This window comes from Corythoichthys intestinalis, chromosome 10 (genome assembly GCF_030265065.1).
Source record: "Corythoichthys intestinalis isolate RoL2023-P3 chromosome 10, ASM3026506v1, whole genome shotgun sequence".
NCBI lineage: Eukaryota > Metazoa > Chordata > Actinopteri > Syngnathiformes > Syngnathidae > Corythoichthys > Corythoichthys intestinalis.
In genome coordinates, this window is record NC_080404.1 from 9627181 (window position 1) to 9699269 (window position 72089).

At 39.6% G+C, this 72089-nt stretch overlaps 1 protein-coding gene across 2 annotated transcripts; it reads right to left on the reverse strand.

Moving 5' to 3' along the window:
- Positions 1-2069: 2069 nt before the first annotated feature.
- On the reverse strand, positions 2070-59062 carry hmgcll1 (3-hydroxymethyl-3-methylglutaryl-CoA lyase like 1). 2 transcript variants are annotated; one of them, XM_057849195.1, is made up of 10 exons: positions 59026-59038; positions 58797-58964; positions 55594-55665; positions 55059-55166; positions 48895-48990; positions 48663-48811; positions 44312-44375; positions 44053-44241; positions 10729-10854; positions 2070-3514 (listed from the first exon to the last, which is right to left on the reverse strand). In XM_057849195.1, exons 2-10 carry the CDS (start codon positions 58893-58895, stop codon positions 3410-3412), a joined length of 1008 nt encoding a protein of 335 aa, XP_057705178.1. In that variant the 5' UTR covers positions 58896-58964; positions 59026-59038; the 3' UTR covers positions 2070-3409. The 2 variants fall into 2 exon arrangements, with proteins under 2 accessions (XP_057705178.1, XP_057705179.1); XM_057849196.1 differs by lacking the exon at positions 55059-55166 and having other exon boundaries at positions 58797-59062.
- Positions 59063-72089: the final 13027 nt, after the last annotated feature.

Consider the following 72089-nt stretch of genomic DNA (forward strand, 5'->3'; position numbering starts at 1 on the left):
CCAATCAGTTTTGTTCCACTTCACGATTGTGTCCCACTTGTTGTTGATTCTTGACAAAAAATTAAAATTTTATATCTTTATGTTTGAAGCCTGAAATGTGGCGAAAGGCTGCAAGGTTTAAGGGGGCCGAATACTTTTGCAAGGCACTGTATATGCTTCTTATAAAAAAATTTTAAAAAATCGCAAAAGACATATAAATACGTTTTTGGGACAGTGAAGCATTTAAAAATAGAACGTATTTATACGTTTCCGGGAGCAAATGATTTAATTTGTTTGGTTCAGATGGTCTCAAGCATGTGTGGCAGTGACCAAGTGAGGAGTACAAAGATAAGTGCATAATGCCTACAGTCAAGCATGGTGGTGGGAATGACACCCCCCCCCCCCCCCCCCCACACACACACACACTTCTTAAATCTCTGCAGCACCTTGGGAAGCTATTGAGTTACCTTATTGAGGAGCGTTCGTTTTTACCGCTGGACCGCTGTCATTAATAGCTGCCATTTTCCTTGTTGAATTGCCCAAGATTTGGACCTTATTTCCCTCTGTATTATTGTGCAACCATTGCTGTCATGATTGTATTTTCTCAATATGTGTTCATAGTTTGACGGTGACAAATAAATAAAAGTCAGTTGTAAGAAGAACTATGGTGTGATTGATGTTAAGGGAGGGAAAAATATCTGTCTTAATTTTTAATTTATTTAATAGATGTGACGTATAATACATGTTTTTGAATAGTTATTTATATAGTTATTTTGATTAAGGGTACCTAAAGGGTTCATTCCGACTTGCGGGAAAATTTGGGTTACAGTGTACCACAAAAGTGAGTACACCCCTCACATTTCTGCAAATATTTAAGTATATCTTTTAATGGGACAACACTGACAAAATGACACTTTGACACAATAAAAAAGTAGTCTGTGTGCAGCTTATATAATAGAGTTAATTTATTTCCCCCCCAAATAACTCAAAATATAGCCATTAATATCTACACCCCTGGCAACAAAAGTGAGTACACGGCATGGGAACTACGTACATCCCTAAATGTCCAAATTGAGTACTGCTTGTCATTTTCCCTCCAAAATGTCATGTGACCTGTAACAGGAATGCTGTCAGCATTGCTGCAGAGATTGAAGAAGTGGGGGGGGGGGGGGGTGTCATTCCCACCACCATGCTTGACTGTAGGCATGATGCAATTATCTTTGTACTCCTCACCTGGTCGCCGCCACACATGCTTCAGACTATCGGATCCAAACAAATTAATCTTCGTCTCATCAGACCATAGAACATGGTTCCAGTAATCCATGTGCTTTGTTGACATGTCTTCAGCAAACTGTTTGCGGGCTTTCTTGAGTACCGTCTTCACAAAAGGATTCCTCCTGGCGTGACAGCCATGCACACCAAATTGATGTGGAGTGCGGCGTATGGTCTGAGCACTAACAGGCCGACCCCCCACCTCTTCAATCTCTGAAGCAATGCTGACAGCATTCCTGTTACAGGTCACATGACATTTTGGAGGGAAAATGACAAGCATTACTCAATTTGGACATTTAGGGATGTACGTAGTTCCCATGCTGTACACAGTGAAGTCTGTACACGGAATGAATGGAATTTTATTGTCATCATCATCGGTATCATTGGAACCGAAGAAGAAGACAAAGGCGGACGAGATTAAGCATATGCTTATCAGTTTCCCGTCCCCCATACAACCAAAGATGCACATTCAGGCATGGAACATGCATCAAAACTGTACAATAACGAGTGCTGCAGGAGCTCAGAGTGCGAAATGTGAGGGGTGTACTCACTTTTGTGATACACTGTAATCCGAATTTCGGAATGAACCCTTTAAGTACCCTTACTCAAAATAACTATATAAATAACGATATAAATAACTATTCAAAAACATGTATTATACGTCACATTAATAAAATAAAATAAAAAATAAGACAGATATTTTTCCCTCCCTTAACATCAATCACGCCATAGTTCTTCTTACAACTGACATTTATTTATTTGTCACCGTCAAACTATGAACACACATTGAGAAAATACAATCATAACCGAGCGTACAATAATGCTATTAGGTAAATCAATAAAGACATATTTGCTTACAAAAACATACATCAATAGTTGCAAAATAATACAGAGGGAAATAAGGTCCAAATCTTGGGCTATTAGTGGCACCGGTCCAGCGGTAAAAACGAACGCTGCTCAATAAGGTAGCTGGCTAATAGCTTCCCAAGGTGAAAGCAACGCTCAAAACTAACAGAAACTGGCATGATGTCAAAAGTTCGAGTGTAACAAATGAAAGCGGACCACACATATAGTACAGTGGTACCTCTACTTCCGAACTTAATTGCTTCTGGAAATAGTTTCTTAACTTGAAAATTCTGTAAGTAGAGATGCGTTTTCCACGTAAATGGCCTAATCGGTTCCGAGCAAGGGCGTAGGTTTGGTCTCAATGTTGGTAGGGACAATATAACCTTAATCATAACCTGAATGTACACAATTTGCTGGGGACGAGAAATTAATAAAACTATACAGATTGGGTGAACGGCAATCAGGGCAACATTTCTCTCCAATAAGAACCTAATTAATTGATAGGGTTGATGATTGATGCAAAATAAATCTGTTTTGACCTCTACTAACTTTCTCACTGCAAATATACAGTATAACGTCTTAATCTGTTAATTCTTCTTGAATCTAGTTGAATAATTTTCATCTTGTTTTGAGTTTTGAAGGCTGGTTAACTTATTAATGCGTCAGATTCTTCCATTCACTGTTGGTAAATATTAACATGTGTTCTTATTAAGCCTATACATCTAAAAGTCGGTTATTTTTCACCTAAATCAAGAAAAAAATGCTTTCAGATCATGTTTTGAACAATATCTAATCTTGAATTATTTATTTTTATTTTTTCTTTAACCTGTCTTGTTCAATTGCTTATCACAGAAAATGGAGATCTGAGTGTCCGATTGGTCTAAACAGTTTTAATATATCGCTTGGGAGTATGACATACTGAATATACATATACCAAAGCTGTGCAATACATTATAATTTTATGAGGACACACGTATAAAAAAATAATTCGGTACCAATTTTCTACTGGGTTTTTTCTTGACATGAATGCAAATGAGATGTAAAATAGAAAGATGACTGGAGCCTCTAAAAGGCCACTGTGTATGCCTCCTTCTATGGCTTATTTCAGTATGCAAAGCAGTTTCCTATTAGAATGTAGACCCATTATTGCGTGCCCAAGTCAATTGAGTCAGTACTAATAGCAGAGCGAGACTGTAGATTAAATATAGTTTAAATGCCAAATGACCAACCTGTATTACAAACCATGCAGACACATGAAAAAAATAGGCGAAGCCCTCATTATCAAATCAACTCAAACGTAGAAGAGACAAGATTATGGCATCGTGTGTCTTGCTAGAGCAACCTTGGAGTTTGTCTTGCGATTTAGAGCGGTGCAGATGAAGTCACCCGCTTCCAAGACTTTGGCCAGGTTTACCCCCTAAAAAAAAACAAAAAAACATTCAAATGAAATATTTCACTGCTATTGATGATCATAGACGTCCTATCGTGTGGCTTTTATATTTTTTCTGCTGGGTATGTAAAGGGATTCATTACCAGGAAATTTTGGAAGTGGGACGGTTCGCTGCCAACCCTCCTACTTTAAATGGATTGGACCTCTTGCACTGTAATGTCAGCCAATGAGTTAAACAATGACAATACTAATGAATTCAATGACTAATGGATTCAAAAGAATGATGTGTCTTGCCTGCAGTGTTGTTTTCGTCAACAATGACAATAACGAAAATATTTCGTCAACGAACAATTTTTTTTAATGACAATGACGTCACTATGATGGGCTAAAAACGTGGCTTGGGTTGGTTTTTGTCTGACGACAAGGACAACGAGATGAAAATGTGGCATCGTTTCTGTCATATCTTCACAATGCGGGACATTATTGTACGTGGAGGATGTCAGCTTGCATCTTTACAGTGTTTGTGTCACTCATGTGAGATGTGCTGTGCCTCTCCCTCACTCTCCTCACCGGAGTTTAGGTTGCATCCAGAGCTAGGCTAAACTCCATCTTCTTGTTTGGAAACACTAAGATTTGTTACCTTGGCAAGAGAGAATATGAAATGCTTCTTTAAAGGTCTTTGCTGAGTGATCATCAGACGCTAAATTTAACTCCTATCATTAGTGCAGCATTCGCATTAGCATTAGCTCCAGATTGGCAAGTGTCCTCTTAAAACACTGGCCAGTCATTGGGCTTTTCTGGTCAGTAGGTCTAGAGGAGACTTGTCACAACTGGTATGTGATTGGCCAAGAGTGGCTTCTTCTAAAAACGTCCCATATCATTGGTTCAATTAAATGTAAACAAAGCTTTATGTGTGGTTATGTGACGACATAATTTCCTGGCCGAAATTTTACAACAGTGCTAGCAAACATGCCGAAACCGCGGACAGTTTTTAACATTGAGTAGACGAAAAAGCACATTTTCCTCTCCAAAAACAGTTGAGACTCGTTCCACAGTTTCTGCACGCTTTGCCAGTGTGACCTGCACGTGAGCAGCAGGGGCAGAGCGGCCGTAGAAGGTCATGCGGAGAGCATGAAATATAAAAAAATGAGGCGAGCAGCAGGTGCGTCAATATTGAAAATATTTTTTCAAGAACCCTCATGGCCTTTGGATAACAAAATAACTGTAGCTGGACTTTGTAAAATTGTTCCATTTGTAAAGGGTTTAATTCTTTTGAGCAGTTCAATGGTCGCATTGTTTTTAAAAAAATAATTCTTGATCTTAATAATTTTCTTTGTTACAAATGTTTGTTTTTAATACTGTTGTTATGCCAAAATATGCTACACCGGCAAATGGCGAATTTTACACCCTAAGTATTACCGTGCGCTTTCAGCTTATTTTGTTTAGATCATTGGTTTTTAAACTTGCAAAAGGTACCGAAGCCCACAAGTTTCACATGTACATTCACCGACCCCGTCGGAATTTAATAATGAAGCTTTTTTTCCCCTTCAAATTCAAAACCGATATAGCTAAGCTAGCAAGCAAATGCCTGTTTAAATTTACTAAAAATAAATCTGATGTTTTGCAGTTAATTTTCACATTGAAAAATGAAATTTCATGTTTACATTCTTTTATTTATTTATTTTACTTTTAACCTGTTCTGTTCAGCTGCTTAGACACAGAAAATAGGAATCTGAATGTCCTTGTGGTCTGAACAGCTTTAATGTATCACATGAGAGTTTGTATACTCCCGTTGTGGTTGTTCATCATGTCTACATTCTCTTTTTATGGTCTCATCCTTGCATCACACACTATTTTCATGGCCTAAAATGTGATGCAAATGTTTTTTGTTTTTTTTAGTTATCTGTGCAGCGCACGCAGCCATTAGGTTTGTTTTACTTACTCATACCAGGTGTGAGTCAGCCTTCACTGAACAAACCACTATCTCTTAACATTAGAACGAGGGGTAGGAGTTGAAAGGAATGGGATAAAGCCTGTAAACTGGAAGCAAACCTGTCCAAAACCTAGTCTAAAACGACACTTGGCCTTTAGTCAGAGTATGAAAATAGACCCTACTCACATGACGTCACAACCACGCCCCCGCGCCATATTGTCTGTCAACTCGTCACTGTTGATGCATTACCGCTACGTAAATTCCTCCTATTATGGCGTGTTTTTCTGCTCATTAACATTAGTAATCAAAACGGTGAAGGCGTGTGTGGCGGTCGGTTGCAATAACAGAGAAGATAGACGGAGAGACTTGAAGTTCTACCGGATTCCGAGAGACCCGGAGAAGAGAGCGAGATGGGCTGCTGCAATTCGACGAGAAAACTGGGCTCCAAACGATTACCACAGATTATGTAGTAGTCATTTTATATCTGGTAAGATGCATTTAATATATATTGGGCTGACAACCACAATTAAGATCATTGCTAGGCTAATCGCCGACAACATACACTCAGACGTTGTGAATGAACTACCTGAAAATATATAATTATAAGGGGATAATAAGACAGTTGTCATACAATTAATTTACAATTTCACTATTGAGGTCAAAAGCCAAAAAATTAATTCAACTAGGGACAATCTGGATTAGTGCTATCGCACTTCATATTTATTACATATTATATATGTATGTAGTGAGAGTGCTATCGCTAAACCATATAAACATTAAAAGCCCTAGCTCCATTGACAAATGACATGAAATACATTAGACTTGACAGTGGATGTTAGCAAGAACAAAAGATTTTGAATTAAAAATTTCGTAACTCACCTTCCCGAGCACAAGATAGATTCCTGCCGAATTTTCGTGGACAAGGACCTGTTTCACCCAACCAGCAACGAAGTATTTATAAGCCTCCAAGCTCTTAAAGTTTTTCAAACTTTCGTGAGAATAGGCTGATTTTGTGTGGACAAGATAGTTGTAAATATCAGGGTAGCAGATGTCAGGCAGAGACGGCGGAGACAGCGGGTCGAAAAATCGATTTAGGCATCAAATATGGATCTGGCGAATGGATAAACTGAAGCTTTTCCACATAATGCCTTTCATACAACGCATCCAATGAGTTTACAGCATCAGATAACACCGGGGCTTCCATGAATTGCTCTGTAAATTGCACGACTAATTGAAACCATTGAGAATAGGGCTAAAAAATGACGGACAATATGGCGGCCGGATACAGCGACACGTCATTTTGTGACGTAGGTGAGTAGGGTCTATAGGGCCCTGTGTGTCTTAACCTTCACCGAACCCCAGTAAAGAACCACTGGTTTAGCTGCATACAGGAAGAACACACACAAAAAAGTTTTAAGAATATACTTAAACGTAATAATATCAAATAAGGGTGGTTTAAAAACACTACGTGACTAATGTGGCCTACAGATAAACACTCTGCTTTAAAGCTACCTCAAGAAACCACAATGCTTAAAAGCTATCAGAGGAAAACACACACCAAAACTATATTGAAGCAATGAAAAGGTAAATAAAGACTCGATAAAAATGAAAAAAAAAAAAAAAAAAGTACTTGCTGCTTTTAACTGATGCTGCATGAATGCGCAAGCGCACTGGTCATTGGTAGACCTTTCGCCGGTGTAGGGTATTTTGGCAGAACACCGTTTCAAAATAAGATTTGTTCCGAGACACGTTGCAATTTGAAACCACTGTACAGTAAACTAAATAAATTGTCAAAAAATGTTTTACCTTTAATTGGTATTTTTTTACTATTTAGTTACACAAATATCTATAAACCCCGCAAATTTTTATTATTGATAAAAATACACGGTAATTCTGATTTTTTTTTTTTTTTTTTTTTTTTTTTTTTTTTACAATATGTGGAATGTCCTCCATTTTAACCTTACGGAAGTGGTCACCCTATACAATATGTGCTCATCTGTCTTTGTTGGAAACCTTTGTTTATTTTTGGACAAAAATATTTGAATTTTACAGATGAAAATATTATGAGTAACTGTCGACTAAAACTAGACGTAATTTGTATGAGATTTCGTTGACTAAAACTGGACGAAGATGAACACATTTTGAAATAACTAACATGACTATGACTAATAACTATTTAAGTCCAAAAGAGTAAGGCTAAAACAAAAATTAACAGAGCTGCCAAAAACATAGTTGCTTGCCTGAAATTAATGTTTAATCAATCACCAAAATAATTGACACAAATTTTATTGCACTAATTAGCTGAAATCACTCGAGACTATGATCTACACTTATGTTCAATTTGTATTCTCGTCTCCGTGCAGCACAGCGGTAAGAGAGCCAACATGCTATGAGAAATGATCCAGTTGAGTTTAACTTTAATTAATGAGAAAATTACTCATTTATTTTTGATAATCTACTGTATATACATTTATTCTTATGTTTATATATGCCAGAAATTCATAGTGACAGACGAATTACTATGATCCCAAATAGCAGATGGCACAATCAACCTGTTCTTTCTTTGTTGCCATTCATAAAGCAAAATATAGCTTTTTTAGCATTTTACAAAAAGGCAGCTATTTAACACAGAGAAACTATGTGTATTCCTTTTTTCCCTAATGGAAAATAAATGTCTAAAGACGAGGTGACGTTGACACTACGATATAATCATGATTTGAATATATTTTTACTTGCTCAAATCGAGGCACGTGTTGTTGTTATTGGAGTGTGTACGCTATCATTTTTTAATATCTATTCCTTTGTTATTTGTGAACGTATCGCAGTGATATTTTGTTATCATATTCCAGGGATGGTTTTGCATCAATCATAGAACCTGATTTTTAGATTTTTGCATCAGTGCTGATTAAATAATTGCAGTTTTAATTTTGCCCGAATTTCAGGATTTAACCAGTAGAGGGCATTCGTGCTCTTCATCACAGCCTTCAGCCTGTAGTAGCACATTAGTCCTTGCTTTGTTTTTATTTTTGTCTACTACTGAGTTTACTTTCTTATATACGTATCTGCTGATGTGCATTTTTTGTGTTTATGCATGACTTGTTTTAAGTGTTTAGAAAAAGTAATACTCGGTATGGAGCTTGACTACAGGTGAAAGTTGACAGTATTTGAATGCACAAAGAAGGAATAACACACACAAGTGTAAATGTAGTTACATGTACGGTGGTATGATAAAGTATATGAACCTTTTGGAATTTCTCACATTTCTGCATAAAATCACCATCAAATGTGATCTGATCCTTGTCAAAATCAAACAGATGAAAAAACAGTGTTTGCTTCACCTAAAACCACCCAAACATTTTGAGGTTTTCATATTTTAATGAGGATAGTATGCAAACAATGACAGAAGGAGGAAAAGTAAGTGAACCATCAAATTTAATATTGTGTGTGTTTGGCAGCAATAACTTTAACCAGACGCTTCCTGTAGCTGCAGATCAGTCTGGCACATCGATCAGGACTTCTCTTGGTCCATTCTTCTCTACAAAACTGCTGTAGTTCAGTCAGATTCCTGGGATGTCTGGCATGAATCGCTGTCTTTAGGCCATACCACAGCATCTCAATGGGGTTCAAGTCTGGACTTTGACTTGGCCACTCGAGAACGTGTATTTTTTTCTTCTGAAAGCATTCTGAAGTTGATTTACTTCTGTGTTTTGGATCATTGTCATTCTTCCATTAATGATCGCAAGTTGTCCAGGCCCTAAGGTGGCAAAAACAGCCCCAAATAATGATGCTCCTTCCACCATGCTTCATGGTGTGGATGAGGTGTTGATGTTGGTGAGCTATTCCAATTTTCCTTCACACATGACGTTGTGTGTTACAGCCAAACAATTCAACTTTGGTTTCATCAGTCCACAAAATATTTTGCCAAAACATCTTTGGAGTATGGAGTGTCCTTTTTGCGAACATTAAACAAGCAACATTTTTTTTTTTTTTTCAAGACAGCAGTTGCTTCCTCTGTAGAGTCCTCCAGTGAACACTATTCTTATTATACTATTATCAGTTTTACATATACAGTAATTTATGTGTGAACAGATATATTGGATTGAGCCAGTGAATTCTGTAAGTCTTTAGCAGACACTCTTAGGGTTAATTTTTTTTACCTCTATGAGTATTCTACGCTGAACTCTTGTGGTCATCTTTGGTGGACGGCCACTCTTTGGGAGAGAAGCAACAGTTCCAAACTTTCTCCATTTGTAGACAACCCCTCTGACTTTTTATTGATGAACATCCACACTTTCAGGGATGTTTCTTTTTTATCCTTTCCCAGCTTTATACAAATCATCAAACCTTGATCGCAGGGCTTCAGACAGCTCTTTTGACCGAGCCAAGATGCACATCAGTCATCAAGACATTTCTTACCAGGTGTTTATAGTGGGCAGGGCAACTTTAAACCACTCAACAGTGTTTGGGTACACACCTGACTTAAAATGTTTGGTAAAACTTGGGTTAAAATGCTCTTTAAGTCTCCTTAGTCAGAGGGTTCACTTACTTAATTTTCTCCCTTCTGTTATTGTTTGCATGCTTTCCTCATTAAAATATAAAAACCAATAAATGTCTGGGTGGATTTAGTTCAATCAGACACTGTTTTTACATCTGTGTGATTTTGACAGAGATCAGATCACATTTGATGGTGATTTTATGCAGAAATGTGAGAAATTCCAAAAGGTTCAGATACTTTTTCATAACACAATCATAATAACAATACACAAAAAATGAAATGATTGATAGAACATACTTTATGTTGAAAACAGGTCATTTTCTTGCCATCTACTATAATAAGTATTCAAATTGATTAATCAGCAAAGCCATTCTGCAGTGGGTTATTTTCCACATTAGTTTTTTTAGTTTTTGTTTTTTTTTGTTTTTTGTTTTTTAATGCTGTTACTAATTAAAAAGGGTTGTTTAAAATACAGTATGTCACTCTGCTTTGTACATTTTCAAACGAAAACAGCACACAAAGAAACAATGAGTGACAGTCGTAAAGTGCTGCATCCCACCTGTAGTGAAAAAGGTCCACCAGCAGGGGTAGAGATTGTTAAATAAATAGTTCCTGGGTCAGGGCACCCAATAGTGTGGGCGCAAGAACTTGTGCAAAACCACTGGTGTTATAAAATAAACACTGACAGAAAAGTATGTTTGCAGAGCCATATGTTTATGTAAATGGACTCTGGGAGATTGTGTGAGTTGGGCTGCTGTGCTGGAATTGCGGGCACATAAATTACAGCAGGTCTGTTGGAGTGTGCACACTCACAGTGTGGATGCCCATGCCATGGAGCATGTAGAGAACATCCTCTGTTGAAACATTGCCAGATGAACCCTTAGCATACGGGCAACCTCCCAGACCGGCCACTGCTGAGTCCACCACGCGCACTCCCATCTGCAAGGATACAGTGCAGTACATTTTTTTTTTTTTTTTTACGTTTTTTTTTTAATATAGTTGTACAATCCATTAAATATCTGGTTTTTCCAGCAACTATATCTTCGATGCATTAGAAAAATGTTCTCATATATCAAGGATACAAAACATTGTGTCATCTGTGTAGGTATGCTACTCTGATTTCTAAAGATTTGCTGAAATAAAGGAAATGGCATTGACAGCTGGCACACATTCACTTTCTGTTTTGTTTATTTTTATCAAATCAATAGAATGAATATAAAGCCAGGATATAGTCATCTTTAATTTTGTCTCTGATACATGTACCGTCATATAAAGTATGGCATACACCCACCATTTCTAAATGAGCTTAGTCTACCAGTACAATCAAGCGGTTCCAATATTATCTGACTATGTTTTACTTACAGTGTGTTAGGCTATGCTACAATTTGCCTGTTATCTTACTGAGAAGGCTGTGGGATGGAGGCCGTAAAACTGGAACGGGACTACTTTGTGAGTGTGTGTTCTGATTCTAGGAATTACAAACTGGACAGAGTCCGAGGACCCCAGGGCACGTGAGGGTTCATAGTGGTAAAGCTGCTCCGAAAGATAAGGGACAAGACCATTAAAAGCTGAAAAGATATATACAGTATCTGCTTCCTAGAGGACTATTGCACAATTTGATGAATATCTGGTTTTATAACATTGGTGTCTAGTCTTATATTTGACAAAATTGTATTTGCTCCTTCTTGGTGACCAGGGGGAAAAGTCGTGACGCTGCGTTGCTGAGCAGTGACTGTGCCTTCCAAAGAAATGCCGCTGGATGTCCAGCACAAGGTTTTAAGATATCATGGTGGAATGCAAAGTATTAATTTCTTAATAAAAAGTGGAAAAACACAGATAAGCACTACTTTTACATGCCAAATCCAGTTAATCCAAAAAATTATCTTGATTTCAGAAAATATGACAATAACCACAAGCCGTCATCTCACTCAATAGTAGTTGTGATTGGAGGCTAGTTAACAACTTAACGTCATATCTATTCATAATATGACTGCGTGCATGAACATTAGCCAGAGGAATAATTTTGGAAAGTTCAAGACTAGAAACAAATCATAGCACCATATATTTTTTCTAACAAACTAACTAACTTTTTTTTTTTTTTTTTTTCGAAAATCTGACCACTGACCACCTTTTTAAGACACTTAATAGGGCGCTTCCACACTGGCACTATTTGGTCCGTTTTAAACGGACCACTTTTCTTTCTCAGATAGTCCACTTCGTTTTGTAAATGTGAATGTGTATCCAAACTTTATTTCGCACCAAACAAACTAACTCTGGTCCACTCAAAAATCGTGGGTCTCGGTCTTTTGAATGCAACCGGAGCAGAGTGCGCTTTTGCTACTTTACGTGCAGCAACACTACATGCAGTGCATCTTTGAATGTGGAAGTACACCGCGCACGCTGTTCAAAATCAACAATGGCAAGAGGACAGCCGGTTAACCATGACAAAATTTTGTTGTGCTGCACTAAGTAATTGCATTTTATCTGTGTTTGTAACATTACCATAAAAAAAACAATTACAGTTACAAATTACTTCTGCCTAAAAATAATTTAGTGACTCAGTTACCTAAGGTAAGAGAAATTCATTACTTGGCAAAGTAATTGACATTACTTTTCATGTTCTACATGTTATCCATTCCACGTCTTTCACATCAAATATGTTTATGTTCACTGACTGAACTGGACTGTCTTTTTCATTACCCCCCAAAAACACAGTTCACACTTTTTACTTTTTTAAAAATTTCGCCTGTAAAAGATATACCATAATTTTTGGACTATAAGCCGCTACTTTTTCCCTTCATTTTAAATCCTGTGGTTTATAGTCCAGTGCGCCTTATTTGCTCATTTATATGGGTTAATAGGTAACACTTTATTAGACAGTGGCGTCATAAGACTGTCATAAGACAGTCATAAGACGGTCATTATTATGAAAAGACACTATCATGGGCACTACTGAATTCCTATGACAGATGTCATTAAGTGCCATCCGCCAATTATGTCACTAACTCCATTTATGTCCAGCTTGTATCTTTTACATCCTTTCAAAAGTGAGATAATTTGCCAGATAACAATAAATGACATCCGTTATAAGCCTTCATTAATGCTCATGACAGTGTCATGTCATAATGATGATTGTCTAATGACAGTGTTATGGTGCCACTGTCAAATAAACTGTTACCAAATACCATAACTAGCAATTAATGAAACAACTGGAACAGTAACTGAAGAAATATGTAGCACAGAACATGAACTTTGATTGTTGTTTACATCTGTAGCGCTGCAATGCATTCTAGGAGGCATGTTGGACCACAACAGTGTTGACAGCAGGTGGCAGCAGTGGTTGACTGTGTCCCCCAAGGTAGTGATGGCAAAATGAAGCTTCTTGAAGCAATGAAGCTTCGTAGCCAATTGGCTCAAAGCTTCATGGTGGTTCATTTGCTCTTATGACAGACACTTATAATACATTGAGGACAGCTGCGGCTTATAGTCCAGTGTGGCTTATTTATGAACGTATGCCGTTTTGGTGTCAAATTTGGTAGGTGGCAGCTTATATTCAGGTGCGCCTTACAGTGCAAAACTTCAAATGCTGTGTGAAAAAAGCCTTTTTGTTTTTCCTGTTGTACTGAACCTGGACCAAACCATGACCCCCCATACCGAGCTGTGTACTGAACCATGACTTGTGTGTATCGTCACTCCCCTAATATATACAGTGGTACCTCTACATTCAAAGTTAATTTGTTCCAGGACCTTGTTTGTAAGTCTAAATGTTTGTATGTTGAGCAGGATTTTCCCATAAGAATACATTATAATTACATTTATTCGTTACACAGCCCGAAAACCGATACAAAATCCTTAATAAATACTGCTGGTACTATTATGTATAGCAATTACACAGAGCAAAACAAATAAATTATGAATAAAAATCCGAATTATAATAAAATAATAGTAATAAAAATAACTACGCCTGCAAGCAGGACTGAACGGGCCCTCGCAATCTAGCGCAACTCGGACGTCACATAACTCGGACAGTGTGCAGGTCAGGGTGGTGGCAGATCCTCCTCTCCAATCATCTCATTAGAACCTAACATGCTCGAAAGTTGCCTCTTTACATTCACACACCTAAGAGATAAAAACCCCTACTGGAGAGAGTACTACAAATAGGAGCTGAGCTGTGCAGCCAAGCCCTTATTCAAAACCAAAATGAATCTTCTAAGTGGGCCAATTCGACCAAGTGTGCCAAATTCTGTGGCTCTATAAGCTGCCTGAGTCTCTGAAAAAAAATATTTCCTTTTAATGGCGAACAAAGGGTCGTCACGGCAACAGACAGAGACATGTGGACATGGGCCGGAAAATAAGTATTTCAAAAGGTCTTGAAACTACAATGACCAACCTGAAAAGAACTGGACATGTATTGGAGAAACGACTGACTTTCTATTGCCACTAGTTGGCGCTGTAGGGTTGATGCAAATGACCCCGACAGGACCCTTCAGAGTATGACTCAACAAGCACGAGATGTTTGGGGCAGATATGTTGTAGATCTTCCAAGATATAACTGTTCAAAACTTGTGGTGAGACGAAATGGCTTCAGTCATGTTCACTTCTCCTGTTGGACCCTTCTTCTTCAACCAAACCTCAGTATTTGTCATCAGACACCTGAACACATGTCTTATGGCTCCCCTGATGCAGGTTTCAGGAGAATATATTTTTTATCCTTGGAGGAGGAGCCTGTTTCGTAAAAAAAGGCATTTACTGCTCCCACTAGGGGGCGCTAGGCCTAATGGGTAATATTTCAATGCACTTGTGTTAAGGGTGGGATCCCGCACATACATGCCAGATATGAAAAAGATTGAACGTTGTGTAAAGGAGCTATTAATCATTTACTGAATTTGTCATTTTGTCGAAAAAATGGCGGACTTTGGCACCACGCCCAGGTCAGACCCATGAATGAAAACGCACGATTTTGAAAATTTTAGATCTCCTATGTCTCCTGAATAGTCTCACCAATTTTGAAGATGATCCAACTGACTCCTTCTGTGACAAGGTCTCAAATGTGCACCCTGTTAATTGATAAAAATTTCACATTTGATCCAAAATACCAGATTTCCTGTTGGGTTTGGAATATGGGTTCAAGAGACTTTTTGGAGCAGTTTTGCACACGGTATCGACTCCCCAAATTTCATTGCTCTACGTTAAAAAAACCTAATAGGAAACGCCTTTTAGAAAAATTCAAAGGGCGCCACTGAGCCATTTTGTTACATTTTTTTGTAACGTCGCAAGATTATCGAAATCCACGCAAAGCCGCATGTATGTGCAAAATTTGGTGAGTTTCGTGCATGTTCAGGCCTCCAAATGTAAACTATACTACAAATGGATAAAAATTTCACATTCGATCCAAAATACCCGATTTTCTGTTGGATTTGGAAAATGGGTGCAAGAGACTTTTTGGAACAGTTTTGCATAAGGTATGGACGCCCCAAATTTTATTGCTGTATGTTGAAAAAACCCAATAGGAAAGACATTTTTTAAAACTCCTTTGTGTCGCCACTAGTTGGCACTGTAGAGTTGATGCAAATGACCCATACAAGACCCTTCAGGGTATGACTCTCAACAAGCAAGGGAAGTTTGGCGCAGATATGTTGTATAGCTGCCGAGTTATGACTGAAGTTTTTTGCGAGACAAATTGTTGACGGTCATTTTCACTTTCCTGTTTGGACCCCTCCGCTTCAACAAAACCTCAATATTTTTCATCAGGCACCTGAACACAGGTCTTAAGGCTCCCCTGATGCAGGTTTGAGGTCAACAGATTTTTTTCCCTTGGAGGAGGAACCTGTCTCGTAAAAAAAGGCATTTCGTGTTCTCACTAGGGGGCGCTAGGCCTAATGGGTAATATTTCAATGCACTCGTGTTAAGGGTGGGATACCGCACATACATGCCAGATATGAAAAAGATTGAACGTTGTGTCAAGGAACTATTAGTCATTTACTGAATTTGTCATTTTGCCGAAAAAATGGCCTACTTTGGCACCATGCCCAGGTCAGACCCGTGAATGAAAACGCACCATTTTAAAAACTTAAGTTCTCATATGTCTACTGAACAGTCTCATGAATTTTGAAGATGATCCAACTACCTCCCTTGGCGAAAAGGTCTCAAATGTGCACCCTGTAAATCGATAAAAATTTCATATTCAATCCAAAATAACCGATTTCCTGTTGGGTTTGGAATATGGGTGCCAATGCTTTTTTGGAGCAGTTTTGGACAAGGTATAGACTCCCCAAATTTCATTGCTCTACGCTGACAGACCCTAATGTTATAGGCCATTTTTAAAATTTCAAGGGGGCGCCACTGAACCATTTTGTTACACTTTTTTTTTTTTTTTGCAACGTTGCAAAATTATCGAAATTTACAATTTTCCGCAGGTATGTGCAAATTTTGGTGACTTTTCGTGCATGTTCAGGCCTCCAAATTGGCCGTTTTCATTTGCCCTGGAAAAAAATATATATATATATATATCCTTTGCAAAACAATAGGGCCTTCGCACGGTTAGTGCTCGGGCCCTAATATTAATACCTGTTATAATGTAACCATTCGGGTTCTAATGTTGCGGTTGTGTTTTGCGTGGTGGACCTGAACGCACCGCGTGGCTGAGTAAGAGAGGTGCGTTAGAGTTTTCACTTTCACTTTTCATGTTCTGTTGTTGGCGAACGTGGCATCAGCTGCGGTTGACAGTAGTCGTGTTGTGGTGTACGAGTTAAATTAGTAAAAACCCGACAAAGCTGGCCATTTCTTTGGCGATCTTACCATAATAATTATTGTCACCTTAACTTATAAAGACTGGCGAACGGAGGTCGGAGGAGGACCGTCGAGATCATAGACATTCTACGGCCGTATTGTCGAGCCAGTTCACGGACACTTCATTTCACTGATAAGCGTCACCTTTTTCCTTTTTTTTTTTACCACCTGCACTAACATTCTTGGCACCCATGTTGATTTCTTTCACAAGAAAATATGCCGTACGTCCATCTTGCGGGAAAACAAAGAAACTGCGGCACTGTCATAAATCGTCGTATTTCGAGCATGTCATGGGATGTAGAAACAAATGGTGAGTCAAATATTACATCTGATGTTGAAAAGATCGGGTGTCGAAGTGATCGTATGTCGAGGTACCACTGTATAGATATATTTTTCAATATGAAGGTGAGGCTCTGAATCTCCTCCCTCTTCTGTCTTTGCTCCGGTTGTTTTGATTTTTTAAAAATCACACAGGGTTTATGGATGCATCATTCAAGAAACGTTTTGGGCAAAGTGACTGTTATTGGTAATAAAAAACAAATTATTATTATATAGCAGCATCTACAAGGACAACACCCACTTTGTGATGATCATGCATGTTGAACAGGAAAACAGTCCGCAATTTTCAATTTATTGTACCCACCTGAATGCCAAGAACTGTATGTAAAAAAAAAAGTTGCCTGAGAGTTTAGGATGATGCTCGCCACGCTAAATGTTAATGCTATTGAGGAGTGCGAATACTATGCTAACGTTCCGAGCCACTTTCCATCGTGTTCCCACCAGCGTCACAACCCCCGTCCCTCCTCCCCCTTCCTGCTCTCTCCGTATCTCTAAGACAGGGGTCGACAACCCAACATGTTGAAAGAGCCATATTGGACCAAAAAAACAGAAAAAAAAATATGTCTGGATCTATAAAAAATTAAAATCATTAAATAAACCTAATAATGAAGGCAACACATGCTGTATGTATCTGAATTAGTTATATTAGCCTACTAACAAAATGACTTAGTCGGCTAAAAATACATAATGATCTTTCATGATTTGATGTTTATTTTCCCCGCAGTGCATCCAAAGCCCCACGTGAGTACTCTGTTGTGTGATGCCACCTTCAATACAATATTAATGAATCGTTTCATTGCTTTTATGAAATTACAGAAATGCAATAAAGAAATCCTATTTCTTATGTCGTTTTTATTTTGAGGTTTCGAAAAACAACAAAATGGAACGTCTCATGTATTATTGTCTCATGTATTTTAGTGACAATAAGAATTATGATAAATATTATCGTACGTTGTTTCAATGAAGTCACCCTTTCTCCCGTTGAAGTCGTCCGTCTTACTTGATTTTTCCGGACGAATGTAACAAGTGATCTAATTGGAGGGCAAAAAGCCAACCAGTGTGCTTCCGCTAGCTCTCTGATTGGGTGGCTTCGTGACATGTTGTAGCGTGGGCTCAACTGACCGTGCAGAGAAAAAAAAAACTGATGAGCACAGGAGTCAAGAAATTGAGCGAGAGCAAGAGGTGTGCTCAAAATCCAATTATTGCTCGCTCAAGTTAGAGGCAGCAATATAACACAATTGCATCCCGCCCTGATAGAAACGTGTGTCGCAGGCTGTGACACATATCTTCGTTGACAGAAATGTTGAAATTTAATATTTATTCTACACATTTTTACAGCATTGGAAAACGTTAACAATATTTGTGCCATTTTTGTCCTTCTATAGAAACCATATCAAAACAAAAAATATATTTCCCTCAACCATCTTTGTCCATTTTCAAACATTTTTGAAAATGCTCCAGGCAGCCACTAGGGCAGCGCTAAAGAGCCGCTCTCAAAACACGGGTTGCCGACCCCCGCTCTAAGACATCTCTCGCGTCATTCAACCAAAATGTTGTAAGGCACGTCTTCACATCTTCAGTAACGGTAACGGCGTTGCAGAGATGGGAAAAGTAATTAATTAGATTGCTCACGACTGACAATAATAACACCGTTAATAACGCCGTTATTCACTAACGCTGTTGTTTACAACACTGCATTTAATGCACAGAATCGAGTTCTAATGTGGCGATTGTGTTTTGCATGCTGTTCCTGAACGCACTATGTGAGTGAGTTGAGAGAGGTGTAGGATACTTTCACTTTCTATGTTATTCTGTTGTTGTTGGTTTTGCCTACAGCGGACGGTAGCCATGTTGCGTTGCACAAGTTCTAAAATAGAAAGCAAGTAGATTGAAATATATAGACAGTTATGGATCTGCATTGCTAAACAAAAGTGGTTTTAGCCCAGATTTAAAGGAATGCATTTACTCAGGGAGACTAAGGGACTATCATCATGTGGGGACACAGAAATGTACAGTTGTGTGTCATCTGCATAGGTGTTATAGGAGATGTCATACTGTTCCATAATCTGAGCTAAGGGAAGCATATAGATGTTAAATAAGAGTGGTCCAAGAATTGACCCTTGAGGGACTCCACACATGAATTTGGTTCGTTCTGACTGATGGTTTCCGATTGACGCAAAGAAATCCCTATCATGTAAATAGGATGTGAACCACTGTAAGCCCTACCCACTGTTCCAATCTGCTGAGTAGTATGTTGTGATCAACCGTGTCGAATGCGACGCTGAGATCCAATAGACCCTACTCACGTGACGTCACAGCCACGCCCCCGCGCCATGTTGTCCGTATACTCGTCATGTTAATGCATTAGCGCTTCGTAAATTCCTCCTATTATGGCGTGTTTTTCTGCTCGTTAACATTAATAATCAAAATGGTGAAGTCGTGTGTGGCGGTCGGTTGCAAAAACAGAGAAGATAGACGGAGAGACTTGAAGTTTTTCCATATTCCGGGAGACCCGGAGAGGAGACCGAGATTGACTGCTGCAATTCGACGAGAAAACTGGGCTCCAAACGACTACCACAGATTATGTAGTAGTCATTTTATATCTGGTAAGATGCATTTAATATATATTTAGAGGATTTTGGGCTGACAACCACAATTAAGATCATTGCTAGGCTAATCGCCGACAACATACACTCAGACGTTGTGAATGAACTACCTGAAAATATATAATTATAAGGGGATAATCAGACAGTTGTCATACAATTAATTTACAATTTCACTATTGAGGTCAAAAGCCAAAAAATAAATTCAACTTGGGACAATCTGGAGTAGTGCTATTGCACTTCATATTTATTACATATTATATATGTATGTAGTGAGAGTGCTATCGCTAAACCATATAAACATTAAAAGCCCTAGCTCCATTGACAAATGACATGAAATACATTAGACTTGACAGTGGATGTTAGCAAGATCAAAAGATTTTGAATTGAAAATTTCGTAACTCACCTTCCCGAGCACACGATAGATTACTGCCGAATTTTCATGGACGAGGACCTGTTTCACCCAACCAGCAACTAAGTATTTATAAGCCTCCAAGCTCTTAAAGTTTTTCAAACTTTCGTGAGAATAGGCTGATTTTGTGTGGACAAGATAGTTGTAAATATCAGGGTAGCTAGCAGATGTCAGGCAAAGACGGCGAAGACAGCAGGTCGAAAAACATCGATTTAGGCATCAAATATGGATCTGGCGAATGGATAAACTGAAGCTTTTCCACATAACGCTTTTTATGCAACGCATCCAATGAGTTTACAGTGTCAGATAACACCGGGGCTTCCATGAATTGCTCTATAACTTGCACGACTAATTGAAAACAATGAGAATAAGTCTAAAAAATACGGACAATATGGCGGCCGGATACAGCGACACGTCATTTTGTGACGTAGGTGAGTAGGGTCTATAGTAGCAGAACAGATGATTTGCCTGCATCGGTATTCCGACGAAAATCATTTAGGACTTTGATAAGCACGGTCTCGGTGCTGTGTTGTGGCCGAAATCCAGACTGAAATGAGTTAAAAAGATTGTTTTGCATCATAAAAGTCTGGATCTGTTTGAACACAACCCTTTCGATAATTTTCCCCAGGAATGTCAGATTTGATATTGGCCTGTAATTACTAATGGTTGAGGCATCCAGATTAGGTTTTTTAGGAGAGGTTTTATTACTGCAGTTTTTAAAGTCTGTGGAAACTCTCATGTTTGGAGAGAAGTATTTATAATCTGAAGTATGTCTGGGGCTTTGCAATGAAAAACAGTTTTGAAAAAGTTTGAAGGAAGGATGTCAAGGATGTCTAAACGTGGATTCACTTGCAAATTATGGAAGCCCAGGTGCTTTCAGACGCTGTAAACTCATTGGATGAGTTGCATAAAAGCCATTATTTGGAAAAGCTTCGGTCGATCCAGTCGCCAGATCCATATTTGATGCCCAAATTGATGTTCCCGTCCAGTCCCGTCCCGTGCGTCAGAGCTCTTCCTGAGACCACAAAATTTCCAATCATACTGCAGTTTATGTCACGATGAGTCTGGTACCCAAAATCGGCAACGGCCCGAATATAAACCGACATTTGGGCAGCTGAGCGTCACCGTTGTCATGATTGTAAAATGAAACTTCATCAGCGGTTCGACAATGGGCCGGTGTGCGCCAAAAAATAGCCGCCCCGCATGAAATGTCCCCACTGACAGGAGCGCTTATTTATAACGCTTTATTGAAGTGAAAACATCAAATGTTTTCTTGGACGCCTGTAAAATCAGTTTTAAATAATTAAATTACACAAAATATTAGTACTGTATTTAGTAACAAATCGTGGACTGGGCCACATAACCATCTTTGAACAGAAATGTATTAGTCTACAGGTTTTTACGACCATATCCCAATGACAATCACACAGGTATGACATTTATTAGTTCAAGCAGAGTAAAAAAACACATATTCACAGTACAAGATTTATTAGTTCAAGCAGAGTAAAATAATACATATTCACGGTACAAGAAATTCGTTTCCGTGTGGGCGCCCCCGTCAGGGGGGGACATTTCACGCGGGGCAGCTATTTTTCGGCACAACACCTGTTGTTGCGCTCACCTTCTTGCTGCGCGACCGTGGCAACAAGCTTCGTAGTCTCCGTCTGATGATGTCTGCGATCGTGTTGGCATCACGACTATTGATGTTTTCACCGCTGTCTGACGGTTGTCGACACAAACGCATCATGGACTGAGATAAACAAACCGTGCTGCTTTAGAGATTTGCCCTTTTAACAATGGGCACACAGTAACTACTAAAATGACCGTTTATCCTCTCTGTTACTGCAACCAACCGCCACACACGCCTTCACTATTTTGATTAATCAATGTTAACGATTGTCAGGAAGGTTTTTGGGTTTGTTTACTAGGCGGTGATTCCTTAGACTGGCAGCAATGTACGTAACGGTAATATGTAAACACGATGAGCTGACTGACAATACGGCGGCACAAGTCAGGGAGGTGGTGTTGTGACGTCACGTGAATGGGGTCTATAGTTTGTTTGACGCAGTGTGAATACTAAACCTTTTCAACGAGTCATTTGCAAGTGTTGTTGCGAGATAGCTCTCCAACCAGATCCTGGTCCTCTTGCTCTAATGTGGAAGTGCCCTTAAAAACAAATTACTTTAAAGATGTCCCTAAAAAACACAGGAAGCAAATGCAATGATCATAGGTTTTTATCCTTTTCGTTTCAGATCACCTACAATCAGAAAGTCACAATGATCTTTCTGCCTCTACTCAGGCAAAAATCCACGAACAAAGATCCTTCTTCAGTTTGATAGTTTGACATTGCATGCAGTTCCTGGCCAAGGCTGCGGTGGTCTTTACAGCAGTTTTGGAGGACTGCGGCCTCGAAAATGAACGGGCACATAAAAGTTCCTCAGTATGGCTTAGTCATCCTCTTTGTCTGCGTCTGGCACTGGTGCCACATAGTAATAGCCTTGTGCACATTCTCAATATGGAGCGTAACATTTCATATGGTTCTGATTCTGCTGGTTAGCCGTGTTTTCACAGCACAACTCCATCTTTTCCGTGCAACATCGAGGAGACATTTTTGCCTCTGTTAAGAGGGTGTCCACTTACTCTGTTCCATCAACACGGGAGTTATAATATTACTACACAAATGCTCCGTTGTTGCAAACTATAATCATTACTGCCATGCATTATTTCCCTGATTCCTTTTGGATAAATATGCCTAATTTAGATGTACAATTAGAATAGTCGAAACATACACAGTAACATCTAAAGTTGGGTATAGAGTATGTGTGCTAAAGGGGTTTATATATTATTAGCTTGCTCGCCAGGTGTCCCTGCACAATTCAATGTGATCATATCCAAGTGATATATCAGAAAAAGTTGTCTTCATAATGATAATTATTGCCAGGTTTAATTGAATAATTGATATACTACGTATGTGACATACAGTGGGGAGAACAAGTATTTGATACACTGCCAATGGGTTTTCCCATTGACAGTGTATCAAATACTTGTTCTCCCCACTGTATGTGGCACAGCAAAATGAGTTTGCAGTCACACAGAAGAGATTCCGACATAAAAGGCAAAAATGTTTCACTTTGTGTACATTTTCAAAATTGACGATTCTTCATGAAAGGTTCCATAAACATCATTATTAAAATTGTTCCATTATCGTTAAACAAACAATGCAAAGCGCTCAAAAATCGCAAACGAGACTCCACCATGTCCAAAATAATCTGGGAAAAAAAAGGTTTAAACATGTTACTGTCCCACCGTTCCGCCTTCATACTGTGAAATACTCTTAAATAAGAATAAGTGCTTGTGTTTTTCACATGCTTCATTGAGTGAGTCCACTCCAATCCATTCACGCTTCACTTACACGATGAGTTGACAAAGCACACTACCATGTTATTGCCTCCTCTGTCAACAGCAGGCCTTTTGTGATAACAATTTTTAGTTGCCGATGTCTTGTAAATTATTGCCGATATGCGATATTATAGTTATTTTTTAAAAACCAATCCAACCACTAATGTAGTGACAATACATCCTCATTAATTAGCCATTCAAATGCAATAAATTGTTATCATTAAATTAAAAAAAAAAAAAAAAAAAAGTACACCATCTTTCAAGGCCCTCAAAGCGCTCCACGTTATATCGCCATCTACCTACCGTTGACAGAGCTCCAGGAGCAACGTGGGGTTAAGTATCTTGCTCAAGGATACTTACTCAAGTTCTTCAGGGCGGAGAATTGTACCTCCAAAACTCTGGGATGGGGGTGACAACTACTCTACCACTGAGCCCATGCGAGCCCACAATGCATAAGGAGTCATTTGAAACCTAGCTAATAGGTGAGAAACCCAATGACATTTTTGTTCTCTGCCAGTTAGTGCTCATCAAAAGTATTTGATCCAAAATAACTCTCATCTTGTCCTGCACAGTGTGCATGTTTGCTAATTTGAAGCCAAATTATTTCATTGCCAATTAGATTTTTACCAACTGTATGTCACTTTAAAGCTATCCCTAATGTAGAATCTAAAGTATGTGAGATTAACTCCCGAAATCTTTATTTACATTCTGAATATGACATTATTTTATTTTGAAATGTTCAGCGGAAGTACGTTCGCAAAGCTGCTAGCTATAAGCTTTACACTCAGGGCAAAAAAGTGCAGTCTTCTATTTTCGTCATGCATGTGGTGTCAGTAATAGTTTTTTTTTTTTTTTTTTTTTTGCAATGTTTGCAAATGCTGTAAACCAGTGAGTTATCATGTTTGAAGTGTCACCTTTTAACCGCAAGTTTGCGTTTTGGAGAAGACCGCCAATGTTTTATAGCAGGCTAAAGCTGTTAGTACGTTGTCTTTTTCCTGTTAGCCTCAATGTAGCAATGCAATGTTTTAAAATGCTTAATATTGTTGCGTCTCCTTATTTTGTGCATCTAAACTTCAATTATACCGCATGTTGATGACCAATAAACATCTGTGAAAGGAACTGGAGTCTCATATGCAATCAAAACGCACACACACACCAAAGTATGCACGCACGCACGTGGCGGTAAATCGCAGCAGGGAAAATTACCGCTGTCATTTTTATTTGCGGTTCGATTAAATGACGTATTGCATATCGCGACAGTTAACTTTTCCGTTCGAATAGCACCATATTTAACATGACTTGGTCGCAAGCAAGGTGTCAGGTGGTGAGCATGTTATCAACAACAAAAAAATCAACTTATATATTGGATCCACTAAAATTACACTACTGTTTCAATATGTTTTACTTTTTTTAACAACAAAAGAGAGCACTCCCCCAACACCAGGGGGTGCTGCAGCACCCTCAGTACCCTACTTCTCTCGCCACCTTTTTATCCCAATTTACTGAAACACATTCCTTTGAATGTACAGCATTTTTCTCTGTAAATTTTGCTTAACTACGTGAAAAGTGCTTACGGTTGTATCAAAGAGGTGACTTGTTCAAAAACTGGCTTTAGAACTCTAAGCATTTGGTTGCGATTTAGCAAATGATAAGTACCGTAATCTTAAGGTAGTGCCAACCCATTCCTTTTCTGGACCGCTTCTTGTCTGACTATTGCAGGTTGCTTTTCTGTAAGTAACTGGTGGCCAGGCAATCCCAAAGCTGCACCATTCTAACTCACATTCCTATCTAGTAGCAATTTGCCGTTTTTCAATTCACCTAAAAACCATGTTCAGTGATAAAACTGTAATTGAGATGTTTTATTGTAAATGATAAACTTGTATCTTCGACACTGTGAGACACATGCTGCTTACTATCTCGTATGCAGCCACATAAGGGCGTCATTATTGTTTTTCATTGTTTTGACCTATTAGCTGCTGCTATTCATCATGGTTCTGCTTTTTGTTTTATGATCACAAACCACTCCAAATGACTGGCCTCCATATGACATTTAATGGTGTGTTTTTCAGTTCTTTGGAGTGCTTGCAACACACATTTTCATTACCACAACATGAGAACCCAATTTCCAATATTGGTACTTCAAGAAGAGTTAAACTGGCTTGATGTGTAAATGAATAACTTGTAACGCTTCATTTTCAATCAAAAAAGTGATTAAACTCGAGTTTTTCTACATGTCCCATGTATTAACGTGAGAATATTAAAGATTTTTTTTCCAGCTTCTGCAGCAAAGCCAGATGTCAGGAGGGGTCCCACAGGGAGACAAAATTAACAAACTGATACTCTCAGTGGCACTGGGTCATGAAGGACTTTCACCCCATGGAGAAGGATCAAGCAAGCAAAATTAAAAGACAAGAATGTACTTCTTTCAGGGGCTGTCTAAACTCGCCGTAATTGCTGTTTGTGTTGGCAAGGCGAGAGGTAGCAGTGGGGTGGAAGGTGGCGGGGGGGCTTAACTTTGGTGTGTTCAGTGCATGACATTTCCAGACCTTGGTTAAAGTCAGAGCAGGATATTGTATTAGGCAGATTTTTTGTGTTGTATAAACACGAAGTTGTAATCTACCATGCCAATCCTCTCACTTCCAGCTGCAGAACGTGCAGGGCTGGGGGTCGTTGGCATACGGTTTCCGAGAGGAACATAACAGACCCTTCAGTGGCGTGCCTTGTTCATTTGGATGCTAATCGTGCGAGAACCGGTGGTCAGCAACTCAGGCTTGCCAGTGCTCAGTTAGATTCACAGTGCCCAGAAACCAGATGTGCACTCAGCATTAGAAAGCCATATTCACTGAGCTGTGGCTGTATGAAAACAATACATTCCTGTGTAAAGACACTGTATTCTGAAATGGGCAAGGATTTCGGATACGCTTGTTGACATTCTACACTCACACTTGACGAGGCTGTAGACGGACAAGCTCCCATTTTGGTTTTACAAGTGCGTCAGAGAGACAGAGAGAGAGAGCGTATTCACAGGATGAGATGAAGCAGTGATGCTTTACCCACAGCTACATAAACTGGAAGGCTGAAAGAAGCTGTCACGTAGCTGTGGCTGACACATATATCAACCTTTTCCTGGAAAATATAAATAAGCTTACAGTGACAAAGCAAAGCCCAGGTACTGGCAGAATAAAACAAACTTATACAGACTAAATAAATTATGTTTCAAACAAGTGATTTATTTAAAAATGAAACACCTGAACTGTATCATCGGTTTTCCCTGACACGGCTTATTGAGTTTCATGAATAAGCACACCTCACTAACATTAAAATCAAATCCTGGAACATGTTCCCACTAGAAAATGTAATAAAATGAGACCACGCATCACAATTTGTTCCGTTATGTTACTTGACTTTAAGGAAAATAGGAAATACTGTCATGTAAAAGGATTCAATTCATTTCAGGCACTACATATAATGTTTTAACTCACTTTTTGACATTCCTAACTGTCCCACAAGTATATAGACAGTTTCAACATTCCATAACAATACTAAACTGAAGTATTCACACATTGACAGACATGTAATACGGAGAAAAGAGGAAAGCAATCATAGATCTTAAAACATTTTACCATAGTTTAACAGGATTTCTGAGACAAACCATGAAGCTTATCTGACATCTGACTTGAAATCTGTGAATGCTAACAAATGGAAACGAATTGCTGTCTAAATCCAGATTCAATGTTGCAAACAGCGCTTGCTGACTGAGACCCTCTAGTGCGTATGCCACTGTCATATCCTGATAATTACTTTGCAGGCTTCGATAAGACAACAAAGACTCAAACAGACTATGGCAATAGAGATTATATTGATTTAGCTGTGAACATCCCAGCAACATCATCAGAGAACTGCCAAGTGCCACAGTTTGTCAGATTGTACTAAAGCTGACAAGCTCAGCTATTCCAATCTGTCCATTGTGTGAAGAGATCTTTATTTTTTATGTACACAGATAAAAATATAACATATGAACCTAAAATGTACAAACCAACCAATTTTTCTATAGATAAATGTCAATTATAACAATACAAGAATGAAGCACTAGCCGTTTTTTAAGTGCACAATGTAATGCTATTGCGTATTTGCAGTAGTGGAATGTAACAAAGTAAAAGTACTTTGTCACTGTACTTAAGTACATTTTTGTGAATCTGTACTTTACTTGAGTACAAGTACAAAGTGGTACTTTTTACTTTTACTTCACTGCTTTTCAAACTGTCGCGTGCGTTACTTTTTTCTTTTTTTTTTCTCCTTGTGAGTTGATAGTTTCGTTTTCATGACTCTGGCGCAATCAATAATAATAATAATAATAATAATAATAATACATTATATTTGAAGGTGCCTTTCTGGCACTCAAGGTCGCCGTACAATCATTTAAAACATTTAAACATATTAAAAGTGAGAAAATTAAAGTATAGAACGTTTAAGGAAATTTAATATACTAAAAGAGATATAAGGGCAGTTAAAAAGACCAGAACTTAATGATTATTGTGGATAGGCTAGTCTGAACAGGTGAGTTTTGAGTTTTGATTGAAAAAGGGGGAGGGAACCTATGTTCCTGAGGTCGGCTGGGAGCGAATTCCAAAGCCAAACGCTCGGCTCCCCATGGTACTGATGCAAGCGGGGGGGCAGACAGTTGTATGGAGGAGGAGGATCTAAGGGCACAGGAGGGAATAGTAACATGAATGAGATCGGACAGGTATGGAGGGGCGAGGTTATGGATGGCCTTAAATGTGAGGAGGAGAACTTTGTACTGTATTCGAAAGTGGACTGGGAACCAGTGAAGCTGTTGGAGGACTGGAGTGATGTGGTGGATGGAAGGGGTACGGGTTATGATGCGGGCAGCTGAATTCTGGACCTGTTGGAGTTTATGGAGAGTTTTACGAGGGAGGCAGAGGAGGAGAGAGTTGCAGTAGTCCAGGCGGGAAGTGACAAGGCTGTGAACCAGAATTGCAGCAGAATGTGGGGTGAGGGAAGGGCAGAGGCGATTAATGGCGCGTAGATGAAAGTGGGCAATCCGGGTAATGTTACTGATTTGCGATTGAAAGGAAAGTGTGTTGTCGAGGATTACTCCTAGGCTCTTGACTTGGGGGGAGGGTGAAACAGTGGAGTTGTCAATGGTAAGGGATATGTTATGTTTTTTTGAAATGGTGAATTTAGGGGCAACGAGGAGCACCTCAGTTTTATTACTGTTAAGTTTTAGGAAATTGTGGGTAAACCAGATTTTTATTTCTGTGATACAGTCAGTCAGAAATGAGGGCAGGAGACAGGAGGAGGGTTCAGAAGTGAGGTAGAGTTGGGTGTCGTTGGCATAGCAGTGAACGTGGATGTTGAATTTACGAAAAATATTCCCAAGGGGAAGTAGGTATATGATGAAGAGTAGGGGCCCCAGGCGAGAGCCCTGAGGCACACCGGAGGTAACAGGGGAGGGTGTAGATTTAAATGACTTTAGTTGGATATATTGGCTGCGCTCAGAAAGGTTGGATGAAAACCAGAACAACGGGGTGCGGGTGATGACAATAGCGGAAAGCCGGTAGAGGAGTGTGGTGTGACTAATGGTATCAAAGGCTGCAGATAGGTCTATCAGGATGGGGATGGAGAGTCCCTATAAGTTCCATGAAACTATACCGTAGAGGCATCAACGCGAGTACAAGCAAGATTAGGAAGGTGAACAAGATAGTGATCAATAAAAATGACCACACTCTTGTACAGTAGGTGGAGGTGGGCACCTGATACTGTAGTTGCTTGCAATCCACCATTAAGCAAGGTTTTGAGTTTTTTGCTTGTTAAGCTTCTGTTTACAGTGCAGTCAATTTTATTGCTTGTTTTTTTTCTTTCCATTCTGCATAGTTTTAATTAGAACTGAGCAGTCAAAGAATTTTCTAGTTCTTTCTTTGAATATTGACCCAGATCTTTGTATGTCCAGTGAGGAAGTATTTGCACCCCTTGTGATTTTGCAAGTTCACCCATTTAGAAAATAGGTAGAGGATTGACATTTCAATCATAGATGCATATCCACTCAGAGAGACATAATCTAAAGATATAATCCAGAAATCACATTGTATGATTAAAAAAAATATATATATATATTTGTAATTTACTGGCGTTCATAAGTACAGTGTATCACAAAAGTGAGTAAACCCCTCGCATTTATGCAGATATTTAAGTATATCTTTTCATGGGACAACACTGACAAAATGACAATTTGACACAATGAAAAGTAGTCTGTTTGCAGTTTATATAATAGAATTAATTTATTTTCCCCTCAAAATAACTCAAAATATAGCCATTAATATCTAAACCCCTGGCAACAAAAGTGAGTGCACCCCATAAAAACTACGTACATCCCTAAATGTCCAAACTGAGTATTGCTTGTCATTTTCCCTCCAAAATGTCATTTGACTCATTACAGGAGTGCTGTCAGCATTGCTGCAGAGATTGAAGAGGTGGGGGGGTCAGCCTGTTAGTGCTCAGACTATACACCGCCCTCTACATCAAATCGGTGTGCATGGCTGTCACCTCCGGAGGAAGCCTCTTCTGAATACGATACACAAGAAAGTCCGCAAACAGTTTGCTGAAGACATGTCAACAAAGCACATGGTTTACTGCAGTGGTGTCAAACCAATTCCACAAAGGGCCGCAGTGGGTCCTGGTCTTTGTTCCAACAGATCCAGCACAGACAGTTCAACCAATGAGGTTTCTGCTAAAATAAGCAGCACCTGACTGCAATCAGCTGATTACGCTTGTAAAACACCAGATTGGTGAAAATGTATTCATCTTGTCTGGTTGGAATAAAATCCAGCACCCACTGCGGCCCTTTGAGGACCGGTTTGACACCTGTGGTTATCGGAACCATGTCCTATGGTCTGATGAGACGGGCAGCAGAATGTCAAGAGTCAAGAATCTGGGTTGGACAAGGTGTCAAGAGTCAAGAATCTACATTGGACAAGGTAATGATGCTGGAACTTTGGTTTGGTGCTGTTCCAGTGAGATTTACAAAGATGACTGCCTGAAGAAAACATAAAAATTCCCTCAGTCCTTGATGATATGGGGCTGCATGTCAGGCAAAGGTACTGGGGAGAGGGCTGCGGGTAAATCTTCAATTAATGCACAAGTTAACAATGAAATTTGAGACAGCTTTATTATCCCTTCAATTGAAAATATGTGCCATGCCAGAGCTAAAACTGTTGAAGCATTCCTTGAAGAAAGACTCATCAAGTCAATGTCATGGCCTGCAAATAGCCCAGATCTCAACCTTATTGAAAACCTGTGGTGGAAATCTGAAAAAAAAAGAAAAAAAAAAAAAAAAGTCCACAGCAAGGCTCCGCCCTGCAAGAATGATCTGGCAACTGCAATCAAAGAGTTGGCACTAAAGTCTTGAAGAATATTCATCAATTCCATGCCTCAGAGACTGCAAGCTGTCATAAAAGCCAGAGGTGATGGTATTAAATACTAGAGATGTGTTTTGATTGTTATTTCTTTGTTTGTTTCTCATGATTCCATAGTTTTTACCTCAGAATGGAGTGATTCCATATATATTTCTCTGCACTTGCTCTATAAAAGTAACATTTACTGACCACCACAATGTTTTTTATTCATTTCTTAGTGTTTCTGGATGCTAAAGAGTTGCACTTTTGAAGTAATTCATTCTTTTTTTCAAGCTTTTTATCTGAATTTTTTTCTACATGATAAAATGTCTGAGTGAGTGCTCGTCCGATACTGGATACATATATATACACGTACAAAATATTGAATTTTTGCATCGGGAGAAAACACTTACTTTTTACTAGTAAAGTCATTTTTAAAGCAAGCACTTTTGTACTTTTACTTGAGTAAACTTTTTCTTAGATACTTGTACTTTTTTCACACCTGTGTCTGTACTTTTACGTATGTGATAAAAGTGATATATATAATATAATTTATGTTCAAATATTGTTATTTAAATTTGCTCATAAAATCATAAAGTTTTCTTTAGTAATTTTTGAAAGCAAAGGTTTGAACCGAACGATGTATCACCTGAACCAAAACACATGAAAGTTAGTATAAGTCAATACAGATATATTTTTCATTGATCATTTAGCCTATCAATCAGTTAGGTAGATATTCTTGAGAAATGTACCCCGACCCCCGTTCACCTAATCTGTTTGGTCTTATTAACTCATTTGCTCCCATAAACGTATAAATATGTTCTATTTTTAATTGTTTCAGTGTCCCAAAAACATATCTAAGTCTTTTACGTTTTTTTTTTCACAAGAGACATCTCTAGGTTCTGATGTAATATAGCTCCAAAGCACAATGCTCAAAATCCATCTTAAAGCAATAAAACTGGCCACTGGAGGGCAGTAGCGCATTTGGTAAGACCCGCAAACCGATACAACGGAACGAATGGCCGGGCTGCACAGCCGGGGCACCAGCGGAAGACGACCGAATGGACGACCAGGAGGACGTCCAGGACGCCAGGCGACGAACAACCAAGTGCGACGACCAGAAGGACGTCCAGGATGCCAGGCGGTGGACAACCGAGCAGAACAACTGGGAGGACGCCCGGGATGCCAGGCGCTGGACGACCGAGCAGAATGACTGGGACCAACAGTGCAGCGGACGATGCAGTTGAGTCCGTGCTGCTTGCCGAGCAGAGCCCGCGCCGCCATGCTCGGCCGCTCACGTCCCCCGCGACCCTCCAGTGTCCCGCAACTCAGCCAGAAACACGCATGGCCAAACCAGTTCCCCCCAGAAACACAACATACCCCACACATGTTCCCCAGGCGAACTCCGCCACGAGGCAGTGGTCACCACAAAAGAAATACTAAAAAAAATTCATCTTGATGAGACAGGCGGTGACGAGGAAAAAGCCCACCCCGTCAGCCGAGACAGCCGCGGCCACAACAGCGCCATCTTCCAACCCAACAGTCCAGCCATGTGCAAATAAATTGTTACTTTGCTATCAAAAGCTCTATTTGTCTTGTTGTTTATGTTATTTTGTAGAAGGAAAACATTATTCAGATGTTTGGGATGTCACAAAAGCAAGAAATAGCTGTGTTAAAGTCAAAGTTATGTTTGAAATGTATGCTTTTTCAAAAAGCTCAATTTCTCTTTTTTTCATCAGAAATTGGAAAATTGCTCAAACTAAGCTATTTTCTAATGCTGGTTTCTAAAGAATGGAAAAAGATGTCTGACTGTCCTCAAAAATAGAAGGAAACTGGACCACATTACACCGGTTTTGAAATCGTTACATTGGATTCCATTGAGTCAAAGGATAGACTATAAAATACTACTGCTCGTCTACAAAACACTTAATGGCCTTGTACCAAAATACATGCTTGATTTGTTAGATTCCTATGAAACATCTAGACCCCTAAGGTTGTTTGGAACCGGTCTCCTGTATGTTCCAAGAAAAAGAACCAAGCAGGGTGAGGCAGCATTTAGTTATTATGCTCCTCACCTCTGGAACAAGTTACCTGAAGGTCTGAAGTATGCTCAAACTGTTAGCTCCTTCAAATCAGGGCTAAAAAAGCTATTGTTTAGCACTGCATATCCATAACCGTCTATATATTTCATTCTATTTGCTTTCTCTTCTTATCTCCATTGCTGATTTCAATTATTAGCAGTAGTAGTAGTATTTGCTTTATTTTTATTTATTTATTTATTTATTTATTTATTTTTATTATATTCGTGATTAATTGCGATTTTTATGTATAATTTTATTTCCTATTTCGATTGTCTTTTTTTTTACGTTCTATTGATTTTAATGTGATTGTTATGATCTTCATGTGATGTAAAGTACTTTGAATTGCCTTTTGTTGAATTGTGCTATATAAATAAATTTGCCTTGCCTTGCCTAATATATATATATATACATATATATATATATATATAAATGTCTACCTAAGGATTCGTATTTGAACTTGACACTCATTGTGGTCCGCAGTGTGCTCAGGGAGCTTGTGTGTCTGCTCAGACACATGAAAAACTAGATGGAACATTGCCTGATAACCAAGGAAAGGGGTGGGGGTCCTGAGAGATAAGTGATTGGGAGGGGTGAAGTGTACATTAAACAGCCATGTGGTCTCGAACCCAGTATTTGGTATTTGTGTGAATCCATTGTGAGTATGTTGGCATCCCTCTTCTATGCTGTCTCATTGCTAATCCTGACAACGAGGTTTTCTACTTGAGTGAGTTTAATTTCATCTAGTCATTCATGAGTCCTATCTAACATGTGATAGTCCTGCAGACGAGTGGAGATGCCATCGTCCATCTTTGGAAATGTGTGGTTTATTTTCAAAAATAACATAATATCCGGGTTATAAAATCCCATCCCCGGCCTCCTCGCACAGAGAGCGCCGAGTCACGAACATGGGACGAGTCTGAAAATGTCAAACCCGCTTGTGTGTTAAATACAAAAATATCAACGGAAAATGAACCTGCACCTTTTAATACGTTGTGTCCTATGTTCGCGAAAATACGGTACTCATTTTGCGTGCCAAGGCTATGAAATCTAAGTATATAAGTTGTCATTGTGTGAACTGCCAGGAGTGCGACGGGAATAAAGCCACCCCCTAGTACTTTGGAGAAAAAGAAAAAAGTACAAAGACTAAGGAATGTCTTTATCATGAACAAAAGAGGTGACTCAGGGCTGACAGCACTGGGAGAATTCATTTCTGGCCCAGTTGGTGGTGTGGACTTCTGGCACACACTAATGAAAAGGTATATGATCAAAATCTTTCATTTCCACCTTGTTTATAGGTGAGTAAATGGATGACTAAACAGCCCTGGATACTATTATTTTCAGAGAGCACAGGGATGCGGAGATGAATCGTTTTAAATATGATCCATGAAGGTTACTAACCTCTGTGTTTTTTCTCACCAACCACACTGAGTTCAAAAGTGCACATTTAAGCGTGGCTGCTTTGATGAACGTCTAAAAGAGCCAATCATATGTAATTAGTAGCAAGGTTATTTTAAAGCTACATTAAGAGGTACGATGATGAGGAAACGGTTTGGGAATGTGTGTGTATTTGTTGGAAGGGAAAATAAATCACAACTTGCTCTGTTTTACTTAAAATGAATGGTTTACTGCCTTGTGAAATGAGTTGACAACAAAGCTTGTTCCTGCAGCTGCATGGCCGTTCATCACATGCGCAGCAGAGAACGATAAAGGGATCATTTTCCAGCTGCCTTTAAACACAGCATTGTCAGAAGAGCGATAGATGAGTTAGGAACCCCCCTACCTCCCTCAGGGCTCCTCTATCAACCTAACTCTCAGTAGCTTTGTACAAAAGACAGCGAATAGGTGAGCCTTTGTGCTGACTCACCTTACATCTACTGATCCACTGGCCCCTCAGACCTCCCACCCCTTCACTGAGTGACAACTTGTGTGAAGACAATGTGGCCCAGAAAATTTATACAGCTATATGCACATTACCTATGAACAGATTTACGTAATTTTGAAGGTTGTTGAAAATACTGCTACACACAGAATGTGTCTCCTGTTAACTCTATTACAGTAAATGTGGTATACGACTTGAACAGTGCATAATATTTTTAGTCATCCATTTACGTCTTTCAATGTTCGTCATAATTTTGCGATTCTCTTCAAAGGGTTATACATCTTCAGAATGTGTATACCAGTGGAAAGAATCTTGAACACTGGAAGTCCTTGGGTTTTTTGCCTCTAAAGAAAGACCAGAAAGGCGTCAAATGACCCCGATACCAAACTGACAACTTGGCTTTGTCAAAAAAAAGACCACTCAAACAAGCAATCAAGTAGACAACCCCTCTATATACTCCTGTGGAGTCGCTGCCTAGGTGTAAAGTGGGGGGTTTAACTCTGGATAGCTGCAATTAGCATCTTGAATATTTGCAAATCCAGGGCTCCCTTGGCTTTATCAAACACGGAGGAACACGTAGATGGCCAATCGCCGTGTTCTACAATATGATTGACATGGCCGCACTGAATGCATATGTGTTGTATCAGGCATGCACAGGAAGTCAAGAGAGGTTGGTGGACTTCTTGGTGGGTCTTGCAAAGAATTTGGCTTACTCTCATGTGGGCGCAAATAAGGCTCAAAGGAAAAAATGCTTCAGCAACAACTTCCAACACCTAGCCCGGGAAAAGGACGAAGTGTCATACTCATATGTCACCACAGAAATATGTTTTTTTTTTTTTTTTTTTTTTTATTAAAGTTGCTAATTGGAGCAATTTAACCCTGTGGTCTTGCGAGTGTGAATGGGAATGACTAATGAGAACCTCAATGTGTCCCATTCCCTATTAGAAAATAAAATACAGTAATTACATAGTGTACAATAATGCTATAAGGTAAATCAATGAAGACATATTTGCTTAAAAAACTTACCTCAATGGCTGCACAATAATACCGAGGGAACTGGCAACTAATAGTGGCACTGGTCTAGCAGTGAAAACGAATACTGCTCAATAAGCTAATAGCGAGCTAACGGGGGGGGGGCATCGCCGAGCTTGCGCCGTTTACCATTTCTCTGCCTTCTTGAAATGTTAACTGACGTTCACCTCCACTTCTTAACATGAAAGCAATGCTCAAAACTAACAGAAAATAGCGCTTGCGTGACGTCAAACAACTCTGGAAAAAGGAAAGCGGGAAAAAAAAAAATGACTGGAGACAAAACGGCGGACGAGACGCGGCAGCGTAACTCTCTGACACATTTCATGATTGCATTTACATGTCTCTGTCTTGGTTCCGTCTGCATTCAAATGATGTCGCAATACCGCATGAAAACGATGTAGTATTGACGATGCCGCGGGAAGTGGGGTGGTGAAGGTGCTGCTGCACCCCCTGGTGTTGGGGGGAAAAAAAGTGTTTCGGTATATTCTTTTTTTCCTTTTTTTCCCTTTAAATTAATTAATTAATAAAATACTGAGACAATTCCCCAAAGAGGGGATTTGCATTATAATACACGGGCGCTTTTATTTCCAATACAAAAACTCCAACACAAACTATACTTTTTAGTAGCCTAGTAGTAGTATGTAAACTATTCAGAATGCGTGTGTACTGCCATTGTGCACGCCTTGTATGGAGAAAACGTGCAAGCATGACAAATTTGGACCGAAACGGCTGTTTTGGATGGGAAAAACTAAAAAATCCTAAGCACTCCCTGCTGTGAGTGACTTCCAGAGCCCCCAAGTATTCATGACAGGGCCTAGGAGGCAGTGCAGTTTTACAAGGGGACAGCCAATGATTTTCTTGACAAAAACCTACTGAGCGCAGGAGACAATATACTCGCCCGCTCGAAGCAATAGCGTCCACGCGTTTTTTTCTTTTGCTTTAAAAGACACAAAAACGCGAACATAAAAAATATTTAAATTAAAAACATTATAAAAACAGTCAATTAAAGCCGACATTCTGCCATTTTTTCTGTTTTGAATGTTTAGAAGCAGCGACTACGCATGTCCAAAGTGACGGGTGTGATTGCTGACGTCATCGGAGCGAGAGCGTTCTATTCATATTGTTACGCTGCAATCCCTGGAATGGCGTACCGCAAGCAACACGTCACTTCCGCTCATTAATATTCATGACATTAGCTACTGTTGCTAAGTAAGGACAAGCCACCGTTTGTCCCTAATAGGAAATGAATGGAAATCGTGTACGAAGGAGATGTTTACAGAGTTAAACCTACCAATTCTCTCCGAAAATGATGTGCCTGGTGCCAAACTGACTGGCAAAGATGTGGAAGAATATAAAAATGTTCAGTTAAAGAGATGGCTTTAGTGTCGAAGGCTGAAAAAGACGAAAAAAACGAGCCGCCCTAAGCATAGCTTTAGCTTTTTTATCGACGCGACTGACAATGACATTCTCCTGTTTCAACAAGCTAGCCTTTACCATCAGCCCTGTCTTTCTTATATATCCTCTGGTTGTCCTACGTCTCTTATCGTTCTTGGGGGTGATTTAGTTAGCTTTGTGTAGCGATCGCAAATGCTACTCAGTGGCAGCCAACAAACACTTTTAATTTTTTCGTTGATAACACATCTTAATCCTATAATGTATTTACACTTCCCCCTTACTAATGTTGGTTTTATATATATATAACAGAAACGGTAACAGTGGCAGTCAGATACCATTGTAATTCTTTTCAGGTCATTCATTGTCAGACAGAAGCAGTACGGCACAACGTTATGCTAAAAAAATAAGTTAAAAATATAAAAATGGCTTACCTCTTTGTCCTCTGAAAGACCATGCCAACCCAACATAATGTTTACTGCATATGAAACGTGAATGGATTCGCCGAGCTGGTGTTAAAATCCACGCAAGTTGATTCGGTCTTCACATTTTTCCCTTTCGAGTTTTTGGTTTCCAGAAACGTATGAAGAAAACATCTTTCATGTGTCGTAATGTCTAGAGTCGTTTCTACAAGTTCCAAAAAAGCAATGCGTGATCGGCATATTCGTTTTTGAATGATTACCGGAGAAAAGTAGCACTTTTTACGTTGGGTCTATGCGAGGGCGGGTCTATAATGTCCCACTTCGGCTTTACTTCCGCTTTACGATGCGACGTCACGGTCTAAAAATAGCCTGCGTGAGGTACGCCATTGAATCGTTCCGGTTTGGAAGCCGGAATCAAATGTTTGCATCTTCGCCTTTCGTTTTTGCCATCACTATTCTGCAACACAATCGTTGCGTCTTGGTGTCTCAGTGTCACCATGTAAACGGCCCCCCAAAGAAAAGATTTTAATATTACTTCGGAATGGTTACAAACTGCTTGCATTCAGGCCGACAGTGAAGAAAATAAGTATTTGAACACCATGCGACTTTGAAATGATTGGTGGGTTTGAAATGTTCATGGTAGGTGCTTGTCCACTGTGAGAGACAATCTAAAAAAAAAAAAAAATCCAGAAACACAGTGTATGATTTTTTTCAACAATGTATTTGTATTATACTTCTGCAAATAAGTATTTGAACACCTGTGTATTAGGTAGAATTGTGAGCCTCAAAGACCTGTTAGTCGCCTTCAAAAAGTCCAACGAATAGGTGGAGTGGAAGTAAACTTTTAAGTCTGACTTTTTAACCTGTTTGAGGCGGTTAGCTGCATATAAACACCTGTCCACCCCATACAATCAGGAAGACTCCAATTCCTAACATTGTGAAAACCAAAGAGCTGTCCAAGGACACCAGAGACAGAATTGTAGACCTCTACAAGGCTGGACACGGTTACAGGGCAATTGCCAAGCAGCTTGTTGATATAAGAGCCACCTTTGGATCAATTATTAGAAAATGGAAGAAGCTAAACATGACTGTCATTCTCCCTCGGACTGGGGCTCCATGCAAGATCTACCTCGAAGGATCTCAATGATCCTAAGAATGGTGAGGAAATCAGCCAAGAACTACACAGGAGGAGCTGGTCAATGACCTGGTCAATAAGCTGGGACCACTATTTCCAATGTTACTGTTGGTAATACACTAAGACATCATGGTTTAAAATCATGTATGGCATGAAAGGTTCCCCCTGCCTAAACCAGCACATGCCCAGGCCTGTTTTAAGTTTGCCAGTGATCATTTGGATGATCCAGAAGAGTCATGGGAGAAAGTAATGTAGTCATATTAGATCAAAATGGAACTTTTTGGTCTTAATTCCACTATTAGTGCTTGGAGCAAGAATAATGATAAATTGCATCCCAGGAACACGTTTTTTTCTCCATATGGGACTGGACAACTGCACTGTATTAAGGAGAGGATGCCCAGAGCCATTTATTTTGAGATTTTGGGGAATAACCTCCTTTCCTCAGATCATTGAAAATGGGTCTTCCAACATAACAATGGCCTGAGACAGACAGCCAGAATAACCAAGGAGTGGCTTCGTAAAAGGCATATCAAGACTTAAACCCAATTGAAAATCTTTGGAGGAAGCTCAAATTCTGTGTTTCTCAGTGACAGCCCAGAAACCTGATTAATCTAGAGAAGATCTATATGGAGCAGGGGTGCAAAATCCCTGCAACAGTCTGTGCAAACCTGGTAAAAAGTTACAGGAAAACCTCTGAAATCGTAATTAAAGGTGACTGTACCAAATATTGATTTTTTTCAGGTGTTCAAATACTTATTTGCAGAAGTATAATACAAATAAATTGTTAAAAAGTCATACTCTGTGTATTCTGGATTTTTTTAAATGTCTCTCACAGTGGACAAGCACCTACCATGAGAATTTCGAACCTGCCCATAATTTCTAAGTGGGATTACTTGCAAAATCGCAAGGTGTTCAAATACTTATTTTCCTCACTGTATCATCTATGAATAGGAGAGAAGTACAGGTATAACTGACATAACAGTCATCGTCAACTGCGTCCATAAAAAAACAAAACAAATCTGATAATTTTTTTTTTTTTTGTGATTTGCATAATTTGATTCTTTGAGTAACCATCTTTCAATTAAATACCATTTATAGGCGTACTAAGTGTTGTCTTTCCCTTCAAGCAATGCTCAGTGGGGACATTTGGATCAGATTTCTTAATTCCCCTGTTGGCTGTTGACTGATGGTTCCTGGTTTTCCATGTGCCATTGTGACCCACACATTGATCCGTCTCCTGCCTACTTGCCTAAACAGAGGTTGCATTCATTTCATAAACAGCCGTAATGTCATAGATCTACAGGGAGTCTGGAATGTATTGTTATACCTGCCATACTGCTTCAAATGGGGGTCTCCACGCCAATTGACACAGAGGCTAAATTAGTAGCTGTGTGCGCTGTGCACTTGAACAAACACATGCCTCACCTCAAATAGACGCCTCCTTTTATGCTCTTAAAGAAAAAAAATTACAGGTGGTGCTAGTAGGTAGTTTTTAATTACAATTCAAAGAGCACAGTTTCCACATGCGGTTGAGTTGGGTTTGATATGTTACACCCTGATTTGGTTAACATCGCAGATAGAAACATAAGCTATGTGAAAATTGTGTGTGGGGGTAGAAGCACTGTCTTCATGGCATTTTTACCAATTGCACCTCCTCCCCCATTCAAAAGAGTACAAAGTAGCACGAGGAGCCAGAAAATTTCTGTTCCCCTCCTCTTTTATGTTATAGCTGAACTAGGCCCATTCAGAGGCATAGGCAGAGATTGAGGGGAACAAGGGGGCCAGTCACCCCCCAGGTGGCCAAAAATGTCATTCCATGTAATTGACATTTCTTTGATTGAATTTAAAGGGACAGTTCAGAATTTTTGACATAAGACTTAATCTTTGAGTTAGCAGGGGTTTAATTGGTCGGTGGAGTTGATGGATTGAGTGGCCGTAGCACTCCTATCTATTGTGGTCGCATTGCACATCTAAAAAAAAAAAAAAAAAAAAAATCCTCCAGAATGAAATTAATTACAGTTGTTTGCTGTGACATTGTTTTGGCCACAGGGCTATTTTAAACAATGATCTGCATTTTGAATTTATTTGACATGTTAGGTCTGTTAATAACATTTTTCTTTATTGGTATGCTAAGCAAGCACCATTGACTAGCGCTAGCTTAGTCACTCCAGAGCGCTGAAACTATCAAGGAATTGACAAACTGCAGGGAATTTTTTAAAATCAACTCCGCCAACTAATTCAAACCCAGTTAACTTGATGATTAAGCCTAATGGCAAAAATTTAGAACTTTCTCTTTAAAAAACAGACCTAGCCGTTCAAATGTTGTCTAAAAAAGTTGTAAAACAATATAACAAACAACAAAAATGAATGAAATGAAACAAAAATCCTACAAAGTATTTCATAATGGGTCAAAATTATTTATCGAACAGATCATGTGACTAGCACCTTAGAGATGTTCCTTAGCTTTACTTAGCCAAAACCCACCCAGAGTGGCTAACCCAAGGTCAGACAGTCCTCATCATGAAGGACCCCCAGAAGGGAACAGTACCATCCAACTACCGGCCTATCACCTGCCTCAGCACCACATGGAAGCTCCTATCAGGCATCATCGCAGCTAAAATGAGCAGGCACATGGAGCAATACATGCACAGGGCACAGAAAGGGATTGGCAATATCACCAGGGGAGCCAAGCACTAGCTACTGGTGGACAGGGCAGTCGCTGGAGACTGCAAGGCCAGGAGCACCAACCTGTGCACTGCCTGGATCGACTACAAGAAAGCCTATGACTTAATGCCACACACATGGATACTGGAATGCTTGAAGCTGTATAACATCAACAGGACACTAAGGACCTTCCTCCAGAACTCAATGGGGCTTTGGAAGACAACTCTAGAAGCCAACTCAAAGCCAGTTGCACATGTGAGCATCAAATGCGGTATCTACCAAGGAGATGCTCTGTCACCCCTGCTGTTCTGCATAAGCTAAACCCCCTCAGCCAGATCATCACCAAGAGTGGTTTTGGGTACCGGTTCCGAAGTGGAACAACCATCAGTCACCTCCTCTACATGGATGATATTAAGCTGTATGCCAAGAACGAGCGTGACATCGACTCCCTGATTCACCTCACGAGAATATATAGCAATGACATCGGGATGTCATTCGGACTAGATAAGTGTGGGCGAATGGTATCCAGAAGAGGGAAGGTGATCTCAACTGAAGGGGCTAAACTACCTGAAGGCAACTTAACTGATGTGCAGGACAGCTACAAATACCTGGGGATCCCACAGGCAAATGGGAACCATGAGGAAGCAACTAGGAGGTCTGCCACAACCGTAAGTATTTACTGGTTCAAAAATATACATACAGCAGCGCTAATATTTGGTAACATGTCCCTTGGCCATTTTCACTTCAATTAGGCGCTTTTGGTAGCCATCCACAAGCTTCTGGCAAACTTCTGGTTGAATCTTTGACCACTCCTCTTGACAGAATTGGTGCAGTTCAGTTAAATTTGATGGCTTTCTGACATGGACTTGTTTCTTCAGCATTGTCCACAAGTTCTCAATGGGGTTTAAGTCAGGACTTTGGGAAGGCCATTCGGAAACCTTAATTCTAGCCTGATTTAGCCATTCCATTACCACTTTTGATGTGTGTTTGGGGTCATTGTCCTGTTGGAACACCCAACTGCGCCCAAGACCCAATCTTCGGGCTGATGACGTTAGGTTATCTTGAAGAATTTGAAGGTAATCGTCCTTCTTCATTATCCCATTTACTCTCTGTAAAGCACCAGTTCCATTGGCAGCAAAACAGCCCCATAGCATAATACTACCACCACCGTGCTTGACGGTAGGCATGGTGTACTTGGGGTTAAAGGCCTCACCTTTTCTCCTCCAAACATATTGCTGGGCATTGTGGCCAAACAGCTCGATTTTTGTTTCGTCTGACCACAGAACTTTCCTCCAGAAGGTCTTATCTTTGTCCATGTGATCAGCAGCAAACTTCGAACAGTCGAGCCTTAAGGTGCCGCTTTTGGAGCAAGGGCTTCCTTCTTGCACGGCAGCCTCTCAGTCCATGGAGATGCAAAACACGCTTGACTGTGGACACTGACACCTGTGTTCCAGCAGCTTCTAATTCTTGGCAGATCTGCTTTTTGGTGATTCTCGGTTGAATCTTCACCCTCCTGACCAATTTTCTCTCAGCAGCAGGTGATAACTTGCGTTTTCTTCCTGATCGTGGCAGTGACAAAACAGTGCCATGCACTTTATACTTACAAACAATTGTTTGCACTGTTGCTCTTGGGACCTGCAGCTGCTTTGAAATGGCTCCAAGTGACTTTCCTGACTTGTTCAAGTCAATGATTCGCTTTTTCAGATCCATGTATGTATATTTTTGACCCAGCAGATTTGAATCACTTTTTCTGTCAACCCATAATAAAGTCATAAAAGAACCAAACTTCATGAATGTTTTTTGTGACAAAGAAGTATCTGTTCCAATTACTCTATCGGAGAAAAATCTGAGTTGTAGAAATAACTGGAAACACAAGAGAGCCATGACATTATGTTCTTCACAAGTGTATGTAAACTTTTGACCACAACTATAACTATATATATATTATTATGTTACTTATTTCCCCCCTTCTGTCATTCTTTGCATACTCTCCTCATTAAAATATGAAAACCTATAAATGTTTGGGTTGTTTTAGTTAAAGCAGACACTGTTTTTTTTCATCCGTGTGATTTTGACAAAGATCAGATCACATTCGTCCATCCATCCATCCATCCATCCATCCATCCATCCATCCATCCATCCATCCATCCATTATCTTCCGCTTAATCCGGGGTCGGGTCGCGGGGGCAGCAGCTTTAGCAGGGAAGCCCAGACTTCCCTCTGCCCAGCCACTTCACCCAGCTCCTCCGGCGGGATTCCAAGGCGTTCCCAGGCCAGCCGAGCGACATAGTCTCTCCAGCATGTCCTGGGTCGACCCTGGGGCCTCCCGCCGGTGATCACATTTGATTGACATTTGATGGGTATTTTATGCAGAAATGTGAGCAATTCCAAAAGGTTCAGCAATTCCAAAAGGTTCAGATACTTTTCATACCACTGTCATATATATATTGTAAGTAAATTTTATGACTGACACCGCGTTTTGGTGTCATCATCATGTTTTGCCCCCCCTCCCACAAAAGTCAAACTCCGCCTATGTTCAGTACTTTGGAATCATGGAATCTAACTTTTGACTTCTCACCTGAAGTGCAGTGAGGATGTTTGGCAATGCTTGGCCGTACGTGTCATGACAGTGAACTGCTAGAGCGCTGGCTGGAACCTCCTTCATCACACTCTGCAGCATCTTGCACATGGAACCTGGAGTTCCCACACCTATGGTGTCCCCCAGGGAGACCTCATAGCATCCCATCTCATATAATTTCTTGGCCACCTAAGGAGAGAATAAAATACTGGAGAAGACTAAACCATGAAATCTCTATTGTAAAATCAACCATACTAACTTTGGCAACTTTACAAGGATCAACGTGACCTTCATAGGGGCATCCAAGGGCACAGGAAACATACCTTTAAAAAGAACATTTCAATTAAATCCAAGACATTTTTTACAGTTTATTCGGTGATAGCTAAAGTAGTGCTGTTCAGATCGTGTAACTGTTTTATAAAATAATGCAGATTTAATATGAAAAAACACAATGTAGAACAATGCCGTGAGTTGCACATGTGACCTTGGGAAACATACTTTTTTGCCATACTAAAATTAAATGTAACTGTAGATCCACTCAGTAGGTGGCAGTGGCGCTTTCGTTTTCAGAGAGTACACACTATTTTTTAACCAAAGAAGAGCACTGAAGATATGAAGAGCTAAGACGAGGAAATATGATGAAGCGTATGTATTGTTTGGCTTTTGGCTTTGACTTTCAATACAGTGGGAGACAAGGAAAGACCATTTTGTTCACTGTGTCCAAAAATGTTTGCAGCGGACAACAGGAAGCCAAATCAATTAAGTTTACTTCACTTAAGTTCACTTAGACCACAATCACACTGATAATCTGCTTGATTTGTTTTCAGTTAAAACATGCAAAATATTGCCAACAATCGTCCTGCTTCGTCAGTGTTACATCAGTAAACCAGCGAGCACTTTTAGCATCATATAAGGTTGCATACCAAGTTGTTCAGTGCAAAATAACCCCACACCATCGCAAAGGAGCTGATACTGCTAGCAGCAGAAATAAAAACTGTCCCTCTGCCCAATGACACTGTCGTTTTTGTTCTATTGATTTTGTTTTTTCGGTCAAATTGTTTGAAATATTGTCCTCATGAGTTAATGTTGCTTATAAATTTGAATTTATTATTATTTATTGATCATATTAAATTTTATTTTTCAGTAACAATGGTCAAGAATTTCTTACCTTTAGTGTATTTTTACAGTTTGCATGTGACTTTTTTTTTTTTTTTCAGGCAAATCAATGAATCTTTTCTGTTACAAACAAAAGAATGTTAATGAAGTTAAATAAGTAAAAATGACACAATGTAATGCAAAGGTGTACTTATAATAAGAATAATCTTATAAACAAATGATACTATTTACAGTGGCAGTACAGAGTTGGGGGTGGGAGGGAGGGCGAAACGTTTACACCTTGCTGGGGTGACGTAACAGAAAATAATTGAGAAGCACTGCAATAAGGGAACTCTTAAAAGGTTCGATAAATGTGTTTTTGTTTGATTTGCCAAATGGAATACATTTGTTGGTCAAAGACAAACAAATTCATTTTTTACTTTTCCGGTGAAAAAATTGATAGCTTCTGGTACCTACCAACTTCGCCTCATACCCATCGCATAGCTAAAGCTCTGCTCAAACGAGTCGCCTTGGTTTGTAACAGTATATTTTACATTTTACAAACTGCAAACACTCGTCGGAATAAAGCTATGCAATAATAAGTTTATGTCTAACTTATACACTGTAACACAAACTATTATTCTTTGAATTTACCCTGTGGTTACCCATGATTCATATGGAATAAAACAATCTATAAAAATAAGATAAACATACTTACATATAAGTCTGTATGCATTATGAGGAAGCAGACACTGGCCTTTGCTTGTGTGAACAGTAAATAGTCAATGCTACCACCAACTCTAGCCCAGTCCGTTGCAGTATTGTTTTTATTTGCAGTCTTAGTGTTCTAATTATATTATTCAAAATCATCTATGAACTGTGAAACTACCATCAGGCTCGGCAAAATGAAACACTTTTTTTTGGCGGGGTTGTCATCTAAGGTTTCCTAACCTAAAGCAGTATTGCAGTATTTCATTTATACCTAAAGATTCCAAAATTAAAGTTAGAATATGTGTGTATGTTTGGAATTTTTAGACATGTATACTCAAAAGATAGTTTGACAAAGTAATGACGTCACTTTTAATGTAAAGGGCTTTGCTTAACATGCTTGAAAAACCACAGTGCTGTATTTTGTATGTATATTTCGTTGATGAGCAAAATATTCATGACAATGACGTGACGAGCTAAAAACATGGCTCAGGACACTAGAAAATAATGAGACAGATGCCAGTTTTTGTGTGACGAAACGACTACGAGACAAAAATGCGACATCGTTTCTGTACGTTCACAATGCATGACATTTTCATACTATACGTGGAGTACGTCACTCATGTGACGTAACTTTTTTTTTTTTTTTTTACATACAGTTCATGACTTCCAGGTAAGACCACTAACTACTACTACTGAAAGTCCAACTTGCATCAGAGTTAGCATAACCTTAAACTGTGTGAATTTGCTAACCTGCAAAACATGAGTAGGTAACTGCTTAGAGAGAAGTGTCCTCCTGTATGTGATTTCTACCGTTAACGTTATTTTAACTGTGACAAATGTAGTGAACCGAGGTTTACCCCCTTCTCCCCAATTTCCATTCTTGTTTTTAATAATGCGCTGTGAAATGTTTTCTTTTTTTTTTGTTGAGTTTTGTGTTTGTGGACGAAAGCAGTAGTGTTTTACCTGAAGGAAGGCTCCATTTTTATTTATTTCTGTATTGCCTACGAATATTGAGAACAAACCTACGGCCTTGTGTGAAATCTTTCTTTCATTCATTCATTCATTTTCCGAGCCGCTTTTCCACACGTGGGTCATGGGGGCGCTGGAGCCAATCCCAGCTAACTATGGGCAGTATGCGGGGTACACCCTGCAACGTTTGCAAGCCAATCGCAGGACAAAAGAAGACGAACAACCATTCACGTGCACACTCATACCTAGAGACAATTTAGAGTGTTTGAATACCCTACCATGCATATGGTGTGGGATGTGGGGGGAAACTGGAGTACCCAGAGAAAACCTACGCAGGCACGGGGAGAACATGCAAACTCCACACAGGAAAGCCGCAGCCATAGGTGGAGTTTCAGGGCGGGCCGTGGGGGCTTGGACCCTCTTAGGCTGAAAAGTGTCATTGCATGTAATTTACTTTCCTATATTTGATTTTAAAATTACGAGTTTTCCGGTAAAATATGTCTATAAAAGCAATAAAACAAATGACAAAAATTAATTAAATCAATATAACAAAAAAAAGTATTTTTTATAATGGGTCAGAATTATTTTTCGAACAGATCATGTGACTAGCACCTTAGACGGTCATTTGATTTGCCTAGCCAAAACCACCTGAGGACCAAAGAGGCAAGATGGATATACGAATTTTTTTTTTTTTTTTTTTTTTGCAAGCGACAACAACTACTTGAGCAAGAACCAAGAATTGAAAATGTGGATCATAAAACGCACCACCAAAATGGTGAGTTTCAATTTGCCCCACTAAAGATGCTAATTTTACAACAGAGCCACCACCGGTGTTCTGCCAGATTTTTCACCCTTATAATATTTTGCTCCCAAAGCTGTTGTGGTGGTGAATGGGCCCTCTTTTACATTCAGTTGGACTCTCAATATTATCCACAGGTGCTAAATAAACAAGTAACATCGTAAACAAATACATGTTCAACATGAATATGGTGCAAAGTAATGCTTAACGACACAGCGAAGACGTAAACATTGAGAGAGTAGTGTGCAGTTGTTGTGTGCACTACCATGGTAGGATGTGTCTGAGGAGAACTTTTGTACACATCCGTCCATGATGAAACCTAAGTAAATATTCCTTTATTTAAAGAAAGTATGTTGTGTTTACTTTGTAACCGCTCTATTCGCACCTGTTTTTAACTCACAAAGTTGCAAATTCTGATGGGGTGCAAAATTTGACAGAACATCGGCGGGCATACCATATTCAATGGATGACGATCTTGGCGAAAAGTATAGCTGCCCTAAGACGCCTGATTTAGAATCCCCCTAAAAATAATGGGAAGCTAAAAAAAAAAAAAAAACGCTAATTTTCTACTTATTCTTATATATAGTCTTGTAAATTAATTTTATTGCAGACACTGCGTTTTGGGGTCATCAACATGTTGTGCCCCCCCGCCCCAAAAGTCAAACTACACCTATGGCCCAAACCCAGGATTGAACCCTTGATCTCAGAACTGTGAGGCGGACATGTTAACCACTTTGTGTTTGAAACTTGTTGTGTTTTATTGTGTGTTATGTTTATAACTGTGCCAAAAGCAGTTTTTGCAATTCACTGGTTTTAGGGGGTTTAAAGCCCCCCCGAGAAAAAAAAAAAAAAAAAGGGCTCAGTGCCAGCCTTTACGTCAGGGAATTCAAAAATTCAAGCCACTTTCACCCCTGGTCATATGTCAACTACTACAGAGTGTTGAGGCAGGTAGGTACCATGCAGTGAAAAGCAGGCAGTGATCATTCAGACCCACTGTGTTCAAACTGGCTGTGTGACAAACACAAAGATAACAAACCCGCGGACTGGAATCATTTCCTCTTTTGCACCCCTGATGACTTCGTCAAACCTCTGCATGCTTTCATCGATAGAGCAATTGATGTTTTTTATGCTGAAGGTTTCAGACGCTGAGCCAAATACTGCCACTTCAGTAGCACCGGCTGCAACCTATGGAAGAAAGATTTTTCTTTTTTAAATGCTTTTGTGCCACACTTTGAGAGCTAATCAGTTCATGCATTCATGTTTCTCACAGCCTCCTGAAAGCCTTGCAGGTTGGGTGTCAATACAGGGTACTGAACATGAGGTGCTTTGTGGATTCCCTTGAGAACCTCAGTGTGGTCGGCCATCTGAACAAAAAAGAAGAAAACATATGACGCATAAAAATAAACGTTTAACGTCAACAGAGCTTGTTGCTGAAAATACATCATTTTCAGTCAAGCCTTTCACATCCCTGCACAGACCATTAGGCCAAAGTTGCTTGATGTCATATTTCCTTAAAATGGACAAAACATATTTGAGTGTACTTGAAAATAGAAATACAATTTATGACAGGAAATGTAGTCTTTCTGAATGTAAAAAATATTTCTCCAGAAAAACATCTGCTACTTCATGCAGCTGAAATGGAGGTAGGCCACACTAGTGTTTCACCTAGGTGGTTGAATAATGTCATTGCAGATAACTGACTTTCCTATAAATGAATTTAAAGGGGATGGTCAGAATTTTTTTACATAAAGCTTAATCTTAGACTTTAATTAGTTGATGGAGTTCATTTCAACAAATTTCGTGCAGTTTGTTTGTTAATTGTCAGTTTAAAGCAGGGGTCCCCACCGCCGGGCCGCGGACCGGTACTGGTCTGTGGCGTATTTGGTACCGGGCCGCAAAAGAAATAATAATTTATTAACGACAGCATAATGGCCGAATTAACTTTGGCCTGTGCCCCTTAACACACCAGTATCCCTGTCTACTCTAGATATAATACTACAGGATGGAATGTCGTCAGAGAAATCCATTGATTGGACTGCCAGCAGTACATCTTGTTTTGTATATCTATGTGCACTTGTCCTCGATAATAATGTCTGACGTAGGGCGGGCGCATCACATTTGTTCCCGGAAATGATTAGCCTCCACACTAGAATGACTGAAAAACAGACGTCTTTGGACAGATTTTTTACTGGGAAAAGGGCACCTGACGAGCCAGAAGATGAGCCTACAACCTCGAAGAAAACAAAATTTACTCTACTTCCCAATCACTAAAGACCCACGAACTGCAAAGGAGTGGATTTGTGACCCATTTGTGAATAAACTGAGTGATTCGAGCATGTCTGTGCAACAGGAGGATCAATTTGTAGAGATCACAAATGACGGCGACCTTAAACGTACATTTGAGACAACAACTCTACCGAGGTTCTGGATTAAAGTAATTGCGGAATATCCTGACATCGCAAGGAGAGCATTGAAAACTGTGCTACAATTTCCAACATCGTATCTTTGTGAAGCGGGCGTCTCTCACTCTCCCATCACACTTTGATGGGATCAACTTGTCTCAACAAAACAAGCTCAGGCCTCCCACTGATTCAACGGGTGAGTTATTTTTTTCCCCTGCACTTAACACAACGGGGCTAAAAACAAATGTTATCTTATATTTGCTGTATTTTTCTGCCGCACATTGCCAGTGTTCTGACAAATTTTTCATGCACGTAATGTTAAAAATGGCCGCGAATGCAGCGATTCCAAAGTAAACACTACATACTCTCTTAAAAGAAAGGAATATTAACTTACTTATGACGAAAACGAAAATATTTCTCAACGAACAACTTTTTTCATGATGATGACATCACGATGAAGCGCATAAATGTGTCTTGGGAGATTATAACATAACAAGATGGAGGCCAGTTGTCCTCTGACGACACGATGACACGATGAACAAGATGAAAGTTTGCCATAGTTTCCGTCATAAATTCACAATATACAGTATGATATTTTCATATTGCATGTGTAGTTACTGGCATGCATTTAGCAGTGTTTGGTCGTGTCACTCATGTGACCTGCTGCGCCTCACCCCCGCCCCACATACACGCTGTGGAGAGTAAGTCTGTGCCCATTCCAGGCTCTTTTTGTGAAACATCTCAGGTGCTGCTTGGTAAATTTTGCTTTCTTATCTTGGCTAGATATGCCATGTTGCTTTAGCTTTTAAAGGTCTTTGCTGAGTGATCATCACACACTAAACTCACTTGTAGCGTGAGCATAGCGTTAACATTAGCATATAGCATGGTGACTCTGTGTTTTCTTAAACTCTTGGAGAACATTTTACATACAGTTCGTGGCGTCCAGGTGAGTTTCATTAATTGCAAATAATGTGCTGTTTTCCTGCTGAGTGTGTATTATCATCATGAAGATGGTGATGTCTTTGTAGACTCTACAGTTATGTGTCATGTTCATTCGAAATGGTTGGAAACCTTTTATTTATTTATGTATTTATTCATGTACTAAAACTTTTTTGACGTTCATAGACGAAAACATTTTGAGAATATCGACTAAAACTAGACGAAATGTGCCTGACTTTTCATTGATTAAAACTAGACGAAGAATAAAACATTTTGAAATGACTGAAATGTGACTATGACTAAGAAGTATTTTCTAAGACGAAACTAGACTAAGACGAAAAATGAAATGGCTGCCAAAAACACATGTATGCACGCATGAGATTCAATAACCAATAATAATAATCAATAATCAAAGAGTCAATAATTGTAATATGAACTGCAACATTTGTAATCCAGCAGCTCTGCAAGGTACAGGCTGTCTAGGCAAGCTGCAGGGAACAGACTGTCTGGGCAAGCAAGGCGGAGTGATACAATCAATTATATCAAATCAAAGCAATTATATTAAAAGTAAACAAATGAAACTTGCTGCTGTAATTTGTTTCTTTTAATAAGCTATGTATGAAACTTATTACAACTAACGTTATTATCCAAGGTTTTGAACAGTTGTGATACTGGTGTGTGGCCAGTGTTGTTAATCTTACTTTAAAAAAGTAATTAATTACCGTTACTAATTACTTCTCCCAAAAAGTAATTGAATTAGGAATTCAGTTACCTCATTGTAAAAGTAATTAGTTACTTAGCAAAGTAACTGACGTTACATTTCATGTTCTATATGTTAATACATGGTATATTCTATGCCATCTTTCACATCAAAGATGTTTATATTAACTGATTGAATTGAACTGATTTTTTCATTTACAAAAAAAAAAACAGGTAACACTTTCTACATTTTTTAATTAACCGTATATAAGAGAGAAACAGTATACAAACTTTTAACTTTCAAATGTTGTGAGAAGAAAAAAAGGCTTTTGTTTTCCCTGTTATACTGAACCCGCACCAAACCGTGACCCCCGTTCCGAAGTACATACTGAACCGTGACTGGTGTGTATCATCCCATCCCTAATATATATAGATATATTTTTCAACATGCAGGTGATGCTCTAAATCTCCTGCCTGTCCTATCTTTACTCTAGTTGTTTTGATTGAAACGCTGTCATATTCTAACACCGTTATTAACAACACTGTTGGCCACCGAGTACAGACATGATGTTGCTCACAGTGGTCCTAAGTGTGCTCAGGGAGTGTGTGTGTCTGCTTAGAAACATGAAAAATTAGAGGCAACATTGGCTGGGGCTATGGTTTTGCCCGGGCTTCATGGGGGAGGGGCTAACAATCATGCTTTGAAGTGCCTAAGACATCAAAAAGCATGTTTATTTCATATTTCACATCGTATTGTATGCTCCTGAATGAAATGGACCGCTTGGATGTGTGTGGAAGCGATCGTTTTATTTATTCAATTTTTGAATCCCGCGCCATGAAAATGAGTGACTTCCTGGATTGAGGGAGAATGCGAATGTGAAGTCACCCAGGTCAGCACCTCACAATACAGCATTGCTTTATAGCAGGGGTCCCCAATCTTTTTTTCTGTGAGGGCCACATAACTTTTCCCTTCTCTGATGAGGGGCCGGAGTCAGTTTGTAACAGAAAAGGTATGACGATTGCAGGAGTGCCAAAATGTAAAGATTTATTGTTTTTTAGAAAGCCACAATCAAATAACCCTTTCTGGATTCTTCACGGAACAAAAGTAAATAAAATAATACTATAATATAATAATAAATAATAATAACACTATTAATTAAATAGGTAATAACCAAATCACCCTTTCTGGGTTCTTCACAGAAAAAAAGCCAGGAAATAAATAACACTATTGGAAAAAAACAAACAAAAAAAAAACAAAAAACATTTTTTTTTCTTTTTTTTTTTTTTTGTTCAGGGGGCCGGACCAAATGTGGAGGCGGGCCGTATCCGGCCCGCGGGCCTTAGTTTGGGGACCCCTGCTTTATAGCATGCAGATAGACTGCGGATTCAGCTGATTTGGTGGATTAATTTGTTTACTTTTCGCATCACGCCAGCCAAATGTGCTGCAGGGTTTTGTTGCTGCACCAGGGAGATGCGTGTAAGCATTTTTTGGGTTTCAAAAACCCCCACCCCGAGATTGGCCAAAAAACGTCCGACAACTGTGGGACCACTGGACTTACGAAGAAGTGAATAAACATCGTGTTTTGTATTATGTCAAATACTGGGATTATGGCACACGTTTTAATACGGACATGGTTTGCATTCTGTGGCTGACACTGACCACCTGAGCGCTGTACCCGGCCTATTGCCCTCTGTGACGGCCCTGGCCGTTTAATAGTTAATTTTCTGAGATTCTTCCAGTCAGCTGATCGTCGCCTCCACCAGCTGGCTGCTTCCCCTCCCACTGTGACGACAGCTGATCGACACAGGACGGACCGACGACGTCACCGCCGCTGATTGGCCACGGAAAAAGGCACCAAGCTTCTTAAACCTGCTGCTGTCAACGCTCTAAGAGGTCGCATTTGACAGCATTCTGCCACGGTCCTCCTCGCCAGCCATTTGCTCGCCATTCACTCTCGTTTGCATTTGATCGCTACTTTGATACACTCCCGCTTTTTTTCACCTGTTTTCTCCTGTTTTGTATAGAGTAGGAAGTTAGGTTAGACGCTGTCTTTTCTTTGTTCCTTTTACATGACCATTGTTTAGTTAGCGGGTGGGGTTTAAGGTCGCTCCTTTTGTTTGTTGTTTTGGCCTGGGCTTACCCTGAAGTCACGCTTCGTCGGCATTCTGTACATATTCATTGCGAGTTTGATTGTTGTGTAAATAAATTTGTGTCCACTCGTACATTTGTGTGGGTTGTTTTATGTTACGCCCTTCGCGAGCCGTCTTTGGCACGTAACACCCTCTCTCCGTGTGCCCAGTTTTCTGTCAAATTTTTCACCTCAGCAGAAATTGCAACTTTGTGTTAAAAATGCCCGCGAATAGAGCGATCACAAAGTAAACACTGCGAACTTTTGCTAAATAAAGGAATATTTACTTAGGTTTGATCATGGACGGACATGTAGAAAAGTTCTCCTCAGACACATCCTGCCATGTTTGCTGCACACAACAACTGCACACCGCTCTCTCACTCTTAACGTCTTGGCTATGTAGTTAAGCATTAATTTATGCCATATTCGTGTTGAACATGTATGCTTACGATGATACTTGTTTATTTAGCATCTGTAGATAACATTGAGAGTCCTACTGAATGTAAAAGAGGGCTTATTCACAGCCACAACAGGCACAAGGGCGCAAAATTTTCCAGAACACCAGCAATATACGGACGTCAGCATTGTCATTTGGGAGTTTAGCTCACTGTATAGCCAGGACCGAGCCGTAGCGTCCTGATGAGGACAGTACATTCACATTTCGTTGTTCATGCATCATGTGACATTATCATACAGTACACTTATTCAGCATGTTGCTCTCTATTGTATTTTTTATTTTAAATTGCCTTTCAAGATGGCATATGTGCTCTCTGTGTTGGATTTCATCAAGTAAATTTCCCCTAAAAATGCGACTTATACTCCGGTGCGACTTATTGTCTGAAAAATACGGTAATAATTTCTCGTCATCTGCGCTTTGCCAAATTGTTGTATATAGTCAAGTCGTCGCAAAATACAATTGTAATCCACATAACAATGCTATTTAAGACTTTTTTTAACGTGTCATAGGCACTTTAAGTTGCACCGGGCTTTACCAGCTTCATCAGTGAGTCTCAGCGGGACTCCACATCATAGCTAGCACAAAATACACAATGGACACAAAATGGACGATGACTGACGACGCCCGTCCCTATTAGCTCATCAGCCTTATTGTATGTGATATTTGGGCATGCACTTTAAAAAAAAAGAAAAAATAAATAAATAAAAAGAGACAACTTTATAGATTTCCCTCCTGAATCGGGACAAATCAACCACACCACAGTTGTGAATGATCACACAGTAGTGTTTAGCAAGTGTTAGTTCTACCTGCGGCACCCACTTTGAGGAGACAAAGCTGGTGGCCTCGATCACACGCAAGCCTGATCCCGAGAGCATGTCTATCAGCTGGATTTTCACGCCTGTTGGAACAATTTCCTGGGGGACAATAAAAAAACAAAACTGCTCTTTCTGGTTTTGATTCCATTCATGTTGGGAGGTACAACATTACAGACAACTTGCGAAAGAACTGCAAACACGAGACATCTCTCATCTCTTTTAAGTAGACACTGTGGTAAAATCTGTAAAAGTATTGGCATGCAACAGGGAATGATTCAACGGTGACATCCTAAGCAGAGTAAACGAAGCCAGAACCCATGTCATGTCATGTCTCCTCTTGAGTTTCAAAGAAAATGTAAAACATATGCTATGTTAATTATGGCGCACAACCCATATGTTGCACATGTTTTATGTAGGAGAGACAAAAAATCTCAGGGAAAAACACTTGTTTTTGAAGGTATGAGCACAGAGCATACATAAACGTGACTTATGTACTATATATCAAACAAATTATGTCCATCTTTACTTTTTCATTTTGGAGTCCATCTCTGGGGCCAACTTCGACTATTTTCACATTCTCCAGATACGCTGAAGCAGTCTGCAGAATAAAAAAAGACAAATGAATCAGAATCATTCTTTTTTATGGTAAACAAAACCCAAAAGAAACCAAATAGTTGTAACCAGAATCATGTTAAGCATTAGCATGAGAACCAAAGAGACGTTTTATGAAGAAAACTTTCAGAAACATAAGTTAGATACATATCCCCACAAAAGCCACAGGGGAAATTCTGAGGATCATGGCATTGCTCTGTTTGGAACCCGAAACTGCAATCATCTTGGTTGTGAAGACTTAAATGAACACGTACGTAAACCATCTAATGTACAGTTGTTTTTTTTAACAGCCCACATTTACTTCCTGTAAGGCTCCCCAGCAAGAATCTTGATATAAGAGTCTCACTAATGCAAAGTACAGTACGTGTAACTTTGTGAATTGATGTTTTATTAGCAGCACACTTCAGGGTCAATGTTGTTTTGTTTAGGCTGTAGTTATCTGAATACCTGACTGTTACATCAACAGACGCCTTTTTAGCCTGTTGTTCTCTATTTCATTGTTTTTACTTACTGTATTGTGTTTGTTATTGGTCTTTGATGAAGAAAATTTCCCCCAAAATGTGACTTATATCTGTTTTTCCCTCTTTTTATAGCTGACCAGCTTTGAGCTTTGAGTTCGGCACGCAGCTCAAAGCACCTTAATGAACTTCTACAGCTATTTTTTTAATCGATTAATCGGACGAATAATTAAACAATTAATCAGATTAATGTCACCTTTTTCAATTCCCTTCACAATTTAACTTGAAGTTGTTTTACGCATGTTGTAAGTAACAATGAAGACAAAAGGGATAATTTTTTCCTTCAAAGCTTCCTGAGTTAACTGTAGTCTACAACAAATGCTGTTTTCGCTAATGATGACGATAAGGAAAATGTTTCGTCAAAGAACACTTCTTTCCATGACGATGACGAGACAATAACAAGCTGTTTTGCCAGTTTCGTCTGACGAGACGAGAGCGAGACAAAAATGTGCAATATTTTGTGTGACATTCAGGGGTGACAGTGGGCCGGAATGATCCAAAACGAAGTTTGGGTATAAAATTCGGGGGAGGAACGGGGCGGAAAAATTCTTTGATCCTGAAAATATGACGGCAACTTTCAAACCACCATGTTAAAAAAAACAAAAAAACTTCCAGGCTGCCAAACACATATCTCCAAGAACAAAGACAATTTACTAATGTCAGATTTACATACACAAGTGTTAACAACAAGCCTAATAAAGTGCTTGTGTAGCGTAATCCGTTTCCAAAGATATTTTTTATTTATCTATTCACGAAGAGCACAGAGATCTCCCAGCAGATGTCTGAGAAGTTGCCTGGATGACTCAGTGTGTGCATGCTCTCAGCTAACCACCCTCCCTGGCCTGGACTCCAGTTGTCCATTCAGTGGGTGACATACTAACATGTGATCAGCATGGATAGTTAGCTCTTTCTTGGCCAGAAAGAATATGCAATGTTGCTTTACCTTTAAAGATCTGTGCTGAGTGATTATCACACACTAAATGTAACTCGTAGCGCTAGCATAGAATTCGCGTTAGCTTTAGTGTTGGTCCTTTATTTATTTATTTATTTTTTGCATAGAGTTCGTGGCGTCCGGTTGGCTATTATTAATTGAAAATAATGTACTGTTGTCCTGCTGAATGTGTATTATCACCTAGTTGGTGTTGTCCTTGTAGACGCCACAATATGTGCTCATCCACAATCTAACCCATTTTTTATTTATTCATGATTGGAATATATATATATATTTTAAATTACACACGAGAAAATTTTCAGTAAACATCAACTAAAACTAGACAAAATTAATCTTGAGTTTTTGTCAACAAAAACTAGACAGACAGACACATTTTGAGATGAGTAAAATATGACCAAGACTGATAAGTATTATCGTCCAAAAGACTAAATGAAATTTAAAAGGGCTGCCAAAAACAACACTATCTACAACAGTACTGCTTTAAGTACATAAAACTTCTGGAAGTTTATAATAAAGGTTCTGAGTATAAAACATCAAAAAGAATTGCTCAGTACACAAATCAGACAAAAGTCTTGTTCATTCAAATAAAAAAAGTGCTGCAAGTTGACATTTTTTCTTGTGTGGCAAAGCGCTGATATAAATTGTGTCAATTACCCATTTATTTTCCTTGAACTAAACAACAAAATCAAATAAAGAGAAGGCAGACTGAATGGAATCACTTTTCTTTATCAAACAGTTGTTCATAAATACAATCCAAAAAATCTCATTTCAAAGCACACTCTCTTGTATTTACAATTAACAGTTTGAATGGGAGTTTGTGCTGGGACTATAAACTGTTATATGAATGAGATTATGTGTTTGGTTTCTTGATAAAAAGAAATGAGAAAACTTTACTAACAATAACTCTAGAGCTAATATGTGTCTCCAAAACACAATCCAAATATACACTTAAGACACTGATTAGCATAATTGCTAAGTAGTAACATCTCATCAACAAACAATACAATTGGCTTCATTTATTTACCTCAGATGGAGGCGCACTGGATCTAACAACACATGCGACTCAAGAAATCTAACTCTCGCGTAGATATTATTGATTCGGCAACTAAACCTAAGTGTAGCAGTGAACTCTCTCTCTCTTATGCTCTAATCACTGGCGCATGTGTGCAGTCTCACATTACACACAAACAAGGACCCAAATGGAACTGCTCATATCTGCCGGCAAAAATCGATTATCCAATTTGTTGACAACTAATTTATTCATCAATTTTAATCGATTTCATGTATTAGTTGTTGCAGACTTACATCCTATTGGTTAAATCTCGACAAAAGAGCAGCAGGCATATAGTGAATACAAACCAGTTAAGCGTGTTTTCATTGTGGTGTCAATTAAATAGACTGCTCATCTTTTTCTTGTTGCAGACTTACATCCTGTTGGTTATATCTAGACAAAAGAGCAGCAGGCATATAGTGAATACAAACTAGTAAAGCGTGTTTTCATTGTGGTGTCAATTAAATAGACTGCTCATCTTTTTCAGTACAAAATTGAAATTACACAGCAAAGTACAAATATTGAATGCAAATAGAGCAAAGCGGACCTGTTTCATAAGTGGAAGGCAGAAAGAGACACACAAGAAGGGCACCCACCTCTCCTTCCTCCAACAGCCAACGTCTCAGCCATGGATAGTCCTGGATAAGTTGCTCATAGCTCAGGCAGTGTTTCACCGTTGTGGATAGATTTCCCATTCGGAGGCCTGCTCTTTGTGTTTCCTCACTTCGCAGGACAACGTTCTCCAACCCCCCGTTTTGCAGAAGCTAATAAAGCTAATGGAATCATCAAGGCCAATATGTCTGTATGAAGCAAGGCCTTACTTACCAAGATGAAATAACACGACTGCCGCTGACTGGGGAGGATGATTCAGCAGTTGCCATGGCAGCTACCTCCCAGCTGGGAAGGGATCAAAACAGAAATCAGAAATTGTTATGTTTATGGAGAAAAATAGGAATAACCTATAGGCTAAGAATAGTATGCAAATTCTTAACACACATACTAATTAATTAGTCATCAATTCATCATTAAAAATCTGAATTCCAGCCGAGTTAAGTCAACGCAGTCTTTACTACTTTTGTGCACCGAGGAAGAACAACATTGCGTAGAATGAACAAGGCTTCCATTCACACGGAACTTGACAGTATACTTCTACTTATGGTAGAATGGATTTGTTCAGCACTACGTTGACATAGAAATAGTTCACAACACCATAGACCTCACACTCCGCTTCAGTCGGTCGAAGTTGGTTGCAGTTCTTCTTAAACACATTCAGCGATCCAATGCCAGATATAGGCTGAAAAAGTACGAAAGCTGTACTGCATACGAACAGGAAGGATTGTCTCACGAGGGATTTGTTCGAGGATTCAGGGTAATTATTATTTTTCGTACCTTGCATGCATTTTGTCCATATCTATAAAGAATTCAGGGATTTAAGCATTTATTCACAAGAATTTTCAACATAAAAATCTCTTTGTCTGTGTTTCCACTCGGCCAGCTTTGACTGAGATAGGCCCCCTATTAATCGGCTCTGCGCCCTGTGTCCCTTAAATATATTATGAAGTCTATGAGAACACATACAAAAAGGATCCCTTTCCGCAACTGTGACCAGTCATTGATGGATGATAATAAAAGTGATGTTACCAAAGCTAGCCATTGTAGCACACAGGTTAGTAAAGTTATCTGGTATTTCACCATTATTAAATTATGAACATGGATGGTTGACAAGGTTGTCAACAAGACTATTGAGTCTGTTGTTTGCATTTATGTTGAGCAGTTAGTTCAGTTCCACCTCAAGCATGACTGTCTTTTCTTTCTCTCTCTTTTTTTAATTAGCCTGCCACCAACCATTAAATGTCCACTGCTATATGCTTTATTACCCAGCTTGGTATCAATTGTGAGAATGGTAATGAAAGTGTTTAATTCACTCTGTGTTTTACCAGGACAGCCACCTTACCTTTGAGATGAAATAACAAGATTAGGTGAACATTTGCTCCAATGTTTCTGGTGAAAATATAGGGCTTCGCGGAAACAAGCTGCTTTGATTGATCCCCCGTGACCAAAACAGTTGAGCGGTTTCCATTGCCAGACGTGCCACCACAGCCAATGTCAACTGCATGGTGTAATAAAATCCCTTGTTAAGCCAGGTCAACATTTACCACAGAAAGAACCATTCTTCTGAAGCCAGATGTTAACAATAGAGGGGCTTAATGAAGTCCTTGCATTCAACCATTTCACTGCACTCAATGAGAGCTGGAGCTCCCTCTCAGGGGACGTAGGCGACTTGTGATCGGCCGGTTTCAGTGGTCCTCAAGGTTGATTTCTATCTTTATACAAAATACAAACGTAAGCACTTTTTTAAACAAACACTTTCCTAAAAAAAGTTTCACTTTCATTTCACCAGTCAAACAAATGATTTTTCGAACGGCTTGAAAATCAAATGTCTTTTGTCTTTATGAGATGAAAACTGTCTTTTTGGTCCGTAATGATTTTCACCTTTGAATTTTGCATTGTTTTCTCAATGCATACCGCACGCAACAGGTCACTTTTGCTCATGAACTCATTTGCTCCTAAAAACGTTCTATTTTTGTTTCAGTGTCCCAAAGACATATTTATACGTCTTTTACGTTGTTGTTTTTTTTTTTCACAAGAGACATCTCTGGGTTCTGATTCAATTTAGCTCCAAAGCACAAAGCTGAAAAACCATTTTAAAGCCATAAAACTGACCACTGGAGGGCAGTAGCGCATTTGGTAAGACCCGCAACCTGATTCAACCGCAACAAATGGCAGGGCCGCACTTAGAGGACGCCCGGCATGCCAGGCGCTGGACGACCGAGCAGAACGACCGAGACCACCAGTGCAGCGGACGAAGCTGTTGAGTCCGTGCTGCTCACCGAGCAGACCCTGCAGAGACTCAAAAAAATCCATCTTTATGAGACAGGCGGTGATGAGGGAAAAGTTTACCCGGCTGTCGCGGCCACAACAGTGTCATCTCACAGTTAGTTATGTGTAAAAAAATTGTTACTTTGCTATCAAAAGCTCTATTTGTCTTGTTGTTTATGTTATTTTGTAAAAAGAAAACATTCATATGTTTGGGATGTAACTAAAGCAAAAAATGGCTGTGCTATAAGTCAAAGTTATGTTTGAAATGTATGCTTTCACAAAAAACTCAATTTCTTGTTTTTTTTTTCATCAGAAATTGGAACGTTGCTCTAACTAAGCTATTTTCTAATACTGATTTCTAAAGACTGGAAAAATATATGAACTTACTTTTTTTCTGCTGAAAAAACAGAGTCTAATCTTTCTTTTGGTGGCTTCCATGTTTATATAGCAATAGAACAGAATTTTCTGTGGGCCTTGCAGAATCAGTCAAAATCCAGTAAAACGGCCGGGAGCTAAGGGGGTTGCACCGGTGAAAATGGCTGGGAGTGAATGAGTTAATATTCATGACGTTAGCAATTGTTGCAAGGCGGGTCGAGCTCGCGTTTGTCCCCAATGCTAAATGCACACTAACAAGACGTTTACTGAGCTAAACCTACCAATTCTGTCCGAAAATGATGTCCCTGGTGCCAAATTCACTGGTAAAGGTGTGGAAGAACATAAAAATGTTCAGTTAAAGAAATGGCTTGAGTGTCGAGGGCTGAAAAAGACAGGAAAAAGAGCCAACCTGATCTAGAGGTAGCTTTTTATCGACACCTTTTCTTGTGTGCATTGCCTTACGCCACTAACAATAACATTCTCCTGTTTCAACAATCTATCCTTTAACACCATATGCTGTCCTATAAATGATACCTTCGGGTATTCTTACGTCTCTGACCGTTCTTTGGGGTAATTTACATTGCTATTTTTACGTAGCGATCGCAAATGCTACTCAGTGACAGCCAACGAACACTTTAATTTTTTTTTAAAATCTTTTAAGTTCTATAGTTTATTTACAGTTCTCCCTTACTAAAGTTGTTTTTTTTTTTTTTTTACAACAGAAAAGGTAACAATTAAAGGTAACAGTTAAATTACATTTTAATTTTTTTCAGGTCATTCATTGTCAGACAGAAGCAGCATGGCAAAACGCCAAGCTAAAAAATAACTAAAAATAAGATGGCTTACCTCTTCGTCCTCTGTAGGACCATGGCCCCCAACAAAATGTCTACTGCATAGCCTATAAAAGTGAATGGCTTCACCTTGCTGGCGTTAAAATGGTCTTTTGGACGTTGGCACAAGTTGATCCATTCTTCAAATTTTTTGCTCCAAGTTTTTGGCTTCAGGAAACGTATGAAGAAAACATCCTTCATATGTCGTAATGTCTAGAGTCGTTTCTACAAGTTCCATAGCAAAGGTGTTAACTCCACATGTTCTTTTTTAAAATATTACTGGCAGAAAATAAGCAGTAATGACATGGGTTGTATCAGAGGGCGTGTCTATGTTGACCCACTTCCGGGTTACGATGGCGACGTCTAAAAATAGCATTCGTGCGGTACACTATTTTTTGTTATGCTTCCCCCTTTTGGTCGGTTAACTCCTGTGAGTCACTTCCTGTTTATTTCTTTCTTTTGTTCTGTTGACTTTGAAGTACTTCCTGTTGACTTTTGGGCATTTCCGGGAAGGGTTGCCAACTCCCTGAAAAATAAAAAAAACTCAGAGACACCTCATTGGATACCATCGCTCTTTAATTCTTTTTTTGTATGTGAAAAGTGTTTGGGGTCTTGCTCACGAGTGAGGCTAGGAGAGAGCGGGAGAACGACAGGCAGATTGGTGCAGCGTCTGCAGTAATGTGGACTCTCCACCGGCCCGTAGTAGTGAAGAAGGAGCTGAGCCGAAAGGCGAAGCTGTTAGGGGTGCATGAGCAGGAGGGGATCCCAGTGCAGACAAACTGGTTGTGGCGAGTAATATTTTATTTGCGAGCACCAGAAAGAGAGTAGCGGGTAGAAGTTGGGAGGAGGCAGGCGTGGAAACTTGGAAGGAGGCAGGCGTAGAATCCGACAGGGAGCACGCAGAAGACAGGACCTGGGGCAAGAGCAAAGCAGTCGTGAGCCGGGAATCAGTGATATCGTATAACAATGCAAGAAGCAACTGACAGCGAAACCAGACGAGTTGATCAGGTGATGTGGTGGTGCGTCTGCTGGGCTTTTAATGCTGGCTGATGTTAACCGCTTTCAGCTGTGGCCGCTCCACCCGTCTGACGTCCAACCTTTAATCAGCTGAACTCCCCTCACCTGAGGCAGAGCTCAGGAAGGAGGAGCGGAGGCCCTCACAGAAGCTTTCGATTTACTAGTCGAGCTACGTTCCTACCCTCACCTGTGATCACGAGCTGTGGATCTTGACAGAAAGAACAAGATCCCGGATACAAGCAGCCGAAATGAGTTTCCTCCGAAGGGTGTCTGGGCTCAACCTTAGAGATAGGGTGAGAAGCTCGGTCATCCGGAAGCAACTCGGCATTGAGCCGCTACTCCTCCGCGTTGAGAGGGGCCAGCTGATGTGGCTCGGGCATCTGGTTCGGATGCCTCCTGGACGCCTCCCTGGAGAGGTGTTCCGGGCATGTCCCACCGGCGGGAGGCCTCTGGGACGACCTAGGACACGCTGGAGAGACTATGTCTCTTGGCTGGCTTGGGAACGCCTTGGGATCCCGCAGGAGGAGCTGGTTGAAGTGGCTGTTGAGAGGGAAGTCTGGGCATCCCTGTTAAAGCTGCTGCCCCCGCAACCTGACCCCGGAGCAAGTGTAAGACGATGGATGGATGGATGGATGGATGGATGGATGGATGGATGGATGGATGGATGGATGGATGGATGGATGGATGGATGGATGGATGGATGGATGGATGGATGGATGGATGGATGGATGGATGGATGGAAAGGTTTTTTTTTTTTTATAACTATAATAAAATAATTGTTTTACTCAAACCTGAATTCATTTGGTACATATGTAATTGATATAAACTCATGTAAAATCAAAAATTATCTGCAATGTTTTAGCTGTATTAATTTTTAATCCAAAAAAATACAAGAATAAAAATATTAGTCCTGTTACATTTTAAAACTGTATAATTTAACCCCTAAGCTCCTGAGCCTTTTTTTGTGTGTGCCTGTGTGTTTTGGCCGTTTTTTAAAAATACTTTTTCAAAAAGTGGAAACAAACCCCAGGTATGCGTGTTTTTTTTTTTTTTTTTTTTTTTTTACAATTTAGGTGCGTTCAATGTCCCTTCACTGATAACTTTTTCACAAATGATCACTCCAAATATACAAATTAAAATGACAGAAAATAAAAACATAAAACAATTACTGAAAATAAAGTACACAGAAGAAAAAAAATACCATCATTTTGAACATGCTTTTTATGTGTAATTTCTTTCTAAATACAGGAAAATTCCATTTTTAAAGTGACAGTTGGCAACCATGTTCCCTATTTAAGTCACTTCCTTTTCATTTTGGAGCATAGCTGGGCCATAGAGGGCTGTGAGTGGGGCACAGGCCATTTGGGTGGCCTGTGCCCCACTCACTCAAAGCACATACTGTAGCTTTTAAACCACTCCATATTTTTTTTTTTTTTTTTTTTTTTTTGAGTGTCATTAATGTCATTAATTCCCCCAAGGTCTGGAATCGGCCCTTCACCACAATCTTTCTCAGGGTGCGGTCACCTCTTCTGGTTGTGCAGCGTTTCCTGCCACACTTTTTCCTTCCCACAGACTTCCCACTGAGGTGCCTTGATACATCACTTTGGGAACATCCTATTCGCTCAGAAATTTCTTTCTGTGTCTTAGCCTCTTGCTTGAGGGTGTCAATGATGGCCTTCTGGACAGCAGTCAGGTCGGCAGTCTTGCCCATGATTGCGGTTTTGAGTAATGAACCAGACCGGAAGTTTCTAAAAGCCTCAGGAAACTTTCGCAAGGGTTTTGAGTTAATTCGTTGATTCAGATGATTAGGTTAGTAGCTTCTTTAGAGTACCTTTTCATGATATGCTAATTTTTTGAGATAGGGATTTTTGGTTTTTCTTTTTCTTGACTTTTTTGCCAAAGTCATAAATATTAAAACAATAAAAGGATTGAACTACTTCAGTTGTGTGTAATGAATAAAAAATATATGAAAGTCTAATGTCTATCAGTAGATTACAAAAAAATAATGAACTTCATCACAATCTGCTAATTTTTTGAGAAGGACTAGTATAGGCTATATGTAAAATCACCCTTGATTTCTCAAATGAATGAATGTAATTGAAAGTTTTACTTGCCTATTGTGAAAAAATGTTGGTTTTCTGGTTACACTGAGCTATTGTTGTATGACCATTGATAACTGAAACAGTCACTGAACCCTGACTGGCCTTTTAAAATTTCTTTTTTGAGGAAACTCAGCAGCTTTAGTTTATCTTGACAAATACCAGCTGCTACGAGTCACTTGAAACGGGTGGCCTTCCGGGGCTTTCAGGAATGAATGCAATGCAGGTGTGCTTAAAATTTGAGTCAGGTTTTAAAACGGGAACGGTTTAAATAGGGAATTATCTCTAATAAATGCATCAGTTATTCAATTTTGCAATGAAGCTGAAAATGAATCTACACTTTCAGCCAAAAATACATTTTATGATTTTGCCTTCATACACAACCTTAGTGAATTTCAAATAAAACAAACAAGAACTAACTGAAGTCTAGAGTCAGCTTTAAATGATCTTACAAAGTTGGAATTGAGAGTTACAGCCAATTTAAGCAGAGTAAGTCAAACTCTAAAAGGCTCTATATTAATCTGATACCATAATTGCAAATATAACTGCAGATTTTAATTTATCGCTGAAAAAAAAATGCTGAAAATGAATCTACACTTTGAGCCAAAAATACATTTAATCATTTTGCCTTCATACACAACCTTAGTGAATTTCAAATAAAACAAACAAGAACTGAAGTCTAGAGTCAGCTTTAAATGATCTTATAAAGTTGGAATTGAGAGTTACAGCCAATTTAAGCAGAGTAAATCAAACTCTAAAAGGCTCTATATTAATATGATACCATAATTGCAAATATAACTGCAGATTTTAATTTATCGCTGGAAAAAAAAATGCTGAAAATGACTGCTTAAAGTCATGAGCCCATACAGGTTATTTAAGCTTAGAGGCACTGTAAATATACAGCTACTTTCCAAAGGGATGACTTTTGCTTGTTTTATGGGGTTCCCTGACTTGACCAGTTGACACAAAAAGCTAAACATCAGCAGTCTTAATTGATGCCTATTGTATTAAATGAGTCACATACCAGATCAAAGCAGCCTTAATGCTTTTATTATGTATTTTAATAAACTTTCTGAATGCGATTTGTCATCTACTTGAACGCAACAATTGTGGTAAAAGATTCGTAAATCCTAATCCGTTTAAATATTGGCGTCAAGAGGTATAGTGCCTCACACCTACACACTCATTCATGTCTGACAGTCCCAGGCCAGCTCCCCCTTGATTTTAATGCATTATACACAGAGGATGGGGCGGCTGGGACCGGTTGGGGGCAGGGGGTGGTACACGAGACAGTTGCCTCCCCGCCGCAGGCAGCGCCATTCCTGCACCTCGTTTAACACGCAAGATACATTATACTCCACGGGGGGGCTTTGGCGAGGGGTGGTGGGATGTACGGCTTTGAAGAACCTCAGCGGTCCCACTGCCCTCAGTCGGGCTCTCATATTTTACTGCATACATTGTACTACCCTCCCCACAAAATCCCATCACAGTGCTGGGTAATGGCTACCTGTCGGGGACCTGGCAGTCACAGTAAGTGTAGGTGGGTCCCACACTGTTTCTCTATGCCATGGCTCCATAGGCGTGGCCTCCTCTTCACCTGGGCAGCCAGTTGCGGGGTGGGGGGTTCGGGGCTCCAGTACTGTGTCGCCCCGCGGCGGCTTCTCGGCGCACTCCTGCTTCCGTCATCTCCTCTTTTTTCTGCCCTGGTATCTTCCTTGAGCTCCGGCGCGGGTCATTGGCTGAATGCCGGTGAGTCGAAAGGGGGTCGCCAACTCCGGGTGGGGATCCTGTCTTGCCCCGCGCCTAGTGTGCCGTGGGGATCCCGCAACATGCTGTGGTGGCTGGGGGATTGCGGCGGTGGCTGGTGGGCGGGTGTGAGGGGCGGTGGCTCGTCCCCTCATCCCTTCCCTAAAGGCCAGTTAATGGTGGCACGGGCACCTCCTCACCCTTCTGATTGGCTGGGGAGGGGCCGTGGCTCTGGCGCAGCATTTCCACTTGTCTGCAGGACTATTACATGTCTGATGGTATTCACGCATGACTGGGTTCAATTTGACATATATAACCAAGTAGCAAAACTATCGGTGCCAGAATTAGCGATCAGACAGCATAGAATAGGATGTCAAAATATACACAAAAATCATTCGCATAATACTGGGTTCTACACCTCACATTGCTGATTTGTGGATGGTCTACCCCGCCTAATCACATCTCTTTTTGACTCTACCCTATCCTTTTGCACCTTGGTCATCAGGCCCCCCACATGGCGTCCACAGGAAACACAATAAGCTAACGATAGCACCACTATATTCATAGTTAGTGTAGGCTTGTAATGTATTTCTTGTTGTTGTTTGTTCTTCTCTTTCCGTTTTAGAATAGAATAGAATCATAGGATCATTAAAACTGTTAAGGCCAATAGACCCTACTCACGTGACGTCACAGCCACGCCCCCACGCCATGTTGTCCGTCTACTCATCATGTTAATGCATTAGCGCTTCGTAAATTCCTCCTATTATGGCGTGTTTTTCTGCTCGTTACCATTAATAATCAAAATGGTGAAGTCGTGTGTGGCGGTCGGTTGCAAAAACAGAGAAGCTAGACGGAGAGACTTGAAGTTTTACCGTATTCCGAGAGACCCGGAGAGGAGAGCGAGATGGACTGCTGCAATTCGACGAGAAAACTGGGCTCCAAACGACTACCACAGATTATGTAGTAGTCATTTTATATCTGATAAGATGCATTTAATATATATTTAGAGGGTTTTGGGCTGACAACCACAATTAAGATCATTGCTAGGCTAATCGCCGACAACATACACTCAGACATTGTGAATGAACTAACTGAAAATATATAATTATAAGGGGATAATAAGACAGTTGTCATACAATTCATTTACAATTTCACTATTGAGGTCAAAAGCCAAAAAATTAATTCAACTAGGGACAATCTGGAGTAGTGCTATCGCACTTCATATTTATTACATATTATATATGTATGTAGTGAGAGTGCTATCGCTAAACCATATAAACATTAAAAGCCCTAGCTCCATTGAAAAATGACATGAAGTACATTAGACTTGACAGTGGATGTTAGCAAGAACAAAAGATTTTGAATTGAAAATTTCGTAACTCACCTTCCCGAGCACAAGATAGATTCCTGCCGAATTTTCATGGACGAGGACCTGTTTCACCCAACCAGCAACAAAGTATTTATAAGCCTCCAAGCTCTTAAAGTTTTTCAGACTTTCGTGAGAAAAGGCTGATTTTGTGTGGACAAGATAGTTGTAAATATCAGGGTAGCAGATGTCAGGCAAAGACGGCGAAGACAGCGGGTCGAAAAACATCGATTTAGGCATCAAATATGGATCTGGCGAATGGATAAACTGAAGCTTTTCCACATAACGCCTTTTATGCAACGCATCCAATGAGTTTACAGCGTCAGATAACACCGGGGTTTCCATGAATTGCTCTATAACTTGCACGACTAATTGAAAACAATGAGAATAGGTCTAAAAAATAACGGACAATATGGCGGCCGGATACAGCGATTTTGTGACGTAGGTGAGTAGGGTCTATAGGACACTCAGATTCCCATTCTCCGTGTCAAGCAGCTAAACAGGACAGGTGGAGACAAAAAAATAAAAGAGGTACAGTGCCTCAAATGCTGCCACTTTGAGACATGAAGCAGCTGCCCTCATACAGCAGAGTAGGCTACTTTAATCCTCTGAATACTTAATTTCTTAGAGTTGAACCAACTAATCATTGCGTGATTTACAGTAGGTCATGGAAAGAGAACATTTGGTAAAATCAGAGCACATGGAAAACCTCTTACTCAGAAATCTAATCAGCATCAGCATTGGTATAAGTTTTTGTCTTCCATCCTGTTGTCAGATCCAACATGACCTTTGTTATATAATTTCCTCACACACGTGAAAAGTGTCAGACAAATACAATGTTAGAAAGCTTAATTTCCTGTCCCCATTGCTTGTAATTATCACTATGTGGCTTTTCTTAGCATTATATTTGATGTCAGGCTCTAGTTTAAGCCACAATGACAGAACAAACAACATCTGTTTCAGCTCAGGGCTATATGGACAAGTCCATTTCAAACATTAGTAGGATTCTCTCCAGTACTTTTGTTAAGCAACATTTATACAATCAGAAGACAGGCCAATTTATGTCAATTTGAATAGACGACCAAATGAATAGTCAACTTCGTAAAGTTGGGCAATTAAGTAGCATGTCAGTGTAAGAATACAGTGCATAGTCAAACGACACACGAAGGCACGCTTCGTTAGTGCAATGCTAGAGGTAGGTAGTAATGTGTTACATTTACTCCATTAGATTTACTGGAGTAACTTTTTGAGAAAAATTTACTTCTAAGAGTACTTTTTTTTACTATGCGATACTTTTTACTTTTACTTGGAGTAGATTTGTGAAGAAACACTACTCTTACTCCGCTACATTGGACTACACAAGTCGTTACATTTTTCCTCTTTATTCTACATTTAAGATTTTTTTTTATTTTTTTATTTTGGCAGTAGTGTTACCAGTTTCACAGATGAGAAGTGGCAACAGTAATCACATCACATCCATCTCCATTATACCAATCAGAAGCTTGCCAGGCTATGATCATGCTGGCCTGTTTAATCAAGTGACGTCGTTAACACACCGTAAAAAAATAAGTATTTGACATAGACCTGAATCAAAAGGGCAGACTTTAACCTCTCTCCCAGTTTTTTTTTGGGCACCAATTGACCACAAAAAACTGGAGATATGATCCTTTTAGTTTCATAAAAGGAACTATTAAGGAACTATTTACTATTCAACTATTCAAACTAGGAACTATTCTCTCCACTAGAGGGCGCTCAGGCTGTTTGGATGAATGATGCTTCAGTTCTTTAGATTTTTTTTTTTTCTCTCGCCGGAATTTTTTTGTTGTTGTATTTCTTATATTCTTGATGTCAGTGATGTCATGTGATGTAAGGCACTTTTAATTCCCTTGTGTTGAATTGTGCTATACAAATATACTGTATTTGCCTTGCTTTGCCTTATTGTGGTATTATAATATGTTATCCTACAGTATAATAATAAAAGTTCATATATATATGGCAGAAAACACAGACAAGACTGAAAAAGCAGTTTCTGCTCTTGCACCCCTCTTTAAAAAAACTGCTGTATTTTAAGCCAAAAGAATTGTTGTGTTTGATAGAACAATATGTCCATATGCTGTCATAGCAGATTCATGGCGTAATAAGCCTCCGAACTATTTTTAATTTGTCCGTTTTACCCTGGAAACCCCCGTTTACAGATGTGGCGCAACCGTTTTTATTTCAACCCAGCCATAAAAAGAAGGTAAGTAATTATATTTATTAATCAAAATGTCTGTCATTTTTATCTTAGAATGATTACCTGATGTCTAATATTACGTTTAAATAAAAAAAACGACTTTAAAAAATTATTCACTTGCATATTATAAACTTTTAAACAAATTACGTCACAATAAAAAAAATGGTGTCTTTAAAAAAGTAACAGATATCTACCTCCTAACTATTGATTAATTGTATTTTTTGTTACGGTCGCATTTTCCCCAATATGTTAGATGATAAATAATTGATCCAAACAAAGAAAAATTGAAAGAAAAAAAAATGTTTAAAAGGGTAAATATATAAAAAAAGAACATCTCGACCACTCCTTGATGTCTGCGATTTCTGCATCACGACCCTTTTTATATTAGCATGTTTCACCAATAATATCCACCAAAAATCCGGCTGTGGCCATTCACATCTGTGTCTTTACACTCAAAGATACATGCTACATGGAGTTTTTGGATCGAAACAAGGTAAGTACACGATAATATCTCGTTAAAATCATGGCGTCTTTAATTCTGCTCTTGTGTGCTCTCGCCTCCAGTTAGGGTTTTGCTGTTTAAAAAAAAACATTTTTTCTCTTAAAAATGCCAATCATATCCAATGATGTATAAATTTGGTCAAATTGGGGGACTCAGAGCGGAACTTCAAGTCACCTGTTTTACGCCATATATACAGTATGTATGTATTGACATGATGGCATCACACAGTTGGTGCAGATTTGTCGGCTGCACATCCATGATACGAATCTCCCGTTCCAACACATCCCAAAGATGCTCTATTGGATGGAGATCTGGTCACTGTGGAGGCCATTTGAGTACAGTGAACTCATTGTCATGTTCAAGAAACCAGTCTGAGATGATTCCAGCTTTATGACATGGCGCATTATCCTGCTGAAAGTAGCCATCAGAAGTCGGGTACATTGTGGTCATAAAGGGATGGACATGGTCAACAACAATACTCAGGTAGGCTGTGGCGTTTCAACGATGCTCAATTGGTACCAAGGGGCCCAAAGAGTGCCAAGAAAATATTCCCCACACCATTACACAACCACCACCAGCCTGAACCGTTGATACAAGGCAGGATGGATCCATGCTTTCATGTTGTTGACGCCAAATTCTGACCCTACCATCCGAATGTCGCAGCAGAAATCGAGACTCATCAAACCAGGCAACGTTTTTCCAATCTTCTATTGTCCAATTTCGTCTTTTTGACTTTTTTTTCTCTTGCCCCAGGACCTGTCTTATGCCACCGATTGTCGGATCCAACGCCTGTCTCCTTCCGAGCCTTATCTTCGTTCCCCGGCTAAACTACTCCAAGCCG

Bases quoted from the DNA above. Each gene is read 5' to 3' on its own strand.
- hmgcll1 (XM_057849195.1), bottom strand. From the start codon at position 58,895: ATGGGAAATCTATCCACAACGGTGAAACACTGCCTGAGCTATGAGCAA. The intron at 48,991-55,058 runs GTAGAACTAACA...TTTTTTGTTCAG, and splicing joins CCTCAAAGTGGGTGCCGCAG to ATGGCCGACCACACTGAGGT. The intron at 44,376-48,662 runs GTTTGTTATCTT...TTCTTTTTAAAG, and splicing joins GAAATGATTCCAGTCCGCGG to GTATGTTTCCTGTGCCCTTG.